Source organism: Hibiscus syriacus, unplaced genomic scaffold (genome assembly GCF_006381635.1).
Source record: "Hibiscus syriacus cultivar Baekdansim isolate YM2019G1 unplaced genomic scaffold, ASM638163v2 tig00110213_pilon, whole genome shotgun sequence".
NCBI lineage: Eukaryota > Viridiplantae > Streptophyta > Magnoliopsida > Malvales > Malvaceae > Hibiscus > Hibiscus syriacus.
The window spans coordinates 797,911-869,999 of record NW_024062630.1 but is presented as its reverse complement, the minus strand read 5'-3'; the positions used below and the strand labels follow the sequence as shown (position 1 = coordinate 869,999).

Here is a 72,089-nt window from a genome sequence, read left to right as displayed (position 1 = left end):
CTTATTTTTGAAATTACTATAACGTGGCGTTGGATTTATTTTAATTTTATAAATTATTACAAATTTTCAACTTTATTTAAGCCGAATGAATATATAATAATAGCTTTTTTTAATAAATGTTGTTTAAACATAATATACAAATCATAAAAGAATTTAAGGTTTTATACAATAATTTACTTTTTATTCTTTTAATGGTGATTTATATGGGTAAATTCATATTTTCATATAGTGTGATTAAGTGAAATAGAATAAATTATAAAATGTGACTAGGTGAAATGGAACAGATAATTACTATAATCAATGCACATACACCACAAACAATATACAACGTACCTCGCTTCGTGTCCTTTATTTATATATATAAACTTCATTTAAAGTTAAATAGGAAGGGTTTATAAGCTGAGTTTACCAATGTGATTAATATATATTATTTTTGTCCAAATTCAATTATATTTATAAATAATTAATTCAAATTCATTTTTAGTTTTAGTTTTAGTTTTTATGTATTTTTATTTTTAAAAATATTTATTTTATTTTTAAAATTTTATATTATTTTAAACATGAGTAGCTTAATATATTTTTAATATTTATATTAAAATATCACATACTATTAGAAATTTAATTCTCATGTGATATAAATTATATAATATATAAAAAATAATACTATAACTTAAAGAATAAAAATAATAATGTAAGAGGCAAGCCTTAAATGTTAGAATCTAAACTTGATTAGTTCATCTCAAATAAAAATCTAAACTTGACACATATTTTAAAACGGAAAAATATTTTATTTAGTTTTATTTTATAAGCCAAAAATTTTATTTTAAATTTTGATTGAATTTTCAAACTTAAATAGATAATTAAATTATTAAATAGATTTAAGTAAAATGGTTTGAAATATATTAGGCGGTTGGTTTGGGTCACCTATAGTATTCAGCCAAAGACTGAAATGGATTTGTAGTGAAAATTTATACGAACAAAAAATAAGTCTAAATTTAAATTTTGAAAGATAACATAATAAAATTGAGAATAATCATCTGAATTAAATTTTTAAAATTCTGAATTTTAAATTAAATAGTTGAACTTAGAAAAATCAAAATTTACTTAAAATATGGGTTGAAAAATTAATATCGGCGTAATTTGGTTGTGACCTAGCCTTGAGAAGAACGCCCGTAATGCCGAAATTCTCGGTTGAAGTGGACATGTCGGCGTGCCAGACATGGAGTCGTTTTCTTCCCACAAATCCCGTTCCATTTTATGATCAAATTCCCAACCAAATAATTTAGTTTTCACTTGAAAAACGTTTTATATTATTAATTCAACATATACTTTATCTTATAGAATTTAAAAATCTAGTAGATAAATAAAAGGTAAAGTATAAAAATATGTTTTCATCCGATTATTAAAAGTTATAAAAATATTTTTCAATTATAAGGTGATAATTTATTGAGTTATTGATTATTAAAAATTGCAAAATAATCATTCGATTATTTATATGTTCTAAATTAGTTATTTTATATTAAATATTTGACGACAGTCTAAGCTGAACGATAACATACTAATTAGAATATGATAGTCGTTTGAGAGTGTATGATCAAATTTTATCATATCTCAGTCAGCAGGTTAACATACAACTCAGACTGTCGTCAAATTTTTAATGAAAATAATGAGTTTAGAATACATGAATAATCGAGTGACAATTTTGTAATTTTTAATAATTGAAACTTGATAAAACTATAATCTAATATCATATTATAACTTTTAATAATAAGAATATTCAACAAAATAACATCCAATAATTAAATAACATTTATATACTTTACCAATCAGGATCCTCCCAAATCCTGTCTAGTCTTGTCACTGAATTAAAGTATTGTGTATAAGAGTTTTTTGTTCCTCTATCAGTACATTTTATTTCATCATTCACCTTATTTATATAAAAAAAAAACTCACAATTTTTAAAAACTATTTGAACCCAAACAAATCTCAATTTTACTGATAACAAATATGTAGCACCTCCAATTAGCTTTGGTCATTTCTCGTTGAAAACGTTACTTTTAAGCAATGGTTATGGAGAAATAAATTAAAGCGACTCTTCACTTTGGCTAAAGCACGTGCATCCTTTTAGTTATTCTTCTATTACGACTTTTATTATATCTTTTTTTTATTATTATTTCCCAATTTCTTTGAAATCTACCATGCGAAGTTGCAAACCCTATCAAAACATCCACAAATATTCAATTTCTTCCTCTTTTTTTTGTAACAAAATGAAAATGATTTGGACCAGCCAAACAAAATCTAATTCATGATTCGGTGGAGCCAAGCCAAATTTTTGACCTTGCCTTGTGTGTGTGTATGGTAGTGCTTTTATTCAAAACATGGTTGCCAGTAGGTAACTGGGACATCAAAGATTTATGTTTTTTTATTACATAAGCTTGTTAAATAAAAGATTAAATTGGTGTTTTTTTTTGTTTTTGACAAATTTGCAGACGTACACGGTGTACATTAATTTCAAATTAAATAAATTAGACACGAACTATGATTCTCGAATGGTTTGCACTCAACAGCACTTTATGGTCGTTATTTATTAAAATAACAATGTGTGAAAGCAACTAAACTTTTTTTTTAAATAATGGCACAGTTGATTAATCAACAAGAAATATGTATGCACATGAGAAATTATTAGTCCTATAAAAATGAGGCGTGCACATTTTATCATTTCATAATAGAGACGTAGCACTAGTAGCTAACATGTTTTCGTATACTTTTCATAAGGTGTATCGCTGTGAAACCCTAGATGATTCGTGTCATTTCTTCCTTTTCGGTAAGTATTCCCAAAACGCTAGTGCCACATATTATTTGGGCAAGTTAGATTTTGCATTAATAAAATTATTATTTGTTAATAGGTTCAAATATATTTTATGTTTTTATATCTTTCCATATTTGAATTTTAGTTTGTTTTTTATCTATAAAATTTTAGTTTCTATTTTTTTATATTTATAAAATTAAGTTTAGTGATTAACATTGTTAACATTTTATTATTATTATTGACGTTGTTATATTTAAATTAATTTTTACAAAATACATGATGTTCAAAAGAAATTAAAAAAACAGAATGCATTGATTTGTAATGGTTTAATTTTTTTAATGAAATCTATCTTAATTCGATTTCATTTTTACAATCTTTGACATGAATTTAAATATATATATATATATATTGAACCTATTAGATCGTATTAAAATCCGTCAAATCCAAGTTAAATTATCATCTCTATCTATATTCACTGCTTAGCTTACCACAACTAATAATTTTCTTAAATTCACTAATTTAAATATGAACATTCGAGGACAATGTTGAAACTTAGAACCTTAAAATTTTCTACTCAAATCTTAAGATAATGAAACTTAAAATCTATATCAAAATCTTAAGCTCAATTTTCTCTCCAAAAAAAACAAATTTATAAAACAAAGAGTATCCTTTTAAGATTAAAGAGTTTGCACATTTAAGCTCAATCCAAATTAACTCTTAAGCAAATGTAATAATAAAGGCTTGCAAATGTTTTTATAAGAGAAAATAATACTTTGAAGCTCAAATATTAATGCTTTGATCCCTAAATGTTGGTTTGTTTTTTTTATCGATGTCCTTTCACTTATTCTTGATTCCTTTTATGTCCTTTAATATTTTTTTAGTCGTTTGAAGACTTTGAAAAAGATTTATAGTTATTGGAAGCATTAAAATAGAGCATTAAATGTCCACCTGCAACTTTAGATTCAAGAAATACGGTCGATAAGGGATTTTTAGCATTTTCGATAAGAGTATAATTCTTTTTTTAGGGTATATATATTCATAGGGTCTTGTTAGTATTCAGTTTGTAACTATGTCAATACTGTTATTCTTTTGTATTAGTTTGGGTTACAATTTATGGTACGGAGCTTTGATTTTTTTTTTTTATAAATGATTCATCATGCTTTTTTAAATATTTTTGTTTGTTGAAGATGTTTTAAAACGGGGATGTTGGTTAAAAAATTAAGGTCAGAGTCTAGATCGCTTAGATGGCTCAATACGACATCCTAAACCCATCATTTGATACAAGTCGAGTTTAGGGTATTGTAATAACAAATATCTTTGATTTCCGCTAGTTAAACGATCAAATTATTTTTCTCTTAATTTAAGAGTCAATTAGATTAAAATAAGTCCATAGGACACTATTTTTCTTTCAAAATTTTGAGGACCCATATATCTTTAAACTAAATATAATTTAGTTCTTAATTTTAAAATATTTTAATTAAGATATGATAATATTAATATTTTCTTGATAAGATTATTTCACCAGTTCAACTAATAAATGTTCTACGCATATTTACATAGATTGAATCTTATGTATAAAATCAAAGAAATAAATAATCCTCTAAATTTTAAAGATATATACTTTTTACCAGATTAGATTTAGACTATTCATGTAACATGTATACATGTTTTCAAAATTTGGTCAATATATTTCTGATAAGAGCAAATAGGATTTTCATGAACCATATTTTTACGTGAAACTATGGCGTTTGTTTTTTATTAGGCCTATGATTTGGCAGGACATCTCTTTATAAAGGGCCAATTAGGCCTCATTCGTATTTAGTTAAGTAGGCCCAACTCTGACTCATTGAAGGCTGAAGCTCGACCACAAGCAGGCCTGAGGAGCATGCTTAAAGGTTAAGGATTAGCATTCTCTACTTTTTACATGCACACTCTTAACTATCATCGGGTTGTATCTATGCCAACGAGACTCAGAGACGGCCCTGGGCCATGGCAGGAGGGGCACCCGCCCAGGGCCCACAAAATAATTTTTTTTTTATTTTTTCTGATAATAAATTTAAAGATTGTAAAATAAAATAGAGTAATCTATGCATTTAGTACATATACTATCAGTTTTGATCCGTTTTAATACCTAAATTTTTTTTTTTAAAAATCAAAATCATATCTAACCTTTTTTTTAATTTCATTTTAATACCCGTCATTAAAAATTTAACGCATTTAGTACATAACTATCAGTTTTGGTTTGTTTTAGTACCTAAAATTTAAAAAAAATAATAATAATGTTAAATTTTTAATGGATACTAAAATGAAACTGAAATGAAATGAAAAAAACTAAAGTTTTTAACCGCGGGTACTAAAATGAAACAAAAACTAAACTTTACGTATGATTTTGAAAAAAAATTAAAAGCTTACGTATTAAAACAAATCAAAACTGGTAATTTAGGTACTAAATACATAATTTACTCAATAAAATAATGGGGCCCATGAATTTATTAATGTGTAAATTATATTTATTAAATTTTATATTAACGTTAATAAACTATTCTTTCATAAAATTCTAATTTAATATTTCTTTCTCAAAATTAAAAAAAAAATCAATTGAACACTTTATTTTTGGTCTTTCCAAATTCCCACTATCAATTCACCAAATCTCTTTTCCCATTTTTCATATCAATGAAAAAATTTATTGACATTATTTTTTTCAAAACTTAATGAGAGGAAAAAATTTAAGTATAATTAATATTTTTTTCTTTAATGTTTCACGATTCATCTGAAAATTATTATTCACTTTTTTTAATTTATCATATTTGTATCACACGTAAATTCACACTTGTTTGTTATCAATTATGGTGCTTGAATACTATTGAATATTGTTCTTAAAATTCTAGGTGGATCATGTTTTCAAATTCTTTCTTTTAATCTTATATATTTTCAAATTCCAGAAAAATATCGTTCTTTCATTTTCAAATGCTATGTTATGTATTGAGAAAAATATGTTGGAAATCATTGATGTTAACACTATGATCAATGGTTTTGCATTAAAATATTCGAATCTAATATTTTTTTTATAAGTATTTGTATTCTTAAATATATTTTATTGACATCTTTTATATTGTAATGAATTACTATTTTTTAATTTTAAAAAATCTAATAAAATACTTATATTATATATTTCTTAATTTTTTTTTATATTAGGGGTCTATTTCTTTAATTTTTGCCCCGAGCCTAAAAATAGTCAGTACCGGCCCTGCAACGAGTGTTTATACAAATAGTTGGGATTTAAAATTTTGAACTTGTAAGGTTAAGTTTAAATATTAGAACCGTCATTTTCTGTGGGCAATCTGTAAATTCTTTTGTAAATTCCAGTCAGGTCTTAAATATGCCCTGATACTATACTGGAAGAGTCACCTTGACCTAAAATTCAATGTAACCTAAAAAAATCCGAGTAAATCTATTAAGTGGTCTCAATAGTTAAAGGGATGTTATTTTTTCTTCAAAGTTCTACATTCGAACAGTTGTATTTGCATAATATGTGCGTGTTGCCAATAATTAAAACAAATCCCAAACAAATACTACCTTCTAGGGCAACTCTTGCCGATGTATGACATCCAATCAATGGTATTTTTATATCTCACATAAAATTTAAAAAAATAGTTACTAATTGAGGAATTGACTGCAATCAAATTGATGTATATTCATTATCGTTCGTAAGATAACCAACGATATATTATTTAAATGAACTTATAAAACTTTATTGAAGATTTTGAGATTTTTTAAAAATGATTTTAATATAAATGCGAAATGGTGAAAAAAATAGAATTGATAAAAAAACAGTGTTAATAAATTTGTTTATTGATATGAAAAATCGGGAAAGAGATTTAGTGAATTGATAGTGGGAATTTGGAAACAAAAAAATTAAAGAGTTAAATTGAATTTCTTTTTGAATTTTGAGAAGAAAATATTAAATTATAATTGTATGGAAGAACAATTTATTAACGTTCATATACAATTCATTAAAGATAATTGACACCTTAATAAATTCATGGGCTCCATTATTTTTATTGAGTAAATTATGTGTTTAATATCTAAATTATCAGTTTTAGTCTATTTTAGTACATAAACTTTAAATTTTTTCAAAATCATACGTAAAGTTTAGTTTTTGTTCAGTTTAGTACCCGCTGTTAAAAACTTTAGTCTTTTTATTTCATTTTAGTACACATTTAAAATTTAACGTTAAGTTTTAATTTTTTTTGAAATTGTAGGTACTAAAACAAACCAAAATTGTTAGTTAGGTACTAAACACTTTAATATTTTAACGACGGATACTAAAATGAAATGAAAACTAAACATTAGACATAATTTTGAAAAAATTAGAAGTTTAAGTACAAAACGGATAAGAACTAATAGTTTAAGTACTAAATTCATAGATTACTCTATTTTATATTATTTTTTTTAATTTATTATCATAAAAATAAAAAAAAATATTGTACTAATTTTTTTTATTTTGTGGGCCCTGGGCGGGCGCCCCTCCTGCCCTGGCCCAGGGCCGGCCCTGCACGTATGCATGATTAGTTTAACTAAAAAGAATCTATGACACGAGATGTATACGCATTCATTAATGCATATGCTTTCTCGTAAGGATCCTTCACCGAATTGGAGAGCTTCGATCCCACCTATTGGTGGCTCAAATATAGTTTGGGCTGCGGTTGGCATGTGTTCACAACTAATATAAAGCTTATTGGTCTCAATGGTGAGAGCTTCCCGATTCAGATTAAATCCAAACTAGCTGCGAAGCCCCAAATATATAGAAATCATTGATGTCATTTTCATATGTTTGGTGCTTAAATTATTGGATTCCTGTATTATATTTTGTTTTAAAATGAGTGTGGTAATTGTTTTAAAAAAACGGTTAGTTATAATACGAGACATATTTGAATATGTTGGGTGGCCTCAATAATTAAATAGAATTGTATTCTTATCATAAGTTCTGGATTCAAGTAACTGCGACATTTGCAAGATGTGTATGTATTATCAATTATTAAAAAAATTAGAACATATATTATCTTATACTCACAGTATAATATTAAAAAAATGAGATAAATTTAATTATGTTATTCGGTTTAATATATAATGTGATAATATTAAATGATTTGACATGTTAATTTAATTCATTATAACTGAATTTAAATAGTTGCATATAATCTATAAATAAAAGATATAATATTAAGTCAAATTAAATGTAATGGTTTGAGTTAAACTATATTGTTTTTTCCTTTATTTTTCATAGTAGTTGGTAGACCTTTTTTTTTTCTTTATCTCATCGACGACGGCATCAATTTTGATATTAATTGTTGACCGTCTATATTTATTATTTTTCCTATGTTTTATTATAGTGTATATTTGTTTTCTTTTTTTTATTCTTAATAATTATGTTTTTTTTGATACATATTCTTTTGTCTTTATAGCATTTTTTCTCTATTTATGTGGCACGTTTTTTATTGTTTGGTCGTTGTTTACGTTTTTTATATTGGATTTGGCATCATCACAACTGGTCAAGATGACGCTTATTTGTTATCATGATGATTTTCCATGCTTTGAATTATCTGATTGAATTTGGATATTAGATTTACGTTTGTAGATAGTATTTTCAAATCGTTCGATTCTAATTTGTGATATGTCAGTGGTCTTTCAATATCATTATTTCTTTTTGTTATTCGTTTGTCGATGCAATCAGATTTATTCGTATTTATCTCTTGTTCGAGTTTATTTTATTAGATTTTTTAACATTTTCCTTATATGATCATTGTGTGATCTTAAGTAATTAATTTTCTTGTATTTAATAAAATATTATTCTTATATGTTTACAGTTGTAAAAATTCATTATAATTTAAATATTTTATATTTTTAAGAAAATTAGATGTTTTTATAAAAAGAAATAAAAAAATAATCGTCTTGTTCATCGTTTTGAATGTACAAAAATATAGGGTTCAAAAACCTATACAAGACTTTAAAGTTTTGCACTTGACACTGACCACCAATCAGGGCAACCCTTGCAATTATTATTAATATTTTTGTCTTAAGAACTTCATTTATCATGATAATTGAAGATTGCAACACTTTAGGGCAACACTTTTGACTGAAAAACAGTAAATGTTTTCGAAACACTTGATCTACAATTCTACTTCCAGCTGCAATACAATAATAATTCAAAGCTTACAGCTACCGTTCTCCCTCATGGGCCATGTAAGATTTTCTTTTCTTTCTTGATATAAAAATAGATGTTTAATATATACTCAAAGTTAACTTTAAATATTTAAATATTTTTTTGTTAAAATACATTATACTTTTAAGTGTTTAACATTTTTGACGTTATATTTTTACATGTTTATCTTTAAATTCGATTGATAAGTGAAATGTGTCAGGCCTATAAAATTTTATTTGAAAAAAGCTTAAAATTATTATTTTAAAAAACTCAATATTTTATTGAATTATTAAAAAAATTAAAATCCTAAAAAATCATAATTTCAATCCCTTATTACCGTCGGTCGCCACCTACGTCGTCAATCGGCCAAAACTCCAATGGTGTGCAAATGTCTAAACCCTACTGGTCAAACCTCGATGCTTTATATAGTGATTGCAGTGAAAAATCGGTTATTGCAACGACTAAATGATTTCGATGACATGCGATGATTCAAGTGATGATTCCTTCTGTCGTACGTTGGACTCCAGTTAAATGGAGTGTTCGATGATAAAGAGCGACGATAGGGACAACATTGTTGATAGTCAGCTTGGGTAAATGGATTTTGGACTTAGAGTTTTGGGGATTAATTTGAAATTTAAGAAAAATGTTTTTAATAAATTTTAAGTTTGAGTTTTTTTATTTTTAAAATAAAAGTTTTAAATTTTTATAAGTTTAAGACGTTTCACTTAACGGATGTTATAGTTCATCCTCTTAAAAGTGTTACTTGAAAACTTTAGACACCTATTTTTAACGAAAAATTCTTTAGTTACCTAAAGTTAATTTAAAGAATAATTTTAAGCTTCTTTAGAAAAAATTGTATTAAATGACATGTAACATGTTCGTTCATGGTATTATAGAAACTTAATTTTTGAAATAAAGATACTTTTATTCTTATTTTAAAAAATAAGGTTATTTATTGTTGTTGGAGGATCAATCTATATTTTAATTAATACTTTAATTATCCGAAACAAGAAAAGACGTTGCTTTCCTTGTTGGGTCTAAGTAATGGTACTATTATCTTCTTGGTTGGTGAAGGATCCATCACTTTCTCTAAATGAATGCTTTAATTATACAAAACTAGTAAAATACGGTCATTCACTGTTAAATCTAAGAAATGGTACTATGTCTTCTTGATTCGATGTTTAATTAGAAAAGAAATATTGAGGGTGATAGATTTTCTTCATCTTCAGGCGATTAGGGCAGGGCCCCCATTAGCAGCCACTTAGGTACACATTGCTTTATTATTGTTCTATCTTGTATTTATGGATAAAACTAATATATAAACAAACATTTCAAAACATGTAGGTGAAAGCATAAATGGAAGTCTTGTGAGAGAGAAGACCCAATTTACGAGGACAAAAGTATGCAGATCATGAAGGACTGTATACAACAGTTCGAGATTGAGGTGCAGCAATCAATTTATAATTTAATATTTTAATTATAGAAAGGATTGAAAATAACAAAATCCAAAATGTCATCTGGAGGGTTCGTAATTTGAATGGATTAGTAAATCCAAAACCCCAAAGTTGAATGTCTACAATTCTGTCGCCAAATGTGTAGTTTCGGCAGCTGGCTCGGGCTCTTTTCCATACATATGTCGTCAAATTCAGCTCCAGTTGCTCTACAAACACCCAATTATTGATTTCTACCCTGCCTTTTACGCTAATTTATTTTAAAGCTTACGCATATTTCTACTCTAATAATCTCAAATAAATAATTTTATTAATTTTATTTTAAATTTCATTTAATTGTATTAATCTCATCTTTCCTGACGTTAACCCTGTGATCTTGAATTTTATAGTAATTTTAATTTATTTTAAAAAATTACAGTTTTTTTGTTTTTAATATTTTTAGTATTTTAACATTTTAATAGTTACAGTTTTTTGTTTTTTGTATTGTAATAGGTTTATAATATTTTTTCTATAAAAATGTCAAACACGTAATTGAGTGGTATTTATTATATTTTACCCATGTTTTTATCATATGTTGAAACAATTAGACACGTTCAATTATTAACTTGTATTTATAGTTAGGGTGTAACTGAACAGAGTGTTCGATGAATTATTCGTGAATAGATCGTATAACGTTCTTCTGTTCATCCGTTAAGCTAAAAAAAATTAGTATGAATAAATTTTTTATATTTATTTAATAAACGAACGAACACAAATAGATGTGTGTTTGGTTCATTTATGCTCACGAACAAGCTCGTTTATCGACTCGTTCATTTATGTTCATGAAAAAACTAGTTTATCTGGTTCTCATTTTCCTTTTATTTTTTTATATTTTAAATATCAGTAAAGATAGAGACTAAAATAAACGCATGATAAAAGTTAAAATTTAAATTGTAAATTTTAAGGAGTTTAAGCACTAATTGTGTAATTTTATCATTTTTCATTAGCTTACAAATAAAACATTAAAACTAAAAATTGAATATACAAACAAACAATAAACAAAAACTAAATAAAATTAAACGAATATATTCGTGAACGCTAAATGAACACATTCACAAACATTAACAAACATATTTGTAAACAATAAATAAATAAATATGAACATCATTAAAAATAAACAAATAAATACGAACACTTTAAAAAATAAACGTCCGGTCATTTGCACCCTTATTTATAGTATTCGCGGAAATCTGAGTTAATTCACCAAAAATAAATCTGAATTAAATTTATATATTTAAATTAAATCAAATATTAAGATAAGAAAAGTAAGAAAATAGGGAGAAACTACTCCTGGACACAACTCAGAAAGCAAAACACAATCAGAGATTTCTTTTAGTATTTTAATGTTAATCTGAACTTCGAACAAACGTCTTTATTGCTCACTGTGAGTCAGTAGTTTGTTGATTTTAGGAAAAGAGATGTTTGAGACTTTTGATTACACAAATATATTTCATTTAAAATAATTTTTACTTTAACAAATATTTTAATTCGAGTGATTGAACAAAATTAATTTAAAATAAATCTTATTTTAAAGATTTAATATTAAAGAAAATCTCAAACTATGCTTTTTTTTCTCCCGTTAAGGTGTCTAAACTTTTTTTGTCAATTTATATGTCTTATGTTTCTAATGTTATCATTTAAGTGCTTCGACTGTATCAAACATTAAAAAAAATATGTCGACCACTTAAGATGTGACATGTAGCATATTTATACATTTTTTAAAATGCATTTAAAAAACTTTAAATTATTATTATTTAGAAAAATCTAAAAATTTCTATTTTTTAAAATCCTTAATCCCAAGACATTCACCCTATCCATCGACTGTCCACCGTCGTTGCCATCCCCATCCAATGGTCGCCTCCTACCACCCATCGATCGCCGTCAATCGTGACTTTAAACTTCCAAAATCTCTAAATCCAAGTCCCTAAATCCAAACACACATCCATCCAAAATTTATTTTCTTTTTCTTAGTTCAATTTCAAAAACTATGTTTTTTTCTTTTGTTTCTGGTTATTTATACAACGTAAACTAAAAATGATGGAAAACATTTTTCTTTAAGACTTAATACAAAAATAAGTGTTTGAACTATATGTTTTATTTAAAAGTAATGTTCAAACTTTGTTTGTCCAATTTTGATACTTAATGTTACAAATTTTATCACTTTTGCTACCTCGACCATTAAAAAACTCGTTAAGTGACGCATGTCATGTTTTCATAATTTTTAAGAAAATATTTTTAAAAATTAAAAATATTTTATTAAAAAACCTTAATATAAAAACAAGTGTTTAAACTATACCGATTTTCTCAAAAGGTACTTAACCCTTTTTCTATCAATCTAAGTGTTTTACGTTACAAACGTTATTATTTTAGGTGCCCAAATCATAACCGCCGTTAAAAAGTTTTGTTAAGTAACATATGTCACGTTTTTGCAATCTTAAAAATAAACCCTAAAATCCCTAACCCAAAACTTACCTTCTCTTACAGTCCACGGGCATCATCGCCTTCGACACCCTTGACATCTCCATCATTGGTCGTCATCACCCATGTTGTCGTGCTTGTCGTCCGGTCGTTTGGGTGTTGTGAAATTCAAAAGTTTGGTTTGTCAGGTTTTTCGTTTTATTCGTCATTGGAGTTGGGTTATTGGGTTATAGGTCGTCAGGGTTATATTATCTTCGGGTGGAGGTTCTGGTGGAGGCTCGACTAAGGGTAACGACGGCGGACGACGTGTATAAGGATTAGAATTAGGAGTTTTCAAACGTTTAGGATTTTTTTAAGATTTGAGAGACTTTGTCTTTTTTTTTCTTTCAAATATATATAATTTTAAGTTTTTTTAAAATCAAAATTAACATAACATAAAACGTGTCACTTAACGAAATTTTTTAACGACGGTTATGGTTTGGGCTCCTAAAATAATAACGTTTGTAACATTAGACATTTAGATCAACTAAAAAAATGTTTAAGCACCTATTAAAAATCGGTATAGTTTATACATTTATTTTTATATTAAGTCTTTTTAATAGCAAAATACGATGAAAATGTGAATGGTTTGGTTTAAAATCCTTAAATAATTGTACAAAAAAAAACAATTAATTACATAATCAAGGATGGTGTTGCTGTCATAAGTGGACTTTAATTATTAAAACTATGCAAAGCAAATCGAATTTAATCAATCAGCTTCAGCTTGATGACGAGAGCTAGCTCTAGCTTTGTTGGATCGCACCATTTCCCTTCTGTACGAACACTCTATAGCCCTTCCTTTTAACCTCATGGCTAAGCGACGCCAGCCCATTCAGCTTTTTACCAATTTTGCCTTTGATTTTTTGGATAAAGTTTTAAAAATATCACTAAACTATCTTAAAATATAAAATTTTCACAGTAAATTTAAAAAAATTATAAAATAAATATTAATTTTTTAATTTTGTTATAAAATAAACATCATATCGTTATTATCGTTAGTTGAGATGACATACTTTACTAAAATTATTACATAATATTACTTTCGATCGCTCAATTATAATTAATCTTTTTATTTAATAATTTAATTTATGCATAATACTTTAAAAAATAAAAATTTTCAAAAAATATTAAAATTTATAGTTTGTTTGAAATTCCAATTTTTTTTAATAGAAACAATTAATTTTATTAAAAATTAAAAAATATTCGAATTACAATGAAAATTTACAACTAAAATCGTAAACTAAACACATAATAAATATATTTTCCTAAACATAATAATAAAAAAACTAGTTGCTTAAGATCACAAGGATCATACAAGAAAAAAGGTTCATCGAACCACAAAAAATCTGATTACTGTAGATGCTTGATTTATCCGGATAATTCATTACCTACCCTAAATTATTCACCTACTTCAACCAAATTATACCCACCCTAAATGTTATTATCCCACAGAAAATAAAAGGAGAAGCATGCAACCACTTTAAGGAGATTGATGAGGGGAGACTAACGTGGGGGGCCATCAAGAAAAAAGAAAATAAATTTGTTTGTAAAGGTCTCTCTCTTTCCTGGAGATAGAAGAAAAAAGAGGAAAAAGTCAATTAATCATACCTAAACTTATCAAAATTTCACCAAATGCAAGGAAATTAAGATGCAAAAGGACAAGTGGGATTCAGTGGAAATGAAATAAAGAAGGGGGCTCGTGGGAGGAGGAGACCATAGACATACGGAGAGGAGGCCAAAACGTGAGAGGAAGGAGAAAAAAATAATAGAAAACAACACTTCTCGTAATCTGTCGGATTCTCGCCGGAGATCAGGATCTCCGATCAATATTCCGAACGGTCAAAAGTTGCGGAAGGCCATCAGGAACAACATATTGAAAAATCAGGACGATCAGACGGTGGACGGTGACGGATCGGAGAAAACAAATTCGGGCAGTTTTTAGCCTCTTGCCGGTTATCAGAATATGCGATCAATATTCCGAACGGTGAAAAGTTGCGGAAGGCCATCACGAACAACATATTGAAAAATCAGGACAATCGGACGGTGGATGATTACCATTTAATCCTTAAGGTTCATGTTTGCGCTTGGGTCATTTCCATATGAGTCATTTTCATCTGCAGCTTAATACATTTTAGTCCTTAAATAGGTGTTTTTGGTTTTTGATTTCGTCTCCATATTTTACGCGTATTCAATTTTAGTCCTGAGTGTATTGTATTTAGCTTATTTTTAACATTGAACTGTTAATTTTCGCATGTTCATTTTAGTCCCTAGGTCGAAGTTTGCATGTTTTTAATTCTGTCTATTTATTTTATGGTTCATTTAATTTTCGTCCTAGTGTTGATTGTTTATTTTCTGTTGTTTAGATATTTGACTTCATATTTTTGCATGTTGCACTTTAGTCATGAGTGTGTTGGGATTTATTCTGTTTTTAGTCCCCTGCAACAGGAATAGTTTCATTTCAGTTCTTAGTATTTAATATGGTATATACTAGCATTTCTACCTTAATTCGTATTTTATTTAATTAGGTTATTAAAGTTTTTTGATATCATTTAGTCCTCGTTTTAATAATATATTATTTTCTGAAATTTATAATTGTTGTGTTATGTTTTTCGTTTGTTTGTTTAGGTCATATTTGTTCATTTATTAACTATGTATATAGTATATATTTTAGTTATAAAATGTGTATATAATTTTTATGGAAATGTCACATTGCATGATATTTTAAAATATTGGTTTAATTAATTTTTATGACATCATTTTAGTATGATTTGCATGTTAGCCTCACGTGCATAAACTCAATGTATTTAATAATTTAATTAAAGTAATATCTTTTTAATTTAAATTTATTTTAAGTGGGTTGTCTTAACTGATTAGATATCCGCTTTTGATGATTTTAAATTAAAAGTATATTCCATCAGTGACACCTAATAAATTAATTTACGCTTTTAAAATTTGGGAACGGAAGAAAAAGAAATATTCGGCTATTTAAATTTATCGAGAAAAGATAGTTAGAACTTATCTAAGATCTGGTCTCGATATTGTAAATAATCGAATATTCTTTATCTTCTAAAGGCCCGGTAATTTTAATTCAATCTATTTTGGGTGCTTTTGAATTTTGTAAATTCATGTGGTGTTTTGTCGGGGATCATAAATCAAATTAAACTCGAATTTGTAAATTTCATTGCAAAGACATTAATTAATCGACAGGTATCGATTTAGGGCGCTGTGGGGTGCTAATCCTTCCCCACGCGTAACCGACTCCCGAACTCGAATTTTGGTAATGCATACCTAAATTTGTTGTTTTAATTAAATTATTATTTTTTATTTAAAATGGCAAAACATTTTTGGGTGCCCAATCACACCCTAATCAAAGATTGGTGGCGACTCTTCGAACCCGTATTTTATCGTGAATGAATTCCCAAATTTTCGAAACAAGAGGTTTTAAAATCACATTGTTTTTAATTAAAATTCAATCGTAAAGAGAATAATTAAAAATTGGTGTGATTTCCAAAATCTCACCCGGGACAAAAATCGTTTCGACAGCTTGGCGACTCCGCTGGGGACCTTCTTTTAGAGAGTCAGGCCTATAGTCGGTTAATTAAGTGTCTTTGCAATTGAAAGTTATAAATTCGCTCTAATTTGGTTTTTGATCCCCTGTTTTTTAATTGATTAACCAATAAATAGTGTACTGATCTGTTTGTTAATGGTTCAGATTAATTGGTTGAAAGAGGATTGATCTTTTAAGTATTTTAGAATATGTGTTGTTTTATTTTTCTTTTCCCACACATTGCACAGCTGCATTTGCATAACATTAGCTAAAACCCTGCTCCGTCCTATTTAAGTAGGAGTGAGAGGCTACTCCCTCGTGAGGTTTTCACTTCCGCATGGGATAGTGGATCACTTCTGGAGCTCACGCCTTATGGTCCTCGTGATGGTATTCACCTCTGCATGGACATAAGGAGTGTGTTCCCTCGAATTGAACTCGGTCCCAAAAGCCTGTGATGGGCCAGGATTGAGGGTTCGACAGCCCAAGGGGGCACCGACAAGGACAATTCGAGAACCTAATGCTTTAGAACCGAACCCAGCAGTAGTGAACTAGAGCTTGAACTTAGGTTGAGCCTAACCCGAACCTTAAGAGTTCCGTGAGGAATGTACACAAGGAAAAGTTTCGTCATTTATTTTCGCTTTTTGAAAAATGTATGCGAACTAGAAATCATGCGGTTAGGTATATTTTCTCGAACAAAGCATGCGAACTAGTAATCATGCGGTTATGTTTATTTTCTCGAACAAGCATGCGAATTAGATATCATGCGATTAGGTTTTCTTTTTGTGAATGACAAAGCATGGGGGTAGATATCATGTTGGGTAGGATCTACTAAGCATGATTGGGTAGTCAACATGTGAGGGTAGGTTTTATTGTTACTATACTCATCATTTTGTTGTTTATATTATGTGTACTAACCCATTTTCTGTTTTATGTCTATTTTTTTGGATTTATTGCATTTTGCATCTTCATGTCATTAAAAGGTGTTAATTCGCAAAGTGATTGACTAATAAGAAGGCTGGTCATATTGAGGCAAGAAATTCTTAACCATGTAGTCGAAATCGGGAGATCCAGAGACATTCAAGCGATTCATGAAGATGTACATCTGATGAATGAAGAAATCTGAAATTGATTGAAGACCGATCCACAAAGAAAGACATCCGGTGAATGAAGTTAGAAGTCGATCGAAGACTCTTTTCAAATGAGCGAAGGCCGAAGATGTTCCCTTAGGAGATAGATGCAGTAATACCAAGGACGAGAAGACACTTCAAAAAGACATGAAGACTATTTTGCATTGAAAGTGAAGATAGAGATCCCAAGATTCAATTTAAGGACGTTCGACTTCATCAAAGATGATAAAGTACACCGACAATTTTGGAGGTGCAATGTCAGATTCCATGAAGAGTACGACTCAAGGAAATGAAGAGACGAAGAATCACAATTGTATTTTGGTTGTATGGTGTAATGAAATCTTGTTGTCTAAATGAAATGTTGTTCTATAGTGGTCACTTTTGGAATTAACACCTTTGCATTTGCATTTGGCATTTGCATCTGTATTGCAGTATGCATTTAAGCATTTATATGCGTTAATTATGAATACATGGAAGTAACTTATGTGAGGCTATGTGACAGTAATAACAAGATCATTCATTCATATTGTTCCTCATCATCATGAACAAACAAATGGAAGCAAATGAGCAAACTAATGAGAAATCACAAGATCAGTTGCAAGAGCAGTTGGTCGGGTTACAACAAGATACGAGGAATCAAGCGTCGGGGTCTCTGCAAGGTGCATCGAATCAAATGATCCAGGTGCTGGCAACCAATGCTGTTGGTAGAGAGGAAATAGCTAATCAGGACATCGGTCTCATCAAAGTAATACGTCAAGAATGATAATTTGCCCTGGGGTATCTGGCTCAGACCTAGGGATGAGCCTCATCAATTTTGAGCTATTTGAAAGCGAATTCAAGTGGTTGAGTGAATCCGTGAAAAATATGAAGGTTGTTAATGCCACTCACAAGGAGTTAGAAGCCAGAGAACTCAGTTTGATCCCTGATTTGGTCATCCCACGTGAATTTAGGGTACCTAATTTTGAGAAATATGATGGCACCAGTTGCCCCTTACTTCATCTGAAAATGTTTTGCAGAAAAATGGAAGGGTACTTAGATGATGATAATCTGTTGATCCATTACTTCCATGATAGTCTTGATGGGCCAACTGTGGTGTGGTACAACCGTTTGAACAAAGAGCAGATCAAGACATGGATCAACCTAGTTGATGCTTTTCTGGGGCAATATCAATGTGTTACAGGCTTGGCCCCAAAACGTCATCACCTTTAAAAGATAAGGATGAAAGCTACCGAGAGCTTTAAAGAATATGCCCTAAAATGGAGAGGAGTGGCAGCACAAGTTCAACCTCCTTTGCTAGAAGAAGAAATATCATGTATATTTCATGATTCTCTCCCAGCTCCCTACTTTGAGTTAATGCTGGGAAATTCGATGAATGGCTTCAAGGATCTTATGGTGGCTGGAGAAGCAATTGAAGATGCAATCAGCAAATGAAACTTGAAAGTCACTTCCAAAAGCCAAAAAAATCAAGAGGGAAAAGTTTATGAGGTGAATGAATGTCACGTTAAGAGCTCTCACAGCGTAAGAGAAAAGGGCAGCTGGTTGCTCAAGTCGTCCAAAGAAGGTCCTAAGATTGAAAAATACTTTGAAAGTGTTCCAAACCTCTATCTCGGATCTGTATCCCCATTTGGTTAAAAGTCAATACCTCACACCAAGGCCAATGAAAGTGCAACCAGACCCTTCTGCTCATAGTTATGATCAGGATAGTGTTTATGATTTCCACTTGGGGGCATTGGGCATTCTACGGGAAATTGTAGGCCGTGTTAAAGAGATAGAGATGCTTGTGGAAAAAGGGACATTGACTCAGGAATTTGTGAAACAATGGATGACGAACTCAAGTGGGACACCAGAGCGCATGTGTAACACCCGATCGAGTCAAACTCCACTGCAGCAGAGAATAATGGGGCATCCTGACTGCGTAAAAATCATTTTGTTCATCAAGAAACTTTTTGTCATTTGTACATCTTGTTTGAACACGTTTTTCGTTTTTCTCAACATTTTGTCATTTGTAACATCTTGTTTGAACACGTTTTTCGTTTTTCTAAACATTTTAAAGGATTTTTAAATGAACTTACGTCATTTTCAAAGGTCATGAGCAATGAATCAAGTTTTGATCTTGTAATTTTTTTGAGTAAAGGTTGTTTTACTACTTCATTAATTATATGCTTTTGACAAGAGGCAAGATTAGACCTTTCATGTCCCATCCAAAGCCGAAAGAACCATTGGTGGACTCCTTACCCGAAAAACACACAGAGACTAATCATTGACATCAATTCCCCAACCTCAATAAAGCCCAGGGGCATGCGAGGACCTTTCCTGTAAGAAAGACAAGATGGAGCTTAACATATCAAAGGCATGCTAGGACCACAAAGAAGAAGAAGAAATAAAGAAATCATTGAAATAATTCTATCATGCATTAATTATATTGCTTCACGTAAATAAGGTAATCTGAATATACGTCCCCCTGGGGATACCTCTTTTACGAAGACTTCCATGTATGAGATGATGAACGACTTTGTTTCATTTATCCTTCAAATATATATATATATATACCCCTTGTTGTCCCCTTTTGAGCCTTAATATTTTTCTTTGGATTCAACCCAAACCAAAGATCACCCTCCACACTGGGGGCAAAGGTGAATAACATCTGCTGCACGAGTGAAGATTATCAGTCCGGATTTCGCTATAGAAGCAAGTCATGACACATGAGCCAGACCAAATACAAAGCGCTCTAAGATCAATGAGTTGACATCATGAAGAGAAAGAAGAGAAATGTAGAAAGAGAAAAGAAAGATGAAAAAAAGAAAAAATTGTAAATGAAAAAATGAAAACAAAAAAAGAAGGAAATGAGACTCACCAAAACTTCAAGACGAGCGGTTCAAACATCTAAGTCTATCGTGAAACATTGAAGGAAAAAAGAAGAATAGAAGATGCACGAGCAGATTCGAATCAGGCAGAGCAAGGTTGAAGACAACAAAACAAGTGATCTTTGGTTCGATCACCCTTAAACACTTGTTTGAGCCTATTTATCCATTTCTTTCATAACCGTGAGCCCTAGCCTAATTACGTGCTGGAAAGTCCCTTCTAATCATACATGAATTTCTAAGTGAAGAGGCTATCTTCGGATTTCATTCCACCCTCAGGTTTAATTTTATTTGTAAATAGTTTTTGAAAAAATCTTTAATGCATGATAGGAAAAAATAAAAGGAGGGTCAAGACGTAAAATTTTAGATGACGTCTTGAAACCAAAGGAGATTGAGTTGAAACCTGAAAGGCTGCTCGAACATAAAGATCATCAACCACTGTACAGAAGGGTGATATTATATCTCTTGACAAAGCATTGCACAGTCCAAAGGCGCTCACGAGGTTGAGAACCAGTGAACATTTCGAGAAGAGAAGCAAAATGGTCATCAGATCAATAAAATGCCATAATCAAGGATACAAGAAGCTAACTGGAAACACATTACCTTCCCAAGTCAGCCTAAGCCTTTTATCAGCATTAATCTTTACTCTTTTCAAATGTATATAATTTTTGAAGGATTAAAAGAGAATTTGACTTATTTAATATTCATTGAACTCTTGTTTTACAATTTGTTTTGATTGTGAGTCTGAAGAAAATGACATATTTTTGAAATTTATTCATAAATTTTTTACATTCCCTAAAATAAGAGAAAGGGAAAAACATTTTCAAACAGGACAGTTCAAATGTAAAAGGTCATTGAAGTGGTGAGACTCATTGTGCCTCTATTGGAGAAAAAGAATAAGTGGTGCCAGAACAAGAAGCGTTCCGCAATCTTGAAGCAGATGGTCCAAGAGATCAGAATGGATGAAGACTAAGAAACTGGTAACATTTCTTTATGATGTTGTCGATAACCCTTTAAGAAAAGATAATCTCATTATTCATAAGGGGCACATATCTCAGCCCGAATAAAAATGCAAGACATTGTGTTAGAAGGGTTGATCACTTCTTAATTAGCATGAAGAAAAGCCTCAAACTATTGACAACACTACTGTGTAGAGACACCAGAATGAGAGCATTTAAGTTAAGATGTTGGGGCACGACTGAACCCTATCATGTTGAGATGAAAACCCAGACCAAAGAGGAATGAAGAACGAGCCTTACAAATAGAGGTGATGGGGCATTTCGAAGGCCTGCACCAGTATGAGACGATGATGGGGTACGACTGAACCCACATCATGTTGAGATGATGAGATTAAGACCAAGAAGGCATTGAGAATGAGCCTTACAATTTGAGGTGTTGGGGCGTTTTGAAGGCCCATATCAGTATAAGATAATGTTGCGGCACTGGCGACGACATGTTTCAACTGGATGTATTAATGAGGGGTATCTTTGGAAGCCTATGAAGACCTGCAGAAAAATTGTTGAATTGAACAGATAGTTTCCAATGAGATAGAAAAGTACGAGGAATGAAAATGGTGAAACTATGACAGTGGAGTTTATCATATATGATCATTGTTTTCATCATCGGTTGCAGTATTCTGGCGATTTCACATGCATTAATATGGTAAGCCGAAATATCCCAATTTAATTTCCACTGAGTTTGGTATCCTTGTAATACCATGCGAAAACTCTGAGTGCTACGCAAAGAGCTACCCTGGTGAAGATATGGGCAGAGGGCCCCGTGAAAGATGAATGTGTTGCCAAATATTTTACGAACCAGTAAGTATGGTGATGAATCAGTGTTGCAATCATATGTTGTTTCCATTACCCTGGATGAAGGTTGTCTTACCCTGGATAGAGCCTCTTTGTGATGTGTTTCAAGAGTCAAATCAGAATAGATGCATATCTCCCTTTGATCTTTACGGAGTTTGACATAGCCATATGTATAGTCTCCGAAAATGGGGCAACGCAGTCATATTATGACCATAGCAAGAAGTGAGAAAAAAAAAACACTTTCTTCAAATGAAGACTGAAGACAAAGGCGATAGAAGAATATCAGAGGGCTTTAGAAATGCCAGTTGGAAATTATGAGTCATTGCATGGGTGTCTAAAGCAAACCCTGGAAAAGAATGATCAAACGGAAGAAGACCGAGCTCACCACTCTGGAGCCAAGTGAATATTGATTCAACGTTTATGCATTCATGAGAACATCATTTGCATAAAAGATAATGCATTACACTGATACATTTAATTGTATTCATGTTTCATGCATAAACACATGATTTTGACAGGTTTTCCATTGAAAAGAGAAGATGCAGGATGTTAAAATCCCAAGTTGAAATGAAGATTTCAAGCCTCAAATACAAGGAGTTGCGTTTAAAGATACATACCCTGAAGAACAGAGAGGTCTAATCCATAGAAGAAGCATTGCTTTGAAGTGAAGACCATCAGATGTAGAAGAAAAACGAAGATTTTCGTGTATGAAGAAAGACTTGCACACATGAGATTGGAGCAAAGTCAATCTTAAGCCTTCACTAAAGAGTAGTGAAGTAAACCGTCTTAAGCATGCACCAAAGAATAATGAAGCAAACCATCTTGTGTCTTCATCAAAGAGTCGTGAAGGAAATCCATTTTAAGCCTTCTCATAAGAGTGTTGGAGCAAACTATCAGACCATCAAATGTAGGAGGAAAAGTAAAAGTTTTCGAGTACAAATAAACTGGTCAAGTGATTAAAAAGAAACGCACGTGATGAGTCATTAACCGATTCAAGGTCTCAGGAAGGGAGAGGTTCAAATGACAGTCAAGTCAAGGAAGACTCTCGCATTAATTGCGGCGAGACAAGCTCTCACCAGAGAAATGAATTCGAAAAGATTCTCTTAAATTCTAAATTTTGAGTATAATGTTTTTCGAATCATCAAGCATACATTAATGATTGATAATATTTGATTTTCAGGTTCAACCTTTGGAGCGAACCTGTTTGAAGATTGTTTGAGTTTCATACTCCCTGAAGAAAGAGGGAGCGAACCCGTTTGAAGAAGAGGTACGAGTTTTATACTCCTTAAAGAAAGAGGGAGCGAACCAGTTTGAAGAAGATGTCCGAGTTCTATACTCCCTAGAGAAAGAGGAAGCGAACCCGTTTGAAGAAAATATCCGAGTTCCATACTCCCTAGAGAAAGAGGGAGCGAACCCGTTTGAAGAAGATGTACGAGTTCCATACTCCTAGAGAAAGGGAGCGAACCGTTTGAAGAAGATGTCCGAGTTCTATACTCCCTAGAGAAAGAGGGAGCGAACCCGTTTGAAGAAGATGTCCGAGTTCTATACTCCCTAGAGAAAGAGGAAGCGAACCCGTTTGAAGAAGATTTCGAGTTCCATACTTCCTAGAGAAAGAGGGAGCGAACCCGTGTGAAGATATCCGAGTTCCATACTCCTTAAAGAAAGAAGGAGCGAACCCGTTGAAAAGATGTTTGAGTTCCATACTCCCTAGAGAAAGAGGGAGCGAACCCGTTTGAAGAAGATTTCGAGTTCCATACTTCCTAGAGAAAGAGGGAGTGAACCCCGTAAGAAGATTATTCGAGTTCTATACTGCCTGAAAGAAAGAGGGAGCGAACCCGATTGTTGAAGATTGTTCGAGTCTTATACTCTCTCTGAAGACATAGGGAGTAGACACGACTGTTGAAGATTGTTCGAGTCTTATACTCTCTGAAGAAATAGGGAGCATACACGATCGTTGAAGATTGTTCGAGTCTTATACTCTTTGAAGGAATAGGGAGCAGACACGATTATTGAAGATTGTTTGAGTCTTATACTCTCTGAAAGAATAGAGAGCGGACACGTTTTCCGAAGATTTTCAAGTCTCATTTAGTTACGATGAAGCAGATTAATCTTTTGAATTTATCATGACTGGACAAATTTAACCATCTTTGATCTTTTCTCTATTCTCGTTACACGATAATGAGCAAAGAGGGGCAGCTGTAGATGCTTGATTTATCCGGATAATTCATTACCTACCCTAAATTATTCACCTACTTCAACCAAATTATACCCACCCTAAATGTTATTATCCCACAGAAAATAAAAGGAGAAGCATGCAACCACTTTAAGGAGATTGATGAGGGGAGACTAACGTGGGGGGGCCATCAAGAAAAAAGAAAACAAATTTGTTTGTAAAGGTCTCTCTCTTTCCTGGAGATAGAAGAAAAAATAGGAAAAAATCAATTAATCATACCTAAACTTATCAAAACTTCACCAAATGCAAGGAAATTAAGATGCAAAAGGACAAGTGGGATTCAGTGGAAATGAAATAAAGAAGGGGGCTCGTGGGAGGAGGAGACCATAGACATACGGAGAGGAGGCCAAAACGTGAGAGGAAGGAGAAAAAAAAATAGAAAACAACACTTCTCGTAATCTGTTGGATTCTCGCCGGAGATCAGGATCTCCGATCAATATTCCGAACGGTCAAAAGTTGCGGAAGGCCATCACGAACAACATATTGAAAAATCAGGACGATCAGACGGTGGACGGTGACGGATCAGAGAAAACAAATTCGGGCAGTTTTTAGCCTCTTGCCGGTTATCGGAATCTGCGATCAATATTCCGAACGGTGAAAAGTTGCGGAAGGCCATCATGAACAACATATTGAAAAACCAGGACAATCGGACGGTGGATGACGACAGATCAAAGAAAATACATCCGGACGGTTATCTTTGTATCTTTCCTGATTTTCACACTTTAATTTCTGTTATTTTATTTTAACCTTTATTTTCTGTTTTTACCATTTTAATCCTTAAGGTTCATGTTTTGCGCTTGGGTCATTTTCCATAGAGTCATTTCATTTGCAGCTTAATACATTTTAGTCCTTAAATAGGTGTTTTTGTTTTTGATTTCGTCTCCATATTTTACGCGTATTCAATTTTAGTCCTGAGTGGTATTGTATTTAGCTTCTGTTCTTTATACATTGAACTGTTAATTTTCGCATGTTTCATTTTAGTCCCTAGGTCGAAGTTTGCATGTTTTTAATTCTGTCTATTATTTTATGGTCATTTAATTTTCGTCCTAGTGTTGATTTGTTTATTTTCTGTTGTTTAGATATTGACCTTCATATTTTGCATGTTGCACTTTAGTCATGAGTGTGTTGGGATTTATTCTGTTTTTAGTCCCCTGCAATAGGAATAGTTTCATTCAGTTCTTAGTATTTAATATGGTATAATACTAGCATTTCTACCTTAATTCGTATTTTATTTATAATTAGGTTATTAAAGTTTTATTGATATCATTTAGTCCTCGTTTTAATAAATATATTTATTTTCTGAAATTTATAATTTGTTGTGTATGTTTTCGTTTGTTTTGTTTAGGTCATATTTGTTCATTAAATATAACTATGTATATAGTATATATTTTTAGTTATAAAATGTGTATATAATTTTTATGGAAATGTCACATTGCATGATATTTAAAATATTGGTTTAATTAATTTTTATGACATCATTTTAGTATGATTTGCATGTTAGCCTCACGTGCATAAACTCAATGTATTTACATAATTTAATTAAAGGTAATATCTTTTTAATTTAAAATTATTTTAAGTGGGTTGTCTTAACTGATTAGATATCGCTTTTGATGATTTAAATTAAAAGTATATTCCATCAGTGACACCTAAGAAATTAATTTATCGCTTTTAAATTTGGGAACGGAAGAAAAAGAAATATTCGGCTATTTAAATTTATCGAGAAAAGATAGTTAGAACTTATCTAAGATCTGGTCTCGATATTTGTAAATAATCGAATATTCTTTATCTTTCTAAAGGCCTGGTAATTTTAATTCAATCTATTTTGGATGCTTTTGAATTTTGTAAAATTCATGTGGTGTTTTGTCGGGGATCATAAATCAAATTAAACTCGAATTTGTAAATTTCATTGCAAAGACATTAATTAATCGACAGGTACCGATTTAGGGCGCTGTGGGGGTGCTAATCCTTCCCCACGCGTAACCGACTCCCGAACCGAACTCGAATTTTGGTAATGCAGACCTAAATTTGTTGTTTTAATTAAAATTAATTTTTTTTTATTTAAAATGGCAAAACATTTTTGGGTGCCCAATCACACCCTAATCAAAGATTGGTGGCGACTCTTCGAACCCGTATTTTTATCGTGAATGAATTCCCAAATTTTCGAAACAAGAGGTTTTCTAAAATCACATTGTTTTTAATTAAAATTCAATCGTAAAGAGAATAATTAAAAATTGGTGTGATTTCCAAAATCTCACCCGGGACAAAAACCGTTTCGACAATTACATTGGTAAATAACCACAAAAAAAGATAAAACTATTGAAAGATCACCGATAAATTATAAATTAGAATCGAGTGACGTGAAAATACTATCCATGAACGCAAATTGCATATCCCAATTCAATATGGGAGCCCAAAGTAGAGAAGATCATCATGATAATAAATAAGTGTTATATTGATTAATTGTGACAAAGTTAAATCTAACCCTGAAAAAAATATCAAAACAACAGTCAAACAACTGAAAATGTGACATAAAGACATTGAAAAATGTATCATAAAAGAAGAAGAATACGTGTTATAAAGATAAAATTATTAAAAAAAATAAATAAGAAAAAAATATAATATAATAAAGTAAAAGAAAAACAAAGAATAATGACAGTCGACGATAAATATCAAGGCTGATATTGTCGTTGATCACAAATATGAAGAAGAAAAATGACTAATAACAACCACATGCAAAAAATAGAACAAACCCAAATTATAATTGAAATTATAAATTTTTAAAATAAAGTCATAAATATTTAATGTATAAATTCAAAGTACAAATCAAATTAAGATAATTTGACAATCTTTATTTACAACAACAGTTTAATTAACTTATATATATATATATATATATATATATATATATATATATATATATATATATATATTTACCTTTAAAAAATAATAATAATTTTCATAGAGTTAGAATACACTCATATTTAGCGTAAAACTCTTAGCTTTAGACATTTTTAAGACTGTTATATTAGAAATGTTAAAAGCTGAGGATATTTTTTTGTTTATAGATTCTTAGTTTTACACCAAATGTAATTAAATCATGCCCCTATATATATCTGTAATGTATAAATTGCAGTAAATTATGTTAAATTATTTATTATCAATTTTTATAATTTAAATTATCTTTTGAACAATTGGCATTCGTTAAAAAATTAATAAATAAGTTTAAAAATGTTTATATTCTAAATAAATCTCTAAAACATATATAGTTTTTATTATTTAAATATTTATTTATTTTATCAAATAAAATATATTAATTTATTTCTTATCAAAATAAATACCTAAACTGAATAATAATATTTGTGTACTCAAAATAAAGTAAAAGATCGAAGTTCGATTTATGTTAATAAATGCAACATATTATAATCATACATTTGCTTCTGAAGTTACTACTGCAATTAATATTTTAGATGTTATTAAATAATACACTCATTTCGAAATCTAACTCTTTCCCTAAAAAGTAAAATAATCATTGTAAACAGGTCTACATTTTAAAAATAAATAAATAAATTTAAATACGAAATCTTAATAAAGAATTGAAAATTAACAAGAGTAATGATGAAAAAAAGAGAGGAAAAGCAGGATAAAGCAAGAGTATCGAAAGCATCGGCACATCACAGATGGGTGAGTGTTGGAGCTCATCCTTTCATTTCATTGCTCACATTTGTTCCCCTTCTCACGTGCGTCTTCGTATTTTTATTCATAATAAACAAATGGGTAAAATACATATATAATCTCTCGATAAAATATTATTTTATTAAATATATTGACTATTAAAAATTATAAAATAATTTTTTAATTATAAGATGTTATTTTATTAAGTTATCTGACTATTAAAAATTTAAAAATAATCACATAATTATTCATATGTTTCAAATTTAATTTTTCCGTTAAAAATGTATTATCATTTGAACTATAAGTTAACTTGCTCACCACGACATGATAGAATTTGATTTAAAAACTATTTGAATTGTATTTTATTGATAGAGTTTCTATTTATATATCGTTGAGTCAGTTTGAAACATTATTTCGTCGAGTTAATGCTTAAAAGCAACACAAGTGCTAGTAAATATCATTAAAATATAATTTTATCATATCTCAACAAGTTAATGTCCAACTCATACGAATGTTAACTTTTTTAACATAAATTTATGAGTTTAGAACATATGAATAATTGAGTGATCATTTTGTAAACTTTAATAGTGAAAGACTTAATAAAAGAATACCTTATTTATGTACTTTACCCTAACAAAAATACTTTCAAAATAAAAACAATCAGTATATAAAATAACATATGTATTGTTAGCGATGAAAAAGAAAGAAATATTATAATTACACATTAATTAGTAAAAAAAATTGTTGTAAAATCATATATAACCTTATATTTCCCCCTTTTTTTTATTGGGTAATAAAATGTATGTCCCTTATACATACATACCGTCATTACCGACTTGATTTATATATGTGTTGAAGCATATATTTTTTCTGAAATTTTTTTATGATTTTTCCTTAATTTTTTAAATTGTGAATAAAATATTTTATGTTATTTATTGATTATTTAGGTTTGGGTGTTTCTTATAAATTTATTATTATGTGGATTTGAATGTTTTAAATGATCTGTTTCTGATATTTAAAATATATATTTTGACAGTTTGAGACAATCTATTTATCCTATGTTTATTACACATATTTAATTCGGCCTTTTTTCAAACATATAAACAGAGGTTTTCTCAATTCATTTTGAACATAACAAAAAACACTTTCATACTCTCTCTTGTATACACATTTTTATTCTTATTTTTCTTGAACGTTTTTCCGATTATCGGAAATATATTTTTGAATATTTTTTATTTATTTTGAGAATGATAATATCAACTGCAAATCTATTTTAATTATAGATATGCGATTTTAAAAGATTGTGTTAACATTAAAGACTACGTCTAATTTAACAAGTGACACATTTAATAATAATAAGAATACGATGTGATCTGAAAATAATAATAATGTTAGATCTTGATATGAACCCCCAAAAAAACTTAAATGAGAAAATTGATATACTTCGGGGACTAATTCGTACATTAAGCCTTTTAAAAAAATGTTCAATACATCGTTGATAAAGTATAAGTGCTGTTTCATTTAGTGAACAAAAGAAAATATGTAAATTAGAAATAAAATTTAAAAAAAAATATTTTAACATAATTAATGAAGGTAATTATAATTTTCGATTTTTTCACTTAAGCAATTTAAGATTGTCTAAAATCCATAGCGACAGAAAACTACTGTTACACTCGACTCTCTAATTAAAATGAAATGTTCCTGGTGCAAAACCCCACACATTGATAAATTAGAAAAACACAGAAAACAGAACACTCACCTAAACTGTAAAAACCAGAAACAATGAAGCCAAATGAACAACAAAGAAGAAGAAGAAAATATTTATAAACCCTACCTATTTTGTTGTGATAACAGGGAAAAGAAGAAGTATGAACAAAAAATACAATTTGTTTCTAAAATGATGTTTAAATTCAGTATTTGTTTATATGTGTCTTTAACTTATTTATCTAAATGGTGCATTGGGAAGTATCACATAAATACTTAATTATAATAAATTCCGTAATATAAAGATAAATATCAAATTATACCGCTCTTCTCAGAGTGATGTTTAAACTTTCCTTGAACATCAATTCAGGTGCATAACATTACAAATGTTATTATTTTCTAGATATCTCGGTAAAAACAATTGTTAAAAAAATTCATCAAGTAACACTTGTCTCCTATAGGTAATTTTGAAAATTTTATTTAAAAAATTTAAAAATATTACCAAATTTAAGAAAATCATAATTTATCTTAAATTACAAAAAAATCTTAAATTCCTAATCCTAATCGTACTCTTACTATCATTGTCGGCCACAGAAGCCGTCGTCACGTTTTCCTTGCTATCTCCTTAATCATACGTCATCATCCTTGTCGTGAAATGTTATCATGATCACATTGGGTCACAATATGCAGCTTTATTCTTTACCGGTAGTCCCGTGATTCGTCATTTGTAGGCACATGTACCGATGACTATTCGTGGAGTTATTGATCATCAAGTAGAAGTTCAGTGATGATAAAATATAACGGTCGATGTGGGTTTAGGAATTGAAATAAATATTTTTAAAGTTTTAGGATTTAACTTTTAAATATTCGAAAATTAATTTTTTTTTAAAATTATATTTTTAATTTTTTTTATTTTTAATAATTTTTTTTAAAAATTATTAAAATTTTTTAACGATTATTACTATCGAGATATCTAAAATAATAAAGTTTAAAATAAATCCCTAAATTGACAAAAAAAAATCCATTTTAAAAAAGACATAATTTAAGTATTTGTTTTTATATTAAATTTAATTTAAAAGATAATAAAGAAAAACGTAGACTTTAATCTCAATCGAGTCCTTATTTTTATTATAAAGGTAGGTAAAAAAATGATAAAGTAAGCAACTTTTTTTTTTTTAGTTTGATGATTGATTTGCTGGTTAGATTAACCACAGGGCAACAACACCAAAAGGCTTTGAGAAACGACAAAACACCTCCCCAAACTTTCTGTCAGAAATATCTGCAACACAGTTATGTTCAATTATTACAGGAAGTAGCCGGTCGTCCTCCCTACGATCACCCTCTCCATGAACGGATAAACCAAGAGATTTTGTCTGTGGAGTTTGAGAACCCAGATCAGTGACCGACAACTACGAGATCGAGTTTAGTTTGTTCGTGCAAGAAAAATCAAAAGATTTAAAAGTTCGTGAAGTTACTTACTGTGCATCCCATACCGAAAATCTCAGTCTGTCGAACGTATCACCGCCACCTCCTTCACCCCCTCTCTCTCTTTCTCTGCCATGTTTTCAGCTGCTGAAGAAAAAATATCATGATAACCTTTCATTTCATCCTTCTCAATAATCATCACCTATCTCTTTCACTCTCTTTACATCACACAATCCAAAGTTCCCAATTCTAAAATTTCAAGCATATATCCCTTCTCCTCCTGTTTCTTTTTCTAATCTTTTGTTGCGCAGTTCACTTTTTTGACTGGTTTTCATTTTTCTTCTTTAAATTCAGTCTCTCTTTCTCTCTAGAGTTTTTTTTTTGAGTGGCTATGGCGGAGGGTTTTGAACCCTACCATGTCCCACAGCAAAGCAGAAGAGATAAGCTAAGAGTTGTGGCTCAAAACCACCCGGCATGGGTTGAATCAACGGCTGTTGCTCTTTCAGGTTGCTCGGGTTTTCTTCCTTTGTACGACCCTTCTCTTCTTTCTTCTGATTTGTTGACTGCCACTGCTGGTGGTAGCCATGGCTTCCACCACCACCAAACTGGTAAAAACAGTCCCATTTGTGTTGTTAAAGAAGAAGGTATGAATTTCATGGGCTTTGTTGGTGGGATCGTCAACGGTTCTTCTTCTTCTTCCTCGACTTCTTATCACCCTTATTTGAATTCAGCGTCATCTTTACCCTTGAACCCTAGCACGATCCAAGACATGAATAATAATAACAACCCGTTTCTTTATGCCCCTCAAAGCCTTGAAAACCTAAGAGACTTCAACCAGTCGTCCTATAATAACAGTACCGAGGTCGTTGTATATAAACCCGAGGCTAGTGCCACCGGTCAAGGCTTGTCTCTTTCTCTATCTTCTCATAATACCCACCAAAACAATCTTTCTATGGCGCTAAATCTACAAAGGTACGACTCTGCTATCTACAGCGACAAAGTTACTCCCACTGGATATGTCGCTTCTACGTCCAATGAGGTTTCCCGGAGCTCGGTCCCTCTCGGTCCTTTCACTGGCTACGCTTCGATTCTGAAGGGATCAAAGTTTCTGTGGCCGGCACAACAGTTGCTAGAAGAGCTTTGCGATGTGGGTACGGGAAGTTACGTTGAGAAAATCACTCCCGACTCGTCTATGATGGAGTTAAACCCGAGGCTAGTGCCACCGGTCAAGGCTTGTCTCTTTCTCTATCTATCTCCTAATACCCACCAAAACAATCTTTCTATGGCGCTAAATCTACAAAGGTACGACTCTGCTATCTACAGCGACAAAGTTACTCCCACTGGATATGTCGCTTCTACGTCCATGAGGTTTCCCGGAGCTCGGTCCCTCTCGGTCCTTTCACTGGCTACGCTTCGATTCTGAAGGGATCAAAGTTTCTGTGGCCGGCACAACAGTTGCTAGAAGAGCTTTGCGATGTGGGTACGGGAAGTTACGTTGAGAAAATCACTCCCGACTCGTCTATGATGGAGTCTCCATCGCAGAACTTAAGTGCTACTGCAATTATAGATGATTCTGAGAATTCAGGAAAGAAATCAAGGCTATTTTCATTGCTTGACGAGGTATTAGAACATTCAATTTATGTTTTGATGTGTTGTTTCCTTCTTCAAATTGCCCTTAAAATTTGTAGCATATCCAAGTGATATTTGGATCCGTGTCCCTTATCCTCTTCTAATCCTCCTTGGAGATTGTTCTTTGTGAAACCCGGGCATTGCTGTCAATCTCTGGTTATTTATTATTAAAATAAAAAAAATGTTGGATTCTCTTAAATGGCGTTAGGTTTAGTCCGATACGGAACCAATATTCATTTTTTTTTATGGTGGTGTTGCTTGCATGCATTTGTTAAATAAAAAAAAAAACTTTCCTCCATTTGTATACTGTGCGAATTGGATTCTTGTATTTGTGAATGGCCTCGATGATCCCAAAAAATATATATTATTATCTCTTTATGAAAAGGTGAAAGGAGGGGAATATATGCAGAAAGATCGGTGTTAATACAGTGTCTGACAACCATAGAAAGACTTGTTGTAAGTGACAATGTCGCCACTTTGGTGCTTAATATGCTCTAAAGTAATTTAAAGGAGTTCATTTGAAAATTTTTATACTCCCAAAAAGTTTGTTGAAAGCATAATTGGTTATTGCAAGCTGCCTTCTGAAGACAAATAGCTTGCAATGTCTACTTTTTGGTGCATAGAGCTTAGCTGCATTGAATTAATATAGTACTACTAGCTGACAGGTGAATTTGTACCAAACAATACAAATATGTGTGCATAGATGGATTGACTGATTCCTCTATGTTATATTAAGTCCGGTTTTACGTGGTAATTAGAAGTATAATGAATTCCATAAATTAATCAATTTACAGGGTTAATGCTTATTATTGTTTGGAGTGATTGCTTTTGATTTTTTCTTGTTGAATAAGTTTGCATGTTTTATAATCTGTAAGCCGGGAGGAATGATATTCTCTAATGGGACAACTTCTGAACTGCTATGGAATTAATTAGTGACTAGTGTTTAAGCTAATAATCGATGCTTTTGTCTTTATCGGTTAGATTAGAGTTCACCTAGCATCCCAAGTGTTTCCTTTTAAGGATGTGATTCTTCAAAGCTAGTAACTGGTCTATCGGTTGGGATATACATATATATATACAGATGATTAGACAATATAAATGTGGGGCAACAAAATTCTGTGAAATTTCAGATTACATGTCGGTAAAGATAATTGTGTTCCATCACGGAGAAGATATGGCGGTGTGAGCCTTTTAGTAAGGATGCACCACATTTCCTTTCCATAGGTGGGTGCTTTGACTGTAAAAAGATTAATGCCATGAATCTCACATGGGACATATTAGGTTAAAATGTCCTTTGTTTTATTTACCTGTAAAGCATTGAGCACTACCTTCAACCATGTCCTATTGAGGCAGTATCCTTTTTGTCCTTAGATCTCTTTTCACCACTTAAGTTGCTTCGTGTATCATTCTTAGGTGATTAAGGTTTCCATCAGTCTCCTAATACCCTAGGTTAGAACAATGTTTTGTTTGATCATGTTACTTAATTAAACATGCAAAGTTTCACAGTAATTCTAGGGTTAGTTTCTTCATCCTTTTTAATAATTTTGCGACATTATTTTTAGTGGGTTTATGTTGGTCAGTATTTTGAAACTTTCCTACTTGCTAACTGTATTTATCATTATTAGGCATTCAGGAGGTACAAGCAATACTATCAACAGATGCAAGCTGTAGTTGCATCTTTCGAATGTGTTGCTGGACTGAGCAATGCGGCTCCATACGCAGACTTGGCGTTGAAAGCATTGTCCAAACATTTCAGTTTCTTGAAGACTGCAATAACGGACCAGCTTCAGTTCACTAACAATGCTCATGGTCAGATAAGCCCCGGAAAAGATGAGGGTCTGAGGTCTGGAAGCTCCAATAGAAGCAATTATAATCGATCAGTTCATAACTCTGGCTTCCCTGAGCATCAACCAGCTTGGCGGCCTCAACGAGGCCTTCCTGAGCGTGCTGTAACTGTACTTAGAGCATGGCTTTTTGAACACTTTCTACATCCGTAAGTACTTGAATCACATTGATAAAATCTTTAATCTTGTTTCCTTGATAACCTCATGTGCATGCATTAGTTCATTAACATTTATATTTTATGTTTTAGCTATCCAACAGATACGGACAAACTAATGTTGGCAAAACAAACCGGTCTATCACGTAGTCAGGTATGCTGTTAATCGTCATTCCTACACATATTATAGTCTTTTGCGAACAACTAATTCTTTTATTTGAGCCTCAAAAACATAATCTTTTGAACCAGGTCTCAAATTGGTTTATAAATGCAAGAGTAAGGCTGTGGAAGCCAATGGTGGAAGAAATACACGTGCTGGAAACAAAACAAGCACAAAAGGCATCCCAAAAGGACCGGAACTTGAACAAGTCGAGCGATCATTTGTCTTCGGCGAACACTCTTGGATCCGAACATCCAGCTACATCAAGCCAAAGGGCTCAAGATACCCCATTGAAGCAAATGAGAAGTGAACTGACCGACATACCCATGGGAAGCGAACCACTCAACTTGCCATACAACAGCTTGTCGAGCCATCCACAAGTTGGTGTCGGTGTTAGCATGGCAGGTGGAAGTACTTCCGGTGTTTCCTTGACACTGGGTCTTCATCAGAGTAATGGTATCGGCTTACCAGAGCCCTTTACTATAAATGCAGCTCAGCGTTTCGGAATTGGGGTTGAGGTAAACAATGAAGGGTATGTCATCGGTGGGTATGAAGCACAAAACCGACATTTCGGACGGGACGTGATCGGAGGACAGCTTTTGCATGATTTTGTAGGTTGAAAGAAGATGGGGTAGAAGCTTCGAGGGCCATATTATTTAAATCTGATAGTGTATTTCACGTAGATGAAGCCAATATATGTTATGAGAATGCAAGATGGAACAAAAGAGCAGTCAGAATGACTTCCCACGAGCCATTTTCTTATAGAAATGTCTACCAAGAAAGTATTGGCGTAGAATTCTCGTGTAAATTTAGAATTTTACAAGATGAAACTTTTTATATAATTTCGAGGCAATCATCAAATCATGGCATTTACAAGATGAAACTTTTTATATAATTTCGAGGCAATCATCAAATCATGGCCTTAGAATGTGCTTTTTATTGTATTCAAAGTTGGGAGTATGGAGCACGTAATGAAACAGAACATATTTGGGAAATGGGTTTCAAGTGATTACGTATTTGGTTTGGCTATTAGAATTGTAATGGTATGGCCGTGGATGATTTTTACTGGTTACAATGCTTTTCAAACTACTTTCTTTCATCTTTACGTGGAGGGCAGGCCAGGGGAATGGGGGCGCACGCCATAATTTCCCCGCTTTTCATTTGGGTACCCCCGAAAGAGGCGGGGAAAGAGGGATTTACTTTCTACATTTTGCTTTGGTTCAGAGTTTGAGTAGTCGAAGAAGGGAAAGGGCAAGTCTGTGGTCTGCTCCATTGGTTGCTTGGTGGAAACACCGGTGGTAGAATTTTTGTGTGCGTAAAGTACACAAATGGTTGTTCCATTTTCGATTATAGAATGTTATTTTATTGAATTTTTTTATTATTAGAAATTACAAAATTATTTATGGGTTATAGAAAATTATTTTATTGAGTCATTCTATTATTAAAAATTACAAAACGATAACTCAACTATTTATTATATTCTAAACTCGTTATTTTCCGTTAAAAATTAACAACAATCTGAGCTAGACGTTAATCTTTTGACTGATTAATGATCAAATCTGATTTTATAATGTCAAATGACTATTATATCTCAATCAGCAGATCAACATGCAACTCATATTACCGTTAATGTAACTTATCATGGATATTATTCGTTGATGTCTTGTTTTTCTTTTTTCTATTTAAACCATTAATCCGAACACCAAAGGTCTATGAGATGACAATCATCTGTCTAAAACCCTACATTTGTGGACGAATCCTTCCCTCCTTGAATTGCCTCTCTAGGGACAAAGCTCTTATCATGGCTCAATTGACCATACAAAAACAAAAAATATGTATGTAGATAGATATATCAATAAATAGTGACGGATTGAAAAATGTATTTGAAGGTAATAAGATCGTTTTTTATCACGACAACAAAAGAGAAGAAAAACAATTCTTAAATGAATAAAATATATTACAAAAGTAGTAGAAGAAAGAATAACGAGTTAACATGTATGTATATTAAGAATAAGCCATAAGAGTTGACAAGAAAACAAACTCTATTAATATAATTGAAGACTTGATATAAATAGCATGTGATTTATAATATTTATGGAGATATGATACGATGAATGATGATAGTATGTGATTGCAAATGGAGTTAGCTTAGGCATCTAATCATGTTTATATTTGGTAATAATCAAAGGTTGGTAGAGGGAGATAAAGTAATTTCTCCTGACAAAAGTGGATTTCAAAAGTTAGAGGGTGATTCCAACTCCATCACCGGACCCTCTTTTCGCTCATTTCTAAAATTAACATCATTGGCTCTCCTTTATTTGAGCAGAAGAGAGTATTCTACCATCGTTCTTATTAGAAATTTTGAATACCGAATTAGAGTAATTATGCTCTATAAAAAAGTAGCGAAATAGAATACTTGAGATTTTATTTAAAATTTAGTGTATTTACTATTTACTAATTACTAAATTATTTTTAAATCATGTGTAGGTTTGACGATTTATAATAAAATATTTGTCCCTCTTTTAATGACTTTGCATTGATTTTTTTAATTACAAGGAAAATTTGTCCACACAGAATCGTGACTTTTCACATTTTTTGAATTAAGGGACCAAAATGGAAGGAAATGAAAAAAGTGGCTAAAATGAAAGAAAGAAAAAAGGAAGGTCAAAAAGAATGAAAGAAAAAAAAGAGGGATCAAAACATAAAATTTATAACGAATTTTATCGGGAAAAAATGCTCACTAAACATGTCAAATACATGTTTTTTCACAAGCACAAGTAGATTCAATCAACAATGACTTGTATTTTTTTGACATCGTCTTCACTCGATGACTGTATGTTTAAAAGGTTGAATTTAAACACTTAAAAAAATGAGCATCAAAACAAACTGAGAATTAAGAAAATTTACTGTTAAATTTGTTGATTTTGAGCTATCAAAGACATATTGAAATTTTATTAAATTCATATCAATACAATAAATAAATGAAGCTTTGAATACATTATTTGCTGCCTTCTAAAATACTTGAGTTCAAACATCAATAACTTTAGACATGAAATTCTTTAAATCCCACATTATTTAGATATTATTTTTTCAAATGTTTAAATATAATATTTTAAACAAAAGTTTATCGTGAGATTGAAGACAATGCTTATATACGTAAGTATTGTTGCTTGGCTTCTGCTTGTGATTTTGATATGTGTTGCACATATTTCTCATTTTTTAATAAAATTCGTAATAATTTTTATAGTTTGACTCTCTCTTTTTCATTTCTTTCATTTTATCCCTTTTCCCATCTTCCTTCCATTTTGACCCCTTAATTCATAAAAATGAGGGGAAATTATCATCATTTTAGGGCGACCTTTTTTAGAATTAAAAAATTTAATGCAAAATCGTCAAGAAGGGACAAAGACTTTATTATAAATCGTTAAATTTACATGACGATTTTAGAGATACAGTAAAAGGTACTTTAAATCTCTACTTACCCCCAAAGAGTATTATTGCTTTAATTTAACCCTCAAATTTTTTTAAACTTTCAAAACTTACGTGTATTTTAACACATAATTTCGAGCCATCTCCTTAATATTGTTTTTCTTTGTCTGAATAACGATGATATATCAAACGTGATAAAAATCCATAGAAAGAAAACACTTTTTTAATATTCTAGGGTGATTACAAGGTAATATATGTTTAAAATTTACTTAATTAATTGATAATACACATATATTCTGTAAACGCATATGCTCTAACTCAAGAATTATAAGGAGAATAATATTCTCTTTTACCATTGAGATACTTTTTAAGTTCTATAAAAAAGAAACACTAAAATCATACGAGGAAAAAATAAATTAAAATGAAATAGGATACATTAAAAAGTGAAAGAAATCAAAATCCATAAGCACTATCGGACACTATTTTATTGAAGTCTAAAATTTTTAATTTTTTAAGATGATCCTAACATACGTTATTTCCTGATATTAATAGGGAGAGCTCTTTTAGCTCTATATGTAATTAGAAATTAGTCCATGTTTTTTTTTTTCTATAGAATTTGGGATGAGTCTACGGTGTACGTCGTATGTCAAAATACACAACTAATACGATACACCAAAATATACCACTAATTAAATTATCCTTATTAAGTAAATATTAAAAGGGTAAATTATACGTTTAGTACCGGTAAATTTAATTTTTCTAAAATGTTTATTGAATTTCTGATTAGAATTATTTGGATTGCAGCGACAAGACATTGTAGCAAGTTTTGGGGCGAAGTTGTTAGGCATAAGATGGAAAGTTAGCCTGGAATTTCTTCTTAGCTCTTAACTTAGCATATTAGCAGAATGTTGATGGATGAAATCAGACTCGTGTTCCATTCCCTTGTCCGCTAGCCTCACATTGATGTTAACACAAACATGATTGCTTATGACATAAGATTCCCACACCAAATACATCGTGCTCCCTTTGGTTGCATTCCTATCCTTCACCATACTTTAAACCCTCTGCAACTATTAAGCATTAGCCAAACAAGCCCTTTGTGAGATGTGGACCACGAAACCAGATACTTCAACTGACACCCCTAAACGATGTGTTCAAGATTCTTCCATTCCGAAATGTAAGCTTTAAGCAGACTGAAAAGCCTTACTTGTTTTCATAGTGATAGGTTTTGGCAAAAGAATTTTTTCTTTTTCTTCACTATTTTCACTATATACACACAAACATAATGAAGATGACCTTTTTTTTTATAAGAAGCCATGCCAGCAAAGATTTTTTCAAGTCATGAGGAAAAAGCAGTCAAGATACCAACACCGTCATTGTCTATGGAAAGTAGGGATATCATTGGTTTGTGAAGAACAAAATCAATGATCGATGATACGCCATTGAAGCACCTTATTCCATGACAGTTTTTGGAGGAATAAATCTTCACTATAAATTTCGGTATTCTCATGCATGAAGGCCTCAACCTCAGCTTCTTCTTCTGCTTACATAGAGCTGGTAAGGACCGGGTAATCTGCATCCTGAGGTTTGGATCAGCATGTTTGTTTGCTGCTGCATGTAGTCCTTGGGATGCAGATTACCTCTTCCTCACTGCCAATCCAAAGTTCGTATTTTTGTTTTAAAGAAAGATTAGTTGCCCTACAAGGAAGACTACTCCATGGTAATCTACTAAAGCTTAAAAACCGTTTCTCCTTCTGATGTTTATGCGTCGGTTCTTCTATATATGAAGACATCGTTTGCAGTTGAAGTTCTCGAGCAGTGCAGTTTTTTATTCATATACGAGAAATATAACCTGGTAGTCATAGCCTACACAATAGGAATGTGGCTAACAATAAGAACCAGAGTGCATTATTATTGGACTCATTGTATTTCCTTTAAAATCTTAACATGTCTAACATGCTATTAACAACCGATATTCTCGACGATTTTCGTTACTAATAGGGACAAGATTATGGTAATACGTAAAAATGTTAATTTCCTGCAGATGTAGTGTCATGGTTATGTCAGAACCTATCACATTCGAGTCATTTTCCATCCGAAATCCTGAACCGTGACATTTAGTATCAAAATCAACTTTATTGAGGATTATAGGCCTCTTCGAATAAATTTTGAAATACAAATATTGGTAGTTGAATTGAAAGGTTGAAATTCGCACAACTTCCATGTTTGTACTATTCTCTTGGGTCATTTTGTGTGTTTATGTAAGGAATTAAATGTAAACATTGTTATAACTTGGTGAACTAAACTCACTTGATGCACTTACTCTCATTTACTAAACAACAAAAGGTGGCAATAGTTCAAACCAGAACATTAAGCTGCATGTCTTGATTATATCGTGGGTAATGCAGATGCAAAGTTTCCCATATTAGTTGCGCAGTTGCTATTGTAAAATTTTATATATTGTTTTGCTTGTTCATAGATTGAATGATTTGGTTAAGGTTATGATGTGTGGTTGTGATGAAATAAAATATTTTGAACGCTTGATTAAGCTTTATATAATGTTTTACTCGTTGTTGTAATACTTCAAAATTTTAAATATGCGATTGTGATAAAACTATAATATTTTTAAAATCTTGAGTTTTGAATGTGCTGTCGTGGTGAAACCAGAAGAGGTTTTGTTGAAATTTTTTATCATTCCTCTAGATGATTTTGTCCATGCCTCACGTCTATATAAAACTAGATGTCGTTCATTTCTAGTCACTCATCAAAATCATTCATCTCCTTTTCTTCTACCATCTACACTTCTTTGAAGCCTTGACATTTTTATATCTTTGAATCGGTTTTGTGATTATATCAGTCGGGACAAATTTGCTTTTAAGACAATGGACTATCACAACGCAATAATATCCTTGTACTTATTGTTAATCCGTATATTTTACGGTACTTATTTTTACATATTTTAAAAATATATGTAGCAAGGTAGGTAGCATCATGAAGGGACCACATCTATTCAAAGGATTTGATTAGAGAATAAGTTAAAGGTGAATAAGAGTGAAAGCTTTGAATCTTTGTTTAAGCGTTGCCATTTAAAGAAAAGTGGCTTCTAGGCCATGATATTTTGAGCTTTTGATCCATTAAAATAAGTTGATGGTGTCGACCCATCAAAGATACTGATGTGTTGATAATGGTGGAGTTTATGTTTCTTTAATAAAACAAAGGAATAATGCACCACATCAAGCTTTATGCTACTTGTAAAAGAAGGTTCCATGGTTAAGAATAGTTAGTTATACACCTCTTTGTTGATGTAAAGAGAATACGGGTGGGTGATGTTTTCTTTATATTTGGGGCTCATTGATTTAGGTTTTTGAATCTATTGAGAATGGACTTTTTGTTTTCTTTAGCCTATGATTGTTGTGCATGTCAAATGGAGACGTACTGATTTGAGACGACTGCTAAATTATTTTAATTTAACTTACCGTTTTATTATGATTATAGAACGAATTAAGTGATCTTAGTGGTTAAGAGATTTGTTGTTATCTCTTGATGTCTCAGGTTCAAGCATCGCGTATGTAAGGATAGGAATTTTATTCTCTAAATATATGAGTATAATTACATTATAATTCTCTGTATCATGTTCGAGTCTAAACTATAATATAATTACACAGTTATATAAATTTAAAATTTTAAAATAATATTAATTAATAAAATTGAATAAGATAATTACACACGTAATTAAATCAATTTCTATCCTTCTCCTAATAATTGAAAAGTATAATTAAGTATCTTCAATTACATCAAATTCAAAAACACTCACAAATTATGATGATTGTCAAATACATATAATTATATCCAAAACTGCAATAAAAAGAGTAAACTATATAAATAGTCCCCAAACTTTTAGGGCATTGCATCTTGGTCACAAAACTTTTGAAACTTGCAATATAGTCATTGAACTTTTAATTCATTTTCAGTAAGGTCTTCTTTCTTCTTTCTTCTGGTAGAGTGCCTGAAAATTAGCATAAGTTATATCAGTTTGAAAACATAAATGATCTACAAGTAATGATTAGAACAAAGAAACCCTTTCATATGCATATTAAGCTGCAAATACATTTCAATATCAGGCCGAGCCAGTCCCAAAGAGCAGTCGGCCATAGTCCACCTAAAAGTAGTAATTTGTTTGTACTTGCACAGCGTTCAATCTAATAAGAACTGTGCTAAGTATTAATATCAATACAAATTAGTAAGGACCCCCACAGCAGTCCCATAGCTAATGCAATATCATTATATAGGTTTATTATGTACAGAAAACCTGGATCAAATTCTTGTTTTTCCTTATAAATGTGCTTCTTATAATTAGTATATGCATCGACTAATTGCTAGAATATGCTTTCACTTCCACAAATTAATTTGACCTTTTGGATTCGTTGGCAAGCAAGTTTATTTGTTCAGCCACGTGAAAGCTGGTGACTACATTGGAATAGTTGTTTTCCTTGGATGCTTCTTCATGGCTGAGTTTGTAAGGAATAATAGAGTTGTAGCTCATAGTTGCAGCATACTTTTTTTAATCTTAAAACTTAGAAGAAGAAGAAGGGTAATGAACGGCGGGTAACGTCAGGGGCCTTATTGAAAACAAACTAAAAGTTCAGTAACTATATTGCAAGTTTTAAAAGTTGGGTGACTAAAATGCAAGTGCCCTAAAAGTTCGGGGACTATTTATATACTTTACCAAAAAGAATAATTATATCCAAATCTAATCATAGTGAATTTCCAAATACCCATATAATATATGTGTAGGAAGAAGGTTTCTCGAAAAACAAATTGATATTTTAATAAAAGCAAATAATGATATGGAGTAAATATTTAACCATTGAGATTTTAAAAGTAAGGAAAATATATTATGACAAACCAAAGTATAGGGATTAAAAATCCTAAATTGGATATAGTAAAAGGCCTAAAATTATAATTTTGACCAGCAATCCTTTCCAAGTAGGAAAACTGCAGTTGAGAAAATCCTTTATTATTTCACCATTTGATTTCATATTAAAAAACCTGAAAAGAAAACATACCAAGTAGAAAACAACAGCACATCCAAACGTTTTACACTCTTTTTTCTTTTCATATTTTCTTTTGATCGCAGAAATGAGAATATTACAACATCCAAGCAGGATACAGTTGACCCATTAACACCTCAGTTCCCTTTTATCAAAGAATAACTGTACAAATAAATTTTTTTACACAATGCCACAGGACAAGTCAGCAGGATCACAAGCTCAACAAAAAAGGAAAAATAAATGTTTACTCTATGGCTGTTCCTTGCCCTTGAGAAGTGCCATCCTCTGAGATCTCAAGTAACCTTGCCTATTTCTAAGAAAATCGATGTAAGTTCCAAGTCTATACCGGTCCGAGTTTGTGAGGGAAAATGGAGGGTTCAAAATGAGGGATGGTGCTTCGACTAGAAGGAAGACTAATAAACACACTGCCTTAGAATACAAAATTGCAGCACTTTCCATTTCACCCATGAGCTCATCAACCTGCAAAGATAAATGCAGCAAGGTTTTCAGCATACGTTTCCTTCAATTCAGTTGTTATTGTTATCTTTACTTTCACGGTATTCATCAAATAAATAACTCTTCATCTATCATCCTATCTTTTGTTGTTTTCACCTCATTAGAATGGTACAACACAATGGCTACTCAATTTAGATTGATAGATGAATACAATTTAGGCTATTGATACGAATGTTAGAAGAAACTCACTCACCACTTCTTCCCAACGCAAGGGCGGCCTGAAATATAGTCTCCATTGCATCAGGCAACTCCGCACTTCCTGCAATCATGATGATCAAATGCTAATTTAGAAACTTAAAAAACTTTGTACAATAGAGACAAGTGGCATGACTTCGTTTCATTACACATCAGCAATAATTGAAACGACTAATGCATTTAGGTTGCTCTCTCATTCCCTTGAGAAATTTCAAAAACTGGAGCAACAAATATTGTTAAAGGGAGTAATTATCAAAGGCATACCAGGCTCAATAGCCTTGGCGAGTTCCTCGGCATGCTCAACTTCCCGGAGAAATTCCCTCTCTATCTCTGCGGATACATCTTCTGGACATTCTTCCGTATCTGATGTCCCATGCTTCTTGCTGGCACTCCTCAATCTGCTTGTCTCTCGGCTTGGACTTCCTTCCATAGCTGATGCAGTCTGTGTATGGCATATATGCAATGCTTGCTTCCAAATTGCAAGAATCACAAGCTGTATTGAGAATGCTTCGAGATGCCTACCGGCCTCGGTCTATATCAAAGAATCATGATAATGTTACAATATAAAACATCCTCGACAAACCTTGTGATAGCAAAGAAAATACCAAGGGAAACTAGCTAGAAAAATCTGCTACAAAAGCAACAGCAATTACAATTAGGAGTGGCATTGATTTGTATCATTTAAAATATTCTACTACTGCAAGAACCTAACAGACCCAAAAGGGTAATATGCAGAAAATCTAAATATTGAAGCAACTTACACTGGATACTTCAACCACACAACATTTTCCTAATACATCTAGCAAGTTGCAGTGAGATCACTCATCCACTAAATGCCTTGTGTAAGCATACAAGGTCATCAAAATATTTTAAAAGACCATGCAAGTATGTTATTTTACTACTCGGCATAACGCACTTAGAGTAGGTGGTGTATTATGGACTGACCTTCTCATGCACTAAATCTGTAATCGCAGATGCACACTGCTGTAATGACTTTATTCTTGTCCTGCAATGAGATGATGGCCGTTCCAGAGAATCTCCAGTATCCATGAATCCTGGAGAAGTCCCAGGGCCAGAGCTCTGGCTTTCCAAGCTTCCTACATGATAGACGTTAATATTGGTTGCGCCAATGATAGGCACAGGAGCTGTTGATGTGCTATCACTGGTAAAGGGGATCAGGGCTGGACCCTCTGGTTTGTATGGAATGTGGTTTGGCTTGGAAGTGCTAGCCGAATAAAATGACACATCCTTGGGAGGTCCAAGTACAAGAACATAATCTTGATCGATCAATTCCAGTGAGTCCCCAACTGTGGAAGCAATGCAAGAGTGACAATTAAACCAGACATGTTATTCAAAGTATGACATGGCTCATAACATGCGTAAGTAGGAAGACATCAGGAACAATATCATATGTAAAATGCAACATATATTATTGTTGGTACCTCTTGAATGAGTACTTGTAGATATTTGATCCATGGATTTGGGAGGTTCATGTATAGTTTCATCTGAAACCTTGCTGCTTTCATGCCTACAATTGGCGTCGTCCAATTTATGTCTTGTACCACTGTATTTGGATGTAAAATCTACTTTATTTAAAGGATTTGAAGATTGCTCTCTAGTATTTTTTGTATCAGGAGAAAATCCCCGAGGAGATTTCATTGAAGATCTCTTCTTTCCAAAGGAAGGGCTCCCTTCAGGACCACTAGAATCATCATCCAGAAAGAAAGGAAGGCAGTCCTCCTGAAAGCTTTCATCAGTATTCCTTACAGGACTGCTTTCATCAGTATTCCTTACAGGACTGCTTTCAGAAAAAGAATAACCAGTCCTTGAAATTCTCTGACTCCTGAAAATACAGGAATGATTCATTATTTAGGTATCTGAAGGATAATATACTTGAAACAAGATGATGAGAACAATCATTTCCTCATTTACCTCAATGGTTCGTTTGGTTGACCCTGAGAAAGAAATGGGTGATTAAAGAACTCTTCAAATGTTAAACGTTCCACTGCAAATACATGGATAAAGGGAACACCATGAATGAGGACAAGTATATAAACAAGAATAGCTCAGCACAGTTTACAGTGATAGCATTACTGAATGAAACACAACTCTTATGGTACTCTTTGCACCAAATCTTCACAGATCAGCTAAAGCTTTATCTTATGTTCATCCTCATTGCCTGATATAAGCATTACAAAGGCTGTTACTTAAACTAGAATAGTTATAGTATGTTGTGATCTGAAATAACAAATAGGAGGATGAAGTCATTCATGCAAAATTGCAAGCCAAGAGGACAAGAACTATAGTTACAAACTAAGCAAATTCTGGTCGAGGTTAAAGCCTATGAATTAAAGTGTTCCTTCATGTACTCTAATTTTGGACTCCTCACTTTCCTAGAATCAAGTAGCACCAAACAGTGAAATTGTGGTTATGTTCTCTAATATGTTAGCAGCTAATTCAATTGTACATGTTAGATTTGTATTTAATATCCACATTGGTGAAATACCTGGATTACGACGCAGCAGTCTTAGACATAAATCTCTGCAATCAGGAGTCAAATAATTGTTTTCCAAAGGGAAAAGCAACTCAGTTGATTTCATAATATTCTGTAGTAACTGCATAAGACAAGATACGAAAAATATATCAACAAAACTGTAAATGCCCCAAAAGAATCACCAGTTCAACTCAGGTGATCAATTGCAAGTCTAAACTTGGAAGTTTTGAGAAACCCAGGGACTACTTTGTACAAATAGAAAGCTAATTAAACCTGAATTTGATTGCTTCCAGTGAAAGGAGTTTTCCCAGTAACAAGTTGAAATAAAATAGCACCGACACTCCAAAGATCTGCCTGCATATTAGAGTCAAAATTAGCAGGCAGTAATTTCAGGTATGAACAAGAAGAGGGAGGGGAGCCGTGGGAGGGGACTAACTATAACACCTTTGCATCATACTTCTGCAATTGCATAATCTCAGGAGCCATGTAAAGTGGTGAACCACATAATGTTTCGGCAAGCCCCCTAGGTTGCAGTGATCTGACAGAATAAAAGTGTTATGTTGCAATCATTGACCATGGATGAAAAGTTCATTAGAAAAAAGATTTCCACAGAACAGTTGACACTAAATTAAAATCTTTTACATCTTTCCCCTGTCCATAATTAAGGGTTATATAAACAAATGAACTTCGTTTTAGTTGCAAAATGATACCAATGAAATTGCAAAGGTTAAAAAAAAGGGTGTTCAAAAAAAGGGGAAAAATAAACTACAAATGATAAAGGATAATAGACAATTATTGTGAATAACTTCACTGTCTTATATCAATTACACTGGACCATTTGCAGCCATATTTATTTCTGCAATTATTTCCAAACTTATCTCTCTTTTGTTGGGGGGGAAAACATTGTATTTCATTACTTCCAAAGGATATCTCTTACAATCAAGTTCAAGAATAGGGGAAAAAATCTAAATTTTGTACACTTACCATGCCAGCAGTGTCCAAATTATCATGTTTTGAGCCTCATTTTTCATTCTTCACTATGTTACACACAAATTACAAAGTTGTTACACCCTAAGATCACCTCTCTTTTAAATTTGAGAATAGAATCCATTTCCAGAACATTTGAATGACAATCAAAGAAGATGGGTGATATCAAGTTGTAGAATCAACAAACAAAAATTTACTTGCAATGTTGCACGTGTAGCCAAATTGAAACATCTAAGGTTAATGAAAATGGCTAGGAGGATGGAAGTGTACATTTTCCTCACCAAGATTCCTTAATAAAAGATGGAAAATTAGAAGGGTGAAGAAAACACCCTATAAGTACGTGGGTAAATGTGATCATTTACCTTGCAAATCCAAAATCTGCAATCTTTAAAACTGCACTGCTGTCATTTGCTGAGAGAAGAAGGTTCTGTTCCAGAAACAACAACATTACAAAGAGGGGGAAAACGTATAATCTCTTACAGCTAATTCCTATTTGATTACAGTAACAGTAAGGAAATAGTATTTATTTACGACCAGACTTTCCCTTTTCCTTAATAGGCATAAGTAGACATAAAGTTATATCCAAACTCAATTTGAACCACAGAAAATGAATTATACCTGAGGCTTTAGATCTCGATGTATAAGGTTATTGTCATGGAGAACTTGCAAGCCAGCCGCTACAAGATAATTATAGAAGCCTAAGAGACCAGATTCAGTGGTTAAAGAAAATAAACAGCCAGACAAGGTCTGCAGCATACCTAGTTGCTGCATGAAATGCTTTGCAGTTGCCTCAGGAACACTTCCATGGCGTGAAATATACATAGAAAGGTCACCCCCCTTGCAGTACTCCAATACAAGGTGTATCTTCCCAGGAACCTATTGAAACCGAAAAATAAATAAATAAATGAAGATGACCATATAATGGCTCATATAACAAGTAAAGAGAGAGAGAAGGAAATGGCATATCAACACTATCTTTAACAAGTTTAACTTCAAACCAAAAGTATATTACAAGTGACATTTTCCACTCCATGGATTGAAGGGCACAGCATAAAATTACTTCAGAAGAATGCAAAATATTTTGGATAGATATAAAAGCCGATGCTTCACAAACAAATACATGCAAAATAGTTTTTTCATTCAGTTTCCCTTGACCACTGCAATTTTAGCAATTGTTTCTCAATGATCCTTGAACTTCGAATCTCCTCTGTTAGTATTAATTGTTGTGGAGTGAGAGGAAAACACCATGAAATTTCATCTCATTTTGGTTTTCCAAATGGGAAAACATTATATAGATTGACTGAACATTCCACCATTCGTTAATTCATTCATTATCTGCGTCTATCAAATACAAGTATGGCCAAATAACTCCCTTTTCAATGGAAAGTCAGCACGATTTTTCAATCAAAAATAGATTCTTCTCATTTTAAATACCGTATCTTAAAATATCTTTTCCAAAAAAACATGTATCCAAATTCTCCCTTCTTTATCATTTTCCATAAAAGAACTTTCACTCAATAAATGGCACCTCAAATCCCAGTCCCTACCTTACACTTAAACAGCTCAATTTCTAAAAACAAATCCAAATAATTTCGTTTCCGCCACTCCTTCCTCTACTTTCTGGGCATCCAAACAACTCCTCGAAAACAAATAGCAAAACGAAAAAATTATATTAAAAGAATAAGAAACGAACCTCAATAATATCATGCAGTCGAATAATATTAGGATGATTAATTCTCTTCAAAATATAGACCTCCGACATCAAACTATCCTGCAACTTCTTATTGAGTCGACCCGTTGCTATCTCCTTTATCGCCACCTCGGTCCCATGAACTCGATGCCTCGCGTACCAGACAGTCGAGAACGAACCCGACCCGATTTGCCCGCCCACAAAATAGTTTCCTACCACTCTTCCCCTCCCCGTTGCTTGAGCCATTGTAGACGAAGCTGGAATAAAAGAGACAAAGAAAATCCCTACAATCCAACGCCAGAATTTTAAGCTTTAAAAGGAAATTAGTATCGAATGCTGGAATTTGGATATTCGGAAGATCCGACCCGTATTTTAATCAGATTTTCCGATTGGCCGCGCAAAGATAAATAATCTGATGAAGAGAGAGAGACGGAGGAGGGCGAGATAAGATCTTATTGATTAATGAGTACTTTTATTTTTTGAATTATAACTATTATTAGTTGAATTATTGAGATTTTAATTGGCATTAGCTAACGTACCCCAGGATTAAGTTTTCTGATTTTGATTGTTTTCGTGGAAACCACAAACTAAAAGCGGTATTAGACGGACTGCATGATTGTAAAATACGGTTGCTTATACGGTGTGAGCAGTGAGGTGGCAGGTTTTAACTGGGTGGTTTTGTGAGCAGCTTTGGGGTAGGTGATGGAAAAGCCGCCAAGATCTTTCCAACACGTGTCGACGAAGCGTTGGTTAGCTAACATTAAAGCGACTTTTTTCCGGTTTTTGAATTATAAAATATGATTACCTATAAACATTTTCCATAACAATATTTTCGTTATTAGGTATATTTAGACTCCTAATGATTTAATTTGATCTTAGTTATTATAAATTTGGATTAGATTCGATTTAATTTAAATTGAATATACTTCAGATTTAAAATAACTCGATCTGAATTAATCTAATATAAATTTGATGTGAATAATTTAGTTGTCATTTCTAAACATATTACTGATAAAAATTTTTTTATTATAAAAATGAGATAAACAACCGGTTAAGAATCATTATTCCAAGCATGCATTCATTTCATCCTCATGCAACAAGTCTACAATCACATGAAGTGGGGATTAATATGCACGAGTGCCTTCCATGCAAGTTTAACTAAATCATATGATATATTGTTTCTTTCTCGGGGAATATAACTAAAAGACAACTTTCATTCTCGTCGAAGTAGTTCTACGATGTGTAAAATCAAAATCAAAATATCCTCCAGAGTTGATCTCTAAATCAAAAAGAAAAAAAAATCATCCTTACTATCAATTTTCACGATACCAACCTCTATCGAAAAATTTTATGCAGTATTCAAAAACATACTCCATAACTCTCGATCAAGGACTAAACAATAACCAATTACTTCGGTAAACCCTATAGTTCATCTACCATTAGAGTCCCGCATTAGTTTACACTATACAAGTTTTTAATTTCACGAATAATATTCTATTTTTAAAGTATCAAATTAAATTACTAGTAGATTCAATTGATAAGTACATAATTTAGGGTAAACTATGCATTTAATACCTAAACTATTAGTTTTGACCTATTTTAGTACTTAAACTATAATTGTTTTTCAAAATAATACCTAAAATTTAGTTTTTATTTCATTTTAGGGCCCGATGTTAAGTTTTGAAAAAAATTAGAAGTCTAGGTACCAAAACACGTTTAGTACCTAAATCATACTTAAGTTTTGAAAAATTAAAAATTTAGGTACTGAAACGGATCAAAATTGGTAGTTTAGGTACTAAACACATCAAATTTTTAACGGCGGGTATTAAAATGAAACAAAAAGTAAACTTTAGATTTAAAAAAACTGAAAGTTTAGGTACTTAAACAAATCAAAACTAATAGTTTAAATACTAAATGCATAATTTACCCTATAATTAACTAAGTCTGAACAAATCAAAAGCATACTTTATCAAACTTAGAAAACAAAATCCAATGAAGAAATCTACATGTGTTTTATAAGTTAATTCTTAATTAAAGTTAAGTGTAATTGATTATAATTACAAATGTGTTATATTCAAGTAATTATTACAATTACGGTCTCAATTAAATCGGTGTATATAGAGTATTCAATTGTATTTTTCAATTTTTATATTATAAAAAAGAGAAGAATTATGCAAAATTAATATATTGAATGGTACAAAGTTATATTTACTGGAAAATATATTTTTTAATCAAAAAAAATTCATTGATGAGAGAGATTTACAATACAAGAACCAAAGCTCGGAACAAGCATAGATCCAATGTTCAAGAGCCGAAGTTATGTGCAAACAAAATCAAAGCCCTAAAAAGCTCGTAAACCTAAAGCCTGAGTCAGATAGCAAAGGAATATCCAAAGCTTGGATGAGGCCTCCATTGCCCATAAAGAACGAGCAAAGGAAGGCTCAAGCAAATACATTGGATGACAAACCATCGAAGTGATCAAAGTGAGCAGTGCCATTTTGATGCCAAGCCCAAAACAACAAATGTGAGAAAACTCAAATCAAGTAAAGGGTAAAGTACATAAACGACCCTTAAACTTTTAGAGTCACTAAAATTTTAAAACTTGAAAATAACCAAAAAATAATAACAATAATTTGCTTATCATTACAATTACCATCATTATTTGTATCTATTCTAAGTACTTTCAACCATTTGAAGATGAACTTTCAATTACCCTTGCAGTCGCAGGTACTTGAATCAGTGACCTCTAAGAACAACAATGCTTCATTTAACTACTGAGATAACTTGGTTCATGCTTGATTATAACAAATACAAGTGCAATATTAATTGAGTCATCCTTATCAATTTCTTGATTTTTCTTTCTCCTCTCAACTCCACCGTGATCAAAATAACTAACTCCTACATTTTAAAACTCAACAGGCAGAATAATTATTGATAATAGCATAGTAATTGTGAAGCTCCAGTCTAACGACATCTACCGTACAATTGAAGATGTACTCAAATCTTAAGCAAATTGATGTACATATAGGTATATATTATTTATAGTAGTATAAGACGATTGCTAGATAATATCAGTTCAAATTTGTTCTTAATCTATTTGACAACGTACACACAATGTAAACACAAATACTTGAACCCAAGTATTTTAGGAAAAATAACATTTTATTTTATCACTCAAGATACTCAATGCATTCAACCTATGTACATATTTTATTCATAGAATGAGTCACGAAAGGTGACCAGAACTGTGAGGCAATTCTCTCCACAGTTAGCCGCTAAGATGAGGCCTCCCCTTACGCAAGTTTTATATTTTTCTGTTCTGCCAGAGTATATATTATTGATTTTGGTTCTTAAGTATTAACTCTTCCATTATTGCCAGGCCTGTTATTCGTGGACGTCCATCAACTAAAAGAATAGTTCACATATGTGGTCGGCCTCGCTGGGTTTTTGCTGTCATATTCTCTTCTGGTATCAATAAGTTTGAGAAATGTTCCTTTTCTTATTGAAGTAGAATTAATCAATTTGCAGTTGAATATAGTATAAGACGTCTTATTTTAACATTCTTGTTACAGTAAGTTTCATCCTTTGGTATGTATCCTGTGGTCTCTTGACTGTGATATGGACACTTGCTGTAGCACTTCTTGGTAAGTCACCTCGTGTTTTTTTTTTCTCATTTCCAACCTTAAGCTTGTTATTGGTAAATTTAAATCTCTCTCTTTCAGCCATTCTCCTTCATGCATGTTTTAGAACACCGAACCTGAAGGCCCGTCTTAATACTTTCCGTGAGGAGTTTCGTGCAGTTTGGCTCAATTACAGAGAGCTATGAGCTCACAGTCTATATCATGTGAGTATGCATCCAATTTTTATGTTGATTTAGTTTATATTTGAATTTTATTAAGGTTTTCATTTGATTAAGAGTTTAGTGCTGTTACTCTTGTTTTACTTTTATACTTTCAGCTGTTAACCCGTTGTTCATGTTCACCTCTTTTATTGATTATCGAATATTGTGTATATTCACATCACATGTTACTCGTATATTCCATGATTGTGGACTTTCTAGTTCATTATCATGATGCACATGTTGCTTTAGCTTCTCCTTTAAATTCTCTTATTTATTTGTGTTCTCTTGTCCAGACATGCTTGATGTTATGATACCTCCGAATAATGCACTAGTTGCCGAATTTCTTAAAGTTTCATTTAGTGCTTGGTTTCCATCCAAGTAACTCTGTTATTGAAATGGAACTTAGTATTCTTGGGTTAAATACAAGTTGATAAATGCTTTCTTGATTAATAAAATAGGGGTACTCAAATGATTTGTCTTCAGCTATTGTTGATGACTTTGAGCACTTCCTTGAAGAAAATATGGCTCTAGCAACCCCCATTCCTGTCCCAAGGTAAAAGAAAAGGGAAAGAAACACTGAGTTGAATAGAGTTACGCAGATGAGTTATCCTTTGCTGTTCTTGAATGCTTTGATCGTCACTGCCATTGGGGTTTTACATGATGGCAGTACTTGGCAACTTTTTGCATGTGGTATTCAACAAGGAAAATGTTTACTTCTACAATATTACATCTTAAGAGTGGTTTTGGATTAGTTAGAACAATTTTTATGGACTAGATTCAAATATATCACTTTGGTTTACACCAGGTCTAGTCAAAATGCCTGGTCCCCATGCTGAATGATCGACTGACCAGACCCTTCCAAGTTGAATCTACCTCTTGAACCATTGACGTAGTAAAAGTTGGGAGAGCTACTTATTCCAAAATTTGATACAATTATCATTTCTGAACTCTGATGTATTTCTTCTCTTATGACTTCTAGCTTCAACAGCCCTTCTCTAATTGATTTGTGTTTAGTACATCTTCATGGAGTTCCATTTTATGATCCTGATTGTCGATGTGTGGTTTCAAGCTGCTGTTGAAGATTCTGCGAAATAATTTATTTAGCTGGGTTAAGATGAAGAAGGCTTCCAATCTTTCCATATAACGGACAAATTGTAAATTGCCTGGAGCTTTTATCTCTGTAAATCTGTTTTTATTCCTTTTCGGAGAGACATGGAGGAGTTTTATCAATGGCCTCCTTCCAGGAAGAAAAAAGGAAACACCGTTCAGATTCTTTGTTAGCAGGTACCTCAAATATGCTTAGTACTCTTGGATGGGCAAGGTAGCTGCTGATATTTTTTTAGCTTTACCTAGTTACTTATAGTAGTTTTAAACTGAGAATAGTATAAATACAATAAATTAGTATTAATTACTTTCAATGCCTTAATTTAATAATTTTTTTTGCTTTTAATGAAATTGTACGGAAACAAAATATTACTATAAAGTGTAGGTATAATTTTGGTTTTAACCATTTAATTGTGTTGAAATTTAGAATTCAATGTTTCTACTTCAAGTCGGCATTATTTCGTATCGAAATTGATACCAAAATAAAATGTGGAGTAAATAAGTGTGGTCGAATTTCATAAATAAGTAAAGTTAAGAAATCATATAATATGAATTAAATTAAAAATTCTAATAAAAAGTACTTATATCATAGATTTAATTTATGATTCAATTACTTATTTTATCTTAGGATTTTTGTTATTTGAATAAGAGGATTACAGTTACTTGAGACAACTTAATAATCTCACAGTTTCACATGGACTCACCTAGCATTATAAATTAAAAAGAGACGATCTTTATTAACTAACGTGGTGTTTATAATTCAAGCTAGATCTTATATCTATATAATTCGTTTTTAGATTATTTAACGACTTGGATTAATACAAATCAAGCAACCTCAGTGGTTAAAGGGATAGTTGTTATTTTGGGGGTTTCGAGTACGAGCAAATCTTCTGTAAAAGTGTTTGAGTATTTATTGTCAAATGATTGAAAATCTTTCGAACATGTATATCTTCAAAACACCCCGTACTAATAAAAAAAAAAACTAAATGGTGCAAAGGTCAGTACTTCCACAAATTTGTTTGAGCTCTGACTAGGCATTCAAAACTTTTAAGTAAATTTTTATACACCAAAGAAAGAGCATCTTAAAAGCTCCACTCAATGTGAATGACTATAACAGGCAGGGGATATTGATTCTTAACAAGTTAAAAAAAGCTTTAACCCACCCAAGGAAATGTTGTGGACAAAGTTCATGTGGTTACAGGCTGATACCTCAATGATTACTTATAATTGAAATGACTAAATATATCAAAGCTGAAATTTTGAAATGGCCAACAGCCACCTGCAGTGTACCCTCCGTCCACTGAAATAACTTGTCCGGTAATGTACGAAGCAGCTGGTAGGCAAAGGAATGCCACTAAGGATGATATCTCTTCGGGTTCGGCCATTCTCGGCATTGCTGTTCCGGCGATGAGCCTGCAGAGTTTCTCGTGATAATGTGCGTTTGTATTCAGATTCTGAAAAATTAAAACCAAATCAGCATAGAAAAGATATGTCTACAATTCTAGATTTAAGATAAAGATTAGAAGGTGAATTTACTGCTGTTTCGATCGTGGTTTTGACACCCCATGGTGAAACAGTGTTGGTCCGGATGTTATCCTTTGACCACTCGCATGCCAAGTTCTTTGTTATTTGGTTGATAGCTCCTGGAATCGCAACACAATGGTTAATCTGCAAGATTCTAGATAGCATCTACATAATAGATTATTCAATTAGACTGGCCGCGTTGGTTTCGGGTTGGATTAGATTCAAGTTATACAAGTTGAATTTCGGGGTCATATGGCTAGACTAGATCCAATATACAAAGTACAAACCTTTAGATGCTGCATATGCAGATAAACCAGGTAAGGCCACTGAACCAGCTACGGAGGAGATAAACACAATGCTTCCGCATCCAGATGCTTTTAGGAAAGGATATGCAAGTTGAGAAAGATGATAAGGAGCGTCAAGGTTTGTACTCATCACGGTTGTGTAGTCTTCCAGACTATGATCCTCAAAGGATTTGAGCTTTGTAATTCCTGCATTATTCACCTGAGGAGAAGCTAATTGCTTTCAATTTGAACCTGAAATGATTCGTACTCAAAATAATCTAAAAATTGATTGGATCTAAAAGAACAAATTCTTAGAACTAAAAACTACTTACGAGGATGTTCAGCTTTCCATCGAAAACGGAGGAGACAGTCTGCATAAGACTCTCTCTGAGATCTCTAGAAGAGAGATCACAGACAGAACCACTCACCTTAAACCCTTTGGTCTGCCATTCCTGCAACGTTTCATTAAGCTCTGTCTGGTTCCTGGAACATGTATGAACTACTGCCCCAAGTGCTGCAAGTTCTTCCACCACAGCAAATCTGACATAATACAATCATACAATCAAACTCAATATTCAACCTAAAAAGATTAAATTCACAGTTCAATCACTGAGTGCACCAGAATGAACTAAGACTGGTTATAAAAAATAAAAACAAAGAAGAAGAAAAAGATGGAGGTGGAACCCTATGCCTCTTGTTCCACCAGTCACAAGAGCTGTCATGCCCTGGAGAGACCATCTCTGATTCTTACAACCTGCTACTGCTCCAGCCATCTCACCACTGAAATTTTATTTTCTTCTTTCTTCAGTTCCTTGAACGAATAGAAACACTAAATAGTGCCGAATTTTAAAAGCTAAACACAAAACGTGGAGTAATAGTTTATTGCATTAAATTATTCATCGCCTACTGCCAACAGAAAAAGACAGCAGAGAGGTCGAAAACTTTCAGCTGCATGCTTTTTTTAAAATATATATATATTTCGGTTCAAAACTTTGCTCCTGGAAATCTATTTCAACACTTGATTCGCGAAATTTAATGGGGTGAATTGATAATTAAAAAGATTAAACTTCTAGATAAATCAGTATATTAAACAGTTTTGACAGTTAATAAATTGGTTCAAGAATACTTGACTACGATCCAAAATAGAGGTCAAATTCTTTTACTAGTCACCATACTATACATGTGTTGTAGATTTAAATCAAGTAGTAAAATGCATTCGGTTTTAGTCCCTAAACTTTTTGAATTTCAATTCTAATCCGAACAATATTATTAAACTACATAGATTTAAAATGATTAAATTGAAGAATAAGAATTAAATTTATAATTTATTCATAATATAGGGACTAATACAAGAATATCACAAAATCCCATTTACCATGATTTGATTCTTTTGTTACGAATCAGTTCGGAAGGATTCTAAAAACATAACATTTTTTATTCTTGGGGTAGAAAATTTTCACAAATTGTACAAGATGACAATATTAAAGATCGAATCGTCACATTTCAGAAAGCCAGTAGCATCTTTTACCTTGTTATTGGATGAAAACAAATTAAATTCAAATTGTGAACCCTTATTGTTTTATTTTTTATTTTAACCACTTAATTTTAAAAATTATATTTTAATAATTTATTTTATCAAATTATTATAAAATAGTCACTCAAACTTAACTCTCGTTATAAATATGAGATAGATCGATAATGTAAATGAAAACATAAAACTTCTTAAAATAAATGATCCGTTTTATTTGACCGATAGGTCCAAGTCCAATAAAACAAACATTTACACAATTAACAATTACAATTAAATTAATATATTTTATGATTAATTAACATTTTTTTTGCTAATTACATATTTAAATTGAATAAAAGATCTAAAATAGTAATATAAATAGAATAAGAATAGAATATCAAAATAAAAAATAAATAAAATTTCCACAAATATAGTTTCTTAAAAAAAACTTTGTTAATGAGCACTGTATTTTTTTTTTCAGTTCCAGAATATAACATATAATATGCATAATGATTAAGTTATAATTATGAGACTATGACATTATACCTAATGGGGTTGAGATCGGTGCATTTTGGTTTGATATCGTTTTTAATTTTTATTTTTATATTAATTTTGATAAAATAATTTTATTTTATAAAACTTAAATATTATTTTATAAAATTTGAAGTATTTCTCATAGATATTTTTTTTTGAAAACAACCTTTCAAATAAATAAGTAATAATTTTCATAAAAGATTTTTATTATTTAAAATACAAATTTTATTTTATGCTATATAAAGTAATAAATTAAATAAAAATAGAATTTGATTTATTTTAGATAAATGCAATTTTTTAGATTATGAACTATGAATCATTTTAATACTTCAGTTCGTATCATTTTTTTTTAATTTTACTAATTTCTTACTCGATCCTAATAGCCAGCTAAGTTCAAGGTAGAGTTTAAAATTAATTAATTATAAAAGATTTGCATATCTAAATTATTACATAATATAGCTGAAAAAAAATATTAGTTGAAAACCATATAACAAATGTTATATGATATTAGATAATATGCAACTGGTATCAAGCGTCACTCAATCGCTTTTATACTTCATTTGTTTTAATATTCCATGGTTAGCTGTTTAAACGTAAACATATATACATATATAGGTTGCAGAGCATACCCCTCTTTCACATATTTAATATTGAGGTGCTATTTGATTGCCGTTTTTCCAACCAACTTAATATTATTTTTTTTCTATATAGGTTAAGAATAGGCTAAATAATTATATTTCGGTACTCTAAATATTGTAAAAAATATAGAAAGGATGATATTAGTGTAATTGTTCTTAAATAAATAAGGGATATTTGTACAATAATACTCGGTTTAAGTTGAAGATTTTCACTCCAAACCCGAATTAGACCTCGATTAGACACGTCATTATCCTTAAAATCCTCGAACTCCAACTAAATTTTTCGATAAATAATCCTATAAGATCAAACCCGATTAAAACCCGTTGAGTTTGAATCTTATACCTCCTAAAAACAACACTCTCAGTTTAACTTACTATTTTAAAATTTAAATTGATCCAACTAAAAAAACTATATTGTAATCAAAAGCCTAGCTATTATGCAGGCCCAATAATTTAGAGTTGCAGTTATTGTGCAAAACTCCAATTTGCCTTAGGTTCAGCCTGGCAGTAATAAAGTTGTTGGTGACTTGGTCCAATAGTTACACGACACATTACCCAAGTGTGGGAGAACTTTCTGGGCTTATGCTCCGAAGACAATGGTGAACATAGGTTTGACCTTTCAGTTTTGCTTTCCATAAATCTGAGGAAAGAAAACTAGTGTTCCTTTCCACTATGCCATTTTTTAGAAGAAACGATCAGAGACTTTAAAGGGATTCGATATCTTCATCGTTCCAAAATCTACATCCAAACAACCATTCATCTTCCACGATGTTGGACCCTTTGAAAACCTCGAAATTCTTTGTTTCATCCGTCACCATCAAACCTGTTGATCTCTTAGTTTTCTTGTTCAAGACAACTCTAGCTATTTTCACCCTTGTTTCCATTTCTCTGTTTTTTCACTTTGTTTTCTCTAATCAATCTATTTGTCTCACTTCTACAATCTCCAATAATAACCAGCAACAAAAGTTCATTGCCGTTAATACTTCTTCCGCTCAGGCTTACGGAAGGACGAATTTATCCCACGTCCTGTTTGGCATCGGCGGCTCAGCCAAGACCTGGAACGAGCGACGCCTTTACTCCCAACTCTGGTGGAGGCCTAACGTTACCCGCGGTTTCGTTTGGCTCGACGACAAGCCTCCCGGCGGTGAAAACTTGCCGCCAACGTCTCCGCCTTACAAGATCTCCGAGGATACTTCCAGGTTCAAGTACACATGTTGGTACGGATCACGGTCGGCCGTACGGATGGCTCGGATAGTTAAGGAAAGCTTCGAGCTTGGATTGGATAACGTGAGATGGTTCGTGATGGGGGACGACGACACGGTTTTTTTCCTCGAAAATCTGTTGACCGTTTTGAACAAATACGACCATAATCAAATGTATTATGTTGGCGGGAACTCGGAGAGCGTGGAGCAAGACGTGATTCACTCTTACAACATGGCGTACGGTGGCGGCGGATTCGCCGTCAGCTACGCTTTGGCGGCCGAGCTCGTTAAGACATTAGACGGCTGCATTGATCGGTACGCTTCGTTTTACGGGTCGGACCAGAAGATTCATGGTTGCATGAGCGAGATCGGAATTCCGGTCACTAAAGAGCTTGGTTTCCATCAGGTTAACGTTAATCCTGCTGTCATGACATTAATGGTCTAATTCTGGTTTTAGTCCCTTATACTAATCATATGGATTGAATTATGCAAAATTAACATCTAATCTCAAATGTCATTAACTTGCGTAATTACAGGTTGAAATTTATAATAGGTGGACTAAAACCAGAATTAGATTCAAAGGAAACAATGTCATTAACTTGCTTAATTACAGGTTGATATTAGAGGGAACCCTTATGGTTTACTGGCGGCACATCCTTTGGCACCATTGGTGTCACTTCACCATCTAGATTACGTTCAACCCATATTTCCGGGTATGACCCGGATCGAATCACTTAAGAAGCTGATAACCGCTTACGAAAAGGATCCAAGTCGTGCCCTACAGCATAGTTTCTGTTACGACTTGAAGCGTAACCGGTCCATTTCAGTGTCGTGGGGCTACACCGTGCAGTTGTACCCGTATCTGGAAACAGCCAAGAAGCTTGAAACGGCGTTTTCAACGTTCCAATCATGGAGGACATGGAAAAACGGGCCCTTCACTTTTAACACCCGACCCGTGGAGAAAGACCCGTGTGAGAGACCCGTTACGTATTTCTGGGATCGTGCGGAGAGCGGCAATGGGGATAGGACCCTCACCAGATACGCAAGGCACGTTGAAGAGTCGGGCAAAGAATGTGAGAGGCTGGACCATGCTCCTGCTACGGGCGTAAAATTCATCGGCGTCTCCAGTGCCAAGTTGAACCCTGCCGTTTGGAGCATGGTGAGTAACTCTCCATCAAATCATTACTTTTTGTAAATTTTTAGTTGGCTAAACACAATTGCGGTGGCATCTTGTTTTCATGGGGTAGTTGGCTGGTATTTTAACTTGTTAAATGGGGTTTGCAGAAAAATAGGTGACCAATTTGGTTCCACTCACCACACGACACCGATCCATGGAATGACAAAAAAAATCAAATCTTGACTTGTGTGGGCTGCTCCCACCTTGTCGGTCTTTTATATATTTTATTAAAACCCTTCGGGCAACAAGGTGAATTTTGATAAAGTCTTGAGGCCTAAATGAGACTTTTCACCTTAATCTAAAAGGGTTAAAGTTTAGCATAACGCGGTGCACGTACAAAGCAACAAGGGAACGTGGGCTTGATTTTCCGCAATATCTGGTTGCCTTAAATTTCTTCGCATATTAGGTTGAATTTTTTATATGTGAATGACAACGACACATTTGGTTGTAATAAACAGGCACCGCGTAGACAATGCTGTGAGGTCATCAACGGCGGAGAAGGGGCGGACCACCTGGTCCAGGTCAAGATCAGAGGCTGCCATAGGTTCGAGACAGTGACTCCTCCGTAGAAAGTGCCAAATTAACATTGACCACAAAGGGTATATGGTCAAGGGGAATTGCCAATTGCCTACCGTGTAAATGAGAGATATTTCTGCAGTTGGATTTACCCCGAAGCCATTTTTGGCGATTTGAATACTCATATTATTATTTTATACAATTTTACTATCATGATGAAAACTAAACTACGCGAATTTCATTTCTTTTGTTAATATAGTGACGAGAACTTTGATAGTCGTGGGGACATTTTATAAAAAAAATAAAAATTATCGATTTAAGATTAAAAAATACCTTAAATTTTAAAAATCTATAAAATTAATCAATATGATCCTTTAATTGATGAAAATCATCGATGAATAGTTTATGTTATTGATATGATAGTTTATGATATTAATATGATTGTTCATGGATGTTGTTGACGTGACAGAATAATTTTAATTGATATTTTTTTAAGTTTGAGGATTTAACTAATTTTTTACAAAATTTAAAGATTTATTTAATTATTAATAAAAAATAAAAAATTATTTAAAACATAAAATATTACAACTATAAAAATGAAAAATATATCAATAAAGTAAAATAGTATTGGAATTGAAAAAATATTAAAAATACATATAAGTTATAGAATAATAAATAATTACAAAAAATAAAATTTAAAAATACTTATAGGTTTTGAGGCAGGGGACGAATCAGTTCTTTGGTTTGGTGCTTATAGAGTTTTCTTTTTATTGATGGTGCTTATAGAGTTTTTGGACAGTTTTAGGGATTAAATTGATATAATATTAAAACATTAAAAATATTTTTCTGAAATTAGTACCAAACTAAAATAAATATAAAAGTTGAATGTTAAATATATTAATTTTATTAATTAAGAAATCATTTGTCGTTAAAAATTTAATGATAACAAATTAATTTATCACTTTTATTAAATCTAGTGACCATTTATAAATATTTATAATTAAAAGATTAAATAAAAATAATCCTATAATTGAAAGATTATATGTATATTTTACTTGCAATAATCGTAACTTATAATAAGTGTACTTTATATTTTGACAAAAACTAAAAATAAAACAAGTTTGCATAATACTTGCAATAATTGTAACTTATAGTAAGTGTATTTTATATTAACTTGTTATAACATGAATAAAATTAAAGGAGCAAGAGGGCTTCTGCCTCTTTAAATTTTTTGGTCTAATGGTGACAATGGTTAGTGTACTGTATAAACTGTATATTTGTATTGTGAGTCTAATGTGGTTATCTTATATGTTATAAATTATAAGGAATGTCAAATGGAAAGAATTTAAGAAACATTATAGAAGATGAAATTATAATTTGCATTCAATAAGGATTTGAAGAGGTCTAATCGGCAAACAACAAGTGTTGGGAATGGCATATGCAAACACTATGGACGTCCACATCGTGATGATTATAGAAAGGTATTGGGCGCATGTTTTCATATTGTGGTGCAAAGGACCATTACCTAAAACATTGTCCAAAATATAGAGGCTCTAAACTTGTAGCTCCACATAAAATTTCATCAACATCAACGGGTCGTACGCCCACTGAGAATGATTTTGGATGTATCAGAAGAGGATCACGAGAAAAGAGTTCAAAATGTAGAGCGACAAATCTGAACAGCTGCATGTGTTTATCCTTTAAAAGACCATGACTTTATTAGGCACGTGGATATAAATACTTGCAAAAATAGTATGGATACGTTAGGCACATGGATATAAAGCCCAAAGTGTCGTCAAAATAAAAATGCCGAAGCCTTTCAAGTACGTAAGGTTGTGCCCTGAAATTCAATAATAAGATGGGCATATATTCAATTATAATGATGCTGATATGAAAGCAAGTTGTTTTTGAAATGGGAAAAAGGTTTGTTTTGAGTTGAGCAAAAGAAACACGGACTCATCTAAATTAATCCCTACTTTCTTACTACCAAATACTATACTTTGACTCCACCTCTAACTTTTTTTTTTATCTTCTTCTTATTCTCTACTGTTGTTTCCCACACTAACTAAACAATCCCTTCCTTGTCAATTCATTAAAACAAATTGATTTAATTTATTGATTCATCTCATTTCTTTTTTAATATATATATATATAAATGATACACCATCATAAAACTAATAAAAAAATCTCTGTTAAATACCTTGGAGTCCCACTGGATACAAGAAAGCTCTCAGAAAAAGACTGTGAGCCTCTTATTAATAATATCAAATCCAGGCTCACTCTTTGGTTTGGAAAATTTCTGAGCTACGCAGGTAGACTGGAGCTTATTAGAGCAGTGCTGTTCAACATTGCTAATTATTGGTGCAGACGATTACTGCTCCCTCATTCTATAATCAACAAGATTGAACAGCTATGCTCTCGCTTCTTCTGGAAAGGCACTGATAAATCTGCGTCAGGTGCGAGAGTCAGCTGGAACAACATTTGCAAACTGAAATCAGAGGGTGGACTGGGATTGAAAAATCTTAAAGACTGGAACAGAGCATGTATGATTCATCTCATTAAGAAAATACTTGCAGGTGAGGGTTCATTATGGGTTGCTTGGATAGATGCTTATATTCTAAAGGAGAATGATTTATGGCTCATGGAAGGAAGTGCAAACAATAGCTGGAGTCTCAACAAAATTCTTAAACTTAGAACAGAAGCTCTACCGATCCTCTCGAGTGGAGCTCTTTCTATCAGACAAATTTGGCAGGAGATCAGAAAAAATGTCTTGGCATTCTTTGATTTGGTTCCCCATCACATCCCTAAAAATAGTTTGATAGTTTGGATTACATTTTTAGATAGGCTTCCCACTCGTGACCGCCTACAACGCATGGGGATTACTTCTTCTGGGATTTGTGTTCTTTGCAATGATTTAATGGAAAGTCGAAACCATTTGTTCTTCGAATGCCAATTCGCATCTCATTTAAGAGAGAAAATTATGCACCTTAGTGGATTACAGAAGACTTTACAATCCTGGGAAGACATGGTTGCTTGGGCAAGTAACATTTGAAAAGGCAAGTCACTCCTAACCACTATCCTTAAAATCGCTTGGAGCGCCAACATCTATGTTTTGTGGGAGGAACGAAATCGAAGAATTTTCAAAGGATGCTCTTGAAATCCAACAGAAATCTTTAGTAGCATCAAAGAATTATTAGGAATTAAACTAAGGGGCAAAAATATCAATAGACTTGACTATGTTAACTCCAACCTTTGTATATCATGGGGTATTGATTAAACCGATCGAATTTTTTGTAATTAGTATGTAAATATCCTCTGTGATCGGTGATTGTTTTTTGTAGCAGTATTGCTTCTTTGGGTAATAAAATTGAATTATCCAAAAAAAAATAAAAAAAATCTCTCGTTTATAGACTTATCAATTATACGGATTAGATTGGATCTCAAGCCAACTTAAATCAATTAATTTATATTTATACTTTTATATCATTTTGTGTTCAAAGTCATTTTAAATTTAGAAGACTTAATATAAAAATAAGTGTCTAAATTATGTCTCGAAAAACGTTTTAATATCTAAAGATTTTTCCTGCCCCTAAAATTTTTTCTGTTACTATTTTAGGTGCTCGAATGTTAACCGCAGTTAAAAATATCAATTAAGTGACACGGGTCACATTCGGGTAATTTTGAGAATTTTTATTTAAAATAATATTATATATATATAAACTATTTTTCAAAACTTTTAAAACCTTAATTTTAATCCATTTGTCACTGTTGGACATCACCAATGTCGTCAATTGGCCGAACACCCAATGATGTTTGACTGGCCAACCACCAACAACGAAAACCCTCATACTTTCGCATCCGATCGAACAACAAATCCCCCTAAATCTATAAATTCTTAAACACAAATCTTCCAAAACCCTAAATCAAAATCATTCATTTACACCATATTTGGGTATTCGATCAGTTGCAAAAATATGGGGGGTTTGGTCATGGGTGATTGGTCGGTCACACGTCAATGTTCAGCCGATTAACAACGTTGGTGGCTACCGGCGGTGGCAACAAGATTAAAATTAAAGTTTTAAAGTTTTAGGGTTTTTAAAGATTTGAAAAAAATTGAAGGTTCTTTAAAAATATTTTTTTATTTTAAATAAAAATTCTCAAAATTACCAAAACGTAACACATGTCACTTAAGGAGAATTTTAATGGTGGTTAACGCCCATGCACATAAAATGGTAACGAAGAAAATGTTAGACACATACTTTTAACAATTTTTTTTTTAGATAGTACTAAAAATAATTTTCGAAACATATTTTGTGCACTTATTTTGGTATTAAGCCAATTTAGAATGTTTTAACCTTTGAACCGAATTAGATTACCAATTGGGGTTTTCAGGTTGGGTTATCATAGTTTTAAGTTATTTTTTAGTTATTTATTCTGGTTATTTTAAGTTTAGTTATTTTTAATTCGAGTTGCTTTTTTTATTTAAAACTTCAAATGAAACAATTATTGATAAATTTACTCTATTGTAATGAATTACAATAATTTTTTTGGTTTAATTCAATTAGCTTATTTATTTTAAAATATATTTAATATACTTTGAGTTTGAATCTCGAAAATAATTGCAAGATATTTTTCAATTTATTTCATCTTTTTATTAATTTAGGATAAATACAATGCATTATTTGTTCAAAGATAATTCTTCATAATTTGACATTAAATGTTTAGATTCTTAATATTTATGGTACTCGAACTCAGAACCTCAAAGAATAACAACAATCTCTTTACCACCGAGCTCCTCTAATATAAAGTTTTAAAATCTTTAAAATCTCATATAATTCATTTCATGTAAATTATGTGCAGATTCTAAAATAAATATTATAATTTAAATTTTATTATATAAATTTTATTTGAATATATTTTAATCATCATAATAATCTTTCAGAGAAAAAAAGACATCAAAGTAAAAATGCAATATAATTTCGTAATTGTATCTTCATTGAAAAAAATATAATGATCGATATATATAAACAATTTCTTAAATCCAGCTTTACCTTTCAGTTCAACATAAAATAAGCCTAGCTTTTTCCCCAATAATTGATTATTAGTAGCACTTTCATACTTCCTTTCAATAAGCATTAACGTTGTTAATTAACAATCATATAAAATCGGATTCGAAGTTCATGTTATTATTTTATAATCATTAAGATATTTATAAATCATTAGGACGATCCTTGTAATGTGCAGTATTCTCAATGTGAAGTCTGAAGAAAAAAAAATCCTTACCACCTCCATTTCCAGAACCGACAAATCATACAAAAAGGTTGATTCTGATTTCAGTCCCCTCTATTATACTGAACTTTTAATTTAATCCAAGCCATCCCTTTAAATATTAGTTGTTAAGGCTGAGTAAGGAGATTAAAACAAAAATTAAAAAAAAATAGTAGGTTTATTGTTTTTAAATTTAACAAATATGATTATTTGGATCGAATTCAATTTTTTTCATTTAATTTATAGTTAGGTTTTATTTCTATATAAAAATAAATATTTTATATGTTAAATAGTAAATTAATTCAAAAGTATATATTTCAATTATTACTTTTTTATTTATTTGGAGAGATTAATGATTTTTAAAACATTTTTAAAAAAAAGAAAAGGAACATAGAAAAAAGATAAAACAACTAAGTTATCAGAAGTTACTAAGAAAAAAACCAAACTAATAGCACCCTTATTTCTATTATTGTCGTTATAATAAGCGCGTGTCCAACTATGAAGCTTGGAAAATGTCACTACCATCTACTCAAATACCCCCAATGGCCATCTTCCACTTCATCCCTAAAAACCCTACAACCCAACTAAAACACCATAAAGAAAATATCAGCCGAGTCAGAGGCGCGGCAAGACTCACGATCAGGATTGAATCGGCGCCAATGGTGTTGTCGCTCGTTGCTGATGGCGGCTCTTTCTCCTCCAAGTCCACGCTTCAAATCTTAGACTTGGAGGCGGCGAAAACTATGTCTCGCCACGTCGCATTGTATAACTCTGTCTCCGATGATGAGTTCCTCAACCTCCGGCAAGGTCCCATGAAGTCCCGCGGCGTGGCGTTTTTGAACTCCATCGATGAAGGCTATCTTCTTGGACTTGCGTGTAAAGAGAAGCTCGAGGATCTGGGTCATGCCGTCGCTGTGGTTTCTCGTTTCAGTAAGAAATGCAACGATGAAGAACTCAACAGGTTCGATATCGTTTATCGTAAGATGACACGGGATTATTGATGTCGGCAACGTTGGTTTTAGCTCCAGAAACGTTAGGAAAACCAATGAAAAGATTGAGAAATACGCGAATGCGACATCTGATCTATAGGAATCATTGGTGGCCCTCAACGAATTAGAGGCGTCAGAGAAGAAAGTGCAGAAATGGAAGTTCAAAAATGATTACTTCAACGAGGAAATCACTTTCCAAAGAAAGCAAGTTCTACACTTTAGACAGGTTTCCCTTTGGAGTCAGACATTTGATAGAACTGTCGGGTTAATGGCTCGAATCATCTTCGTGGTTTACGCCAGAATCTGCGCAATTTTTGGACCCTTTGTTCCGAGTCTCCCAAAAAGAAATCTTTGAACATGAAGGTTTTTCCAGAGGCCAATCATTGCCTTCTCGCGGAGAAAGAGAGGTATATGAAACAAGCCTCGAAATCGGGTCCAATATGAAAGCTTCCAAGACCAAATCAATACCAAGACGTTCGTACCGCGTAGTTAACGCCTTCGAATCCCAGATTTCGGCCATAAGAAACAAAAGGTTGATACATTCCGCTCCGGAGAACACCGTAGGAGCAGCGGGACTTGCGTTTCGTTACAGAACCTAATTGTTACGGCGGAGAGATGTTTCCACTCGACAACAAGCATCGGCGACGAAGCACGAGAGAACATGTTCGAGATGTTGCCAATAAGCCTGAAGCAAGTTTTGAGAAGGAAGCTGAAAGGCCAATGGAGCAAGGATAGCGAGGAGAGTGATGGGGGACAAGGTTTGACACATGGGTGGGAAGAGGCATTGGAGGATATAATAGGGTGGTTGGCACCAATGGCGGTTGATACGTTGAGATGGCAGCAAGAGAGGGAGTTGGAGCAACAAGAACTGGATGTGAGGCAGACGGTTTTGTTGTTGCAGACATTGCATTTCTCGGATTTGGAGAAAACGGAGGTGGCGATCGTGGAGGTTTTGGTAGGGTTGAGTTGTATATATAGGTACGAGAATCTGCGGGGGAGGCATGTTGACGGTTGCCGTTGGTTATAATGAAACCAAAGTAGGTGTTCGTTTCTCATTATTAGGTTTCCTTTTTTTTTTGTCTGGGTTAGTATACTCTATTGGTTGATTCTTTTACAAGCCGGCATTCTGGAAGAAGGAAAAACAAGTGAACTGTACCACATTAATTTGTGCTTTAATGGAGAAACAAAACTGTTTGAGGATCAATCGGGGGTCGGGGGTTACATCATCCACATGCTCCAAATCCCGACTCCACCTTAGCCAGATCAATAAGTAAACCAGTAAGCTACAAGCTAAACATAATAATATAATATAGGATAAACTACACGTTTATCACTTAAAGTTTACTTTTTTTTCTTTTATTACCCCACCGTTAATTAATTTTAAAAAAGATGTGAAAATTTAAAATACTTAAAAATACCAAATCAACATTACCGTTAAAAAAGTAATTGGTGGATAGTAAAATGAAATAAAAAATAAACATTAGGTATAATTTAAAAATAATGAAAGTTAAGGTATTAAAATGAGACAAAAATGATAATTTAAGTATCAAACATGCGGTTTACACTGTAACATAATATAATATAATGTAAAGAAAAGAAACACTGCAACCATGAAAGTGTTGGTGCCCATGATCCGGTGACTACTAATTCAAACTTTTCAGAGAAAAAGAAGTCGGCAATGAAATTTGCTATCAAATGGACACCTTGTGATCAACTTGAAGCTTTGCTTCGGCACGCCTCTGGATATCTGGAATGGAATCCAACTTCACATTGGCTACTTCCAAAACAATCATCAACATTTTGTTTCAATAGAGTCAAATCCAGCATAATATTTTTCAATTAACTAAGTTTACGACTTATATTTCATCATTTTAATTTGATTTTGTTTTTTAAATCAAATTACATCATATACATTTAAATTAAAAATATTATTCACGATATAATTAAACTGGAGTAGATAAATTTAAAATCAACTTCAGGCGGAGTTTTGCTTATCCTAATCAAAACTGTCTTTGCCTGTAAATAATTCTGCGTGTCCCAAGTGAACATTTAATGGGCCAAAAGTGTTGGGGTAAAAAATATTCGGAAAAAGTCCCATGGCCACCAAGTTATATTGGGCATAATCAGAACTTTAAGTCATTAAAAAAATTCCTTGTCTTTTCATTTCTTGTAATTCGGTCTAATCATAGTTATATATAAACAAAATCAAACCTTAATCTCGTATTTAACAACGACAATTATAGTGATTTAACTCAAACTGTCTAGGAAGCTAAGTTGATGTCTCAACGCCTCCTATCTAAGAAAGAAGGGTCAAAGAAGAATGCAATAATTCTTTTCATGTCCAATGTTTACAAGCCAAGTGGGGAGTACAACAATCTGTGATTCTCAAACCACCTCTATCTCATAGAGTCAATACCTGATTGCAATAACCAAACGAATTTAGTGATAAAAAATTATTGTTATATTTTGAGATTTTGAATTGGAACATCATAAGTATCATAAATATGAGTTTTTAATGTTAAATATTTAAAATTTATCTTTAAAAATATGTTATCTTTTATTTACCTCAAATTAATAATAATAATAAATAATACCTCATCACTTTGTTCGTTGACTCGGTTCACCTTCATAGGGCACGTTGAAGTGTTGGACACTTTGACTCAATATTATCGATCCAATTATAATTATATATAAAATTAGATATATACTTTTTAATAGTTTGAATAAATTATATAGTAATTTTTTAATATTTTTTTAATTATAAATAACATAGTATCTTATAGATAAATTTATCTTTTATTTTTGAAATTATATACCACAAAAGTTTTTGCACCGTTTCACACTCTTATCCATATACGTTGGCCATGTGAACTCTGAACATTTCTCAAATTGATTCCCAATGTTACATGTTGGTTTGCTTATAAGTTATAAACCCAAAAGACAAGACAACTTTATGACTACATTTCTTTCAAGTCCCAACAACCTTTTTCTAATTCAACAAAAGCCATTAATGACACCTTCCCACCAAAAAGCATCCTAAAATGCTCATATTTTTCTTACCAAACTTCTCCGGCCAAACTCACGATATAATGCTTTCAAAATAAATAATTCACGAAATAACGTTCTCCCAAGATTAATTGCTGAAGTAGGGTGAATTGCACAGTTGGTCGTAGGTCGCCATGCCTTCCGGACGACCTACCATGTCACCGGGACTCCATGGCGACCTACACATGCACGATCTCCCCAATCTCCCCATGCATGAATTGATCCTTGGTCGCCCCGAGTGCCCCATGCATGAACCGATCCTTGGTCATCCTTGGTCGCCTCGAGTGCCCCATGCATGAACGATCCTTGGTCACCCCGAGTGCATGGCACGATCTCCCCAATCTCCCCATGCATGAACCGATCCTTGGTCGCCCCGAGTGCATGACGACCTCCTTGGTCGTTGGGCGTGCATGGCGACCTCTTTGATCGTTGGGCGTGCATGACGACCTCTTTGGTTATTGTACAATTAACCCTATCTCAACAAATAATATGTCCAAAGCATTATCTCGTGAAAAAAAAATCGAGAACATTATCTCGTGGAATCAGCCAACTTCTCCAACCATGTTTTACTTCCTTGCAACTCTCTTCTTCCTCTTAGCCCCAGCTTATACTTTCCAACCCACTGAACTCTTCTTTCCCGGGTTTTCGGGCACGAAACCCGACAACTTAATACTAACAGGAGTCGCAAAGATTGAAGAAAATGGCATCCTCTGCTTAACCGATGACACCGGTCCTTTACTTGGTCACGCTTTTTACAGCTCTCCATTAAGAGTTAAGAGTTCGACCAAAGGCAAAGCTTTTTCCTTTTCTACCTCCTTTGCTTTCGCAATAGTTTCCGAGTACAAGAACCTAGGCGGTCGCGGCCTTGCTTACGTAATCGCCACTTCTAAAGATCTCAAAGCATTTCCGAGGCAGTATCTCGGAATCCAAATCGCGACCGAAGCCGAAGACAGCCCCTAGAACCATGAT

General features: G+C 32.4%; 5 protein-coding genes and 1 long non-coding RNA gene across 6 annotated transcripts; 4 read left to right on the top strand and 2 right to left on the bottom strand.

The window, feature by feature from the left end:
- The first annotated feature begins 31,189 nt into the window (after positions 1-31,189).
- Positions 31,190-35,991, top strand: LOC120113820 (BEL1-like homeodomain protein 9). The gene is made up of 5 exons (XM_039134867.1): positions 31,190-32,377; positions 32,707-32,958; positions 34,593-34,960; positions 35,060-35,120; positions 35,216-35,991. The coding sequence occupies exons 1-5, from the start codon at positions 31,730-31,732 to the stop codon at positions 35,744-35,746; spliced, it is 1,860 nt and encodes a 619-aa protein (XP_038990798.1). The 5' UTR covers positions 31,190-31,729; the 3' UTR covers positions 35,747-35,991.
- A 7,684-nt stretch (positions 35,992-43,675) lies between these two features.
- On the bottom strand, positions 43,676-50,038 carry LOC120113816 (serine/threonine-protein kinase ATG1c-like). The gene is made up of 13 exons (XM_039134865.1): positions 49,492-50,038; positions 48,557-48,674; positions 48,417-48,475; positions 48,161-48,225; positions 47,256-47,349; positions 47,085-47,165; positions 46,824-46,932; positions 46,250-46,322; positions 45,760-46,160; positions 45,263-45,624; positions 44,582-44,849; positions 44,308-44,381; positions 43,676-44,086 (listed from the first exon to the last, which is right to left on the bottom strand). The coding sequence occupies exons 1-12, from the start codon at positions 49,732-49,734 to the stop codon at positions 44,308-44,310; spliced, it is 1,947 nt and encodes a 648-aa protein (XP_038990796.1). The 5' UTR covers positions 49,735-50,038; the 3' UTR covers positions 43,676-44,086.
- A 2,835-nt stretch (positions 50,039-52,873) lies between these two features.
- Positions 52,874-53,506, top strand: LOC120113818. The gene is made up of 3 exons (XR_005515344.1): positions 52,874-52,956; positions 53,061-53,132; positions 53,211-53,506. It is a non-coding gene; the product is annotated as an uncharacterized LOC120113818 (long non-coding RNA).
- Positions 53,507-55,529: 2,023 nt separating this feature from the next.
- LOC120113817 (tropinone reductase homolog At5g06060-like) lies at positions 55,530-57,014 on the bottom strand. The gene is made up of 5 exons (XM_039134866.1): positions 56,926-57,014; positions 56,574-56,781; positions 56,245-56,461; positions 55,970-56,076; positions 55,530-55,887 (listed from the first exon to the last, which is right to left on the bottom strand). The coding sequence occupies exons 1-5, from the start codon at positions 57,012-57,014 to the stop codon at positions 55,651-55,653; spliced, it is 858 nt and encodes a 285-aa protein (XP_038990797.1). The 3' UTR covers positions 55,530-55,650.
- Positions 57,015-59,669: 2,655 nt separating this feature from the next.
- On the top strand, positions 59,670-61,925 carry LOC120113955. Its single transcript, XM_039135008.1, has 3 exons — positions 59,670-60,531; positions 60,739-61,284; positions 61,761-61,925. Exons 1-3 carry the CDS (start codon positions 59,692-59,694, stop codon positions 61,869-61,871), a joined length of 1,497 nt encoding a protein of 498 aa, XP_038990939.1. The 5' UTR covers positions 59,670-59,691; the 3' UTR covers positions 61,872-61,925.
- A 5,820-nt stretch (positions 61,926-67,745) lies between these two features.
- On the top strand, positions 67,746-69,102 carry LOC120113674. Its single transcript, XM_039134746.1, has 2 exons — positions 67,746-68,064; positions 68,585-69,102. The coding sequence occupies exons 1-2, from the start codon at positions 67,746-67,748 to the stop codon at positions 69,100-69,102; spliced, it is 837 nt and encodes a 278-aa protein (XP_038990677.1).
- The last annotated feature ends 2,987 nt before the right edge of the window (positions 69,103-72,089 follow it).

Bases quoted from the DNA above. Each gene is read 5' to 3' on its own strand.
- LOC120113817 (XM_039134866.1), bottom strand. From the start codon at position 57,014: ATGGCTGGAGCAGTAGCAGGTTGTAAGAATCAGAGATGGTCTCTCCAG. The intron at 56,782-56,925 runs GTTCCACCTCCA...GTATTATGTCAG, and splicing joins GGTGGAACAAGAGGCATAGG to ATTTGCTGTGGTGGAAGAAC. The intron at 56,462-56,573 runs GTAAGTAGTTTT...GCTTCTCCTCAG, and splicing joins ATGGAAAGCTGAACATCCTC to GTGAATAATGCAGGAATTAC.
- LOC120113820 (XM_039134867.1), top strand. From the start codon at position 31,730: ATGGCGGAGGGTTTTGAACCCTACCATGTCCCACAGCAAAGCAGAAGA. The intron at 32,378-32,706 runs GTTTCCCGGAGC...TACGTCCATGAG, and splicing joins TCGCTTCTACGTCCAATGAG to GTTTCCCGGAGCTCGGTCCC. The intron at 35,121-35,215 runs GTATGCTGTTAA...CTTTTGAACCAG, and splicing joins CCGGTCTATCACGTAGTCAG to GTCTCAAATTGGTTTATAAA.
- LOC120113674 (XM_039134746.1), top strand. From the start codon at position 67,746: ATGGTGTTGTCGCTCGTTGCTGATGGCGGCTCTTTCTCCTCCAAGTCC. The intron at 68,065-68,584 runs GTAAGATGACAC...TTCGAATCCCAG, and splicing joins CAGGTTCGATATCGTTTATC to ATTTCGGCCATAAGAAACAA.
- LOC120113955 (XM_039135008.1), top strand. From the start codon at position 59,692: ATGTTGGACCCTTTGAAAACCTCGAAATTCTTTGTTTCATCCGTCACC. The intron at 60,532-60,738 runs GTTAACGTTAAT...GCTTAATTACAG, and splicing joins AAGAGCTTGGTTTCCATCAG to GTTGATATTAGAGGGAACCC. The intron at 61,285-61,760 runs GTGAGTAACTCT...TGTAATAAACAG, and splicing joins ACCCTGCCGTTTGGAGCATG to GCACCGCGTAGACAATGCTG.
- LOC120113816 (XM_039134865.1), bottom strand. From the start codon at position 49,734: ATGGCTCAAGCAACGGGGAGGGGAAGAGTGGTAGGAAACTATTTTGTG. The intron at 48,476-48,556 runs GTATGCTGCAGA...ATTATCTTGTAG, and splicing joins GCATTTCATGCAGCAACTAG to CGGCTGGCTTGCAAGTTCTC. The intron at 47,166-47,255 runs GTGTTATAGTTA...TCTAATATGCAG, and splicing joins TGCAGAAGTATGATGCAAAG to GCAGATCTTTGGAGTGTCGG.